At 43.0% G+C, this 72,089-nt stretch overlaps 1 protein-coding gene, 1 long non-coding RNA gene and 1 other non-coding gene across 4 annotated transcripts in view; 1 reads left to right on the forward strand and 2 right to left on the reverse strand.

Moving 5' to 3' along the window:
• Positions 1-2,557: 2,557 nt before the first annotated feature.
• LOC132829705 (uncharacterized) lies at positions 2,558-6,425 on the forward strand. 2 transcript variants are annotated; one of them, XR_009646263.1, is made up of 3 exons: positions 2,558-2,633; positions 4,886-5,001; positions 6,224-6,425. It is a non-coding gene; the product is annotated as an uncharacterized LOC132829705 (long non-coding RNA). The 2 variants fall into 2 exon arrangements; XR_009646262.1 differs by lacking the exon at positions 2,558-2,633 and adding an exon at positions 2,825-2,911.
• A 12,419-nt stretch (positions 6,426-18,844) lies between these two features.
• On the reverse strand, positions 18,845-19,038 carry LOC132829731 (U2 spliceosomal RNA). Its single transcript, XR_009646269.1, has one exon. It is a non-coding gene; the product is annotated as a U2 spliceosomal RNA (small nuclear RNA).
• A 49,608-nt stretch (positions 19,039-68,646) lies between these two features.
• LOC132829654 (uncharacterized) overlaps positions 68,647-72,089 on the reverse strand; it is an 11,350-nt gene continuing 7,907 nt past the window's right edge. The window contains exon 4 of the mRNA XM_060846990.1: positions 68,647-70,812. Within this exon, the coding sequence (XP_060702973.1) occupies positions 70,571-70,812 (242 nt within the window). The 3' untranslated portion in view covers positions 68,647-70,570. The remainder of the gene's footprint in view (positions 70,813-72,089) is intronic.

The raw sequence follows: 72,089 nt of genomic DNA on the forward strand, positions 1-72,089 counted from the left end.
TGCTGAATTAATCCATTATTATAAAAGGGAGTTTTTGGGAAAATGAAGTGCAATTCTCATCAACTTGTTTCTGGTTTATGGAGAAAACATCATGAGGGTAATATGCCATATCAATTCTGAGGGTGGTCTGATCCTTAAATCTTCTGTTGGTGCAGTCATTGAATAATCTATTTTAGCAGCGGACAGGGAAAAGAGAGATAAGAAAAATAGGAATGAGATTCTAAAGACAGGGGTAAAAATGAGAAGACCATTTTTTATAAGAGAAAATGTAGAACTATGGAGCTGTGAAATTACATCCTACCAGTTTTCCAGTTGACAAAACAGGCCACATTAAAGTACACTCTATCATGTGAGGAAAATGTTTTAACATAACCTGTACCAATAGCCACAAAAATCAGTTGCCCTGTTGTGCAAGTGTAAACCAAGGCACAGAAACATGCCCATTTCAACCCATTCATTGAGGTTTACCCCAATCCTGACAAATTTTGTTAATGACCAACTTGCTCTTGGCTCCCTTGTGGAAAGCTGCCAGCATGAAAGTGATATTGTCTGTCAGCAGCGATGCCACTGCACCAACAGAAGATTCACAGATCAGACCACCCTAACAGTTGATATGGCATATTACCCTCATGTTGTTTTCCCCATAAACCAGCCGAGAAACAAGTTGATGTGAATTGCACTTCATTTTCCCAACACCTCTTTTTATAATAATGGATTAACTTATTTTCCAGTTGTACTGACAACTATTGAATATCAGAACACTTCTGAACATGACAAACAATAATAAGATGACCTCGTGTCATTCTCCAATTTCTGGTAAAGGAACATTTGCTACCAGACTTACATTGTCACAGGACTTAATTGTTGAGGAATTTTGTTAACCAGCAAAATCATGATATTTTTGAGAAAGCTTGGTTAAGCCCACTCATGGAATGCAATTATATTTCAGGGGTGTGTTGCATACTTTTAATATCTATTCTCAATTATACAGCTTTGCACAGTTCATCTCTTTGTTGATGGTTTCTAAGTTGTTCAACCAGTGAATCTGCTTGATTTATTTCCTTACTGGAACCATATTCCAGCTTTGTCTTGTGATTAACAACCAGCAGTTAAAAGAAAATGAAAATTGTTTTAAACCCTTTGCACAAAAATGCATCTCTGATGCAAGTTATGAGAAGATGCCACCACCATTTTATAGCTTCTTTGTCCCAATATGCATTGTTTCTTTTTCTGTCTCCTTCATGTCAAATGGGTGCTTGAGTGATAAAAGGCAAAACTACCCACCTTTCCAAGGTCACAGGCCCCATGGTGGTGTCCTTAGCTGATGAAATCTATTCGATAATTGCTGAAATTTTGTAACCACACTAAAGTGCATTCAGGCACTGCAAAAGGATACTTGGACCACCCTACAAACACAGATAAGTTTAGACATCCCCCTGAAAAATGTGAATCCCATTGGGTCATGTTTCAAAAACATGGATGACCAAATTAAGTCCAATGAAGAGAGTTGCGATTTTAGATATGCACAGCCCCCTCAAACCACGCATGTTCAATTTTGACCCACTCATGGTGAAAATGATGGGTTCCAGTTTGGAAATGGGACATCTGGAGAGAGGATGTTGGTGCCATTTTGGCCAAGAGGCAGACACCCAATGAAAGTTCAGGCCTTAACATCTGTGTCTGCCTTTCATTTGCCCTTCTGGTTATGGTACAATTTTGACAAATTTTGGAACAGCTGTTTCAGAATTTATGAGCTTGCTTGAAGCATTAAGGGAGAAAGTAATAAATAAAAGATTAATAAAATATCAAAAACACTGTCATTTGTTCTCACAGCTCCGATAATGGCTTTGCATGTTTATGGGAAAGCACAGAGGCTGAATCTGCATATGATGAGATACACGGTGAATGGTCTGCACTTAGGGCATTGGACAGTGTAATTCTGGCTTCTGGATCAGTGGTGCTGGAAGAGCACAGCAGTTCAGGGGGCATCCAACGAGCAGCGAAATCGACATTTCGTGGATGCTGCCTGAACTGCTGTGCTCTTCCAGCACCACTGATCCAGAATCTGGTTTCCAGCATCTGCAGTCATTGTTTTTACCCAGTGTAACACTGGCATCAACTCAACTCAACTCAGATGGCGTGACCACACACAAGTTCTGTAGATGATCTAAAGTTTTTCCATTGTGACCCTGTGGGAATCTGATACACAGGTATATACAAGAATTAGTGTTCCTTCAATTACATGCACTTTCTCTTTAGAAACAGGTTCTATTAGCTTTAAAGTTTTTCAGTGTGGGCCAACAAATCAGTGTGCACATAGGGCATACGTGGAGGAATCAGCTAGCTCACGTTACAGTTGCTGCTGCTTGTAGCTACCCCGGCAGAGATTTATTGTTATGCTTGTAGTCTTGCACAGCCCTCACAAATCTACTGTAGCAAGCCACTCTGTCACATTCTTCATTCAATCACTCCTTGCCAGCGTCTCTTTCTGTTGCACTCCCCTTTGCTTTTCAGTGCATAGTTAAGAAGGCACTTCACCTTGAATATTTCTTGGAGGATTTAAGGCTTGAAGGACTTGTCATTTTTTTGGAATTACTTGAAGTGACTTCCTGACGAAGGAGCAGCGTTCCAAAGTTTGTGGTTTCAAATAAATCTGTTGGCCTGTAGCCTGGTGTCATGTGACTTCTAATTTTGTCTACCCCCGCCACCTCCACATCATTCTTTAAAAGAAAGATTAGATTAGATTAGATTAGATTCAAGGTTTGTGCGAAGATTTGTAGCTCGGGTGCTCGTTGTTGTGGTTCTGTTCGCCGAGCTGGAAGCTTTTGTTGCAAACGTTTCGTCCCCTGGCTAGGAGACATCATCAGTGCTCTGGAGCTTCCTGCAAAGCGCTTCTTTGATGTTTCTTCCGGTATTTATAGTGGTCTGTCCTTGCCGCTTCCGGGTGTCAGTTTCAGCTGTCCGCTGTAGTGGTTGGTATATTGGGTCCAGGTCGATGTGTTTGTTGATGGAGTTTGTGGATGAATGCCATGCCTCTAGGAATTCCCTGGCTGTTCTCTGTCTGGCTTGCCCTATGATAGTAGTGTTTTCCCAGTCGAATTCATGTTGCTTGTTGTCTGAGTGTGTAGCTACTAGGGATAGCTGGTCGTGTCGTTTCGTGGCTAGTTGGTGTTCATGTATGCGGATTGTTAGCTGTCTTCCTGTTTGTCCTATATAGTGTTTTGTGCAGTCCTTGCATGGTATTTTATAAACTACATTAGTTTTGCTCATGTTGGGTATTGGCTCCTTTGTTCTAGTAAGTTGTTGTCTGAACGTGGCTGTTGGTTTATGTGCCGTTATGAGTCCTAAGGGTCGCAGTAGTCTGGCTGTCAGTTCTGAAACGCTCCTGATGTATGGTAGTGTGGCTAGTCCTTTTGGTTGTGGCATGTCCTCGTTCCGTGGTCTATCTCTTAGGCATCTGTTGATAACGTTTGCAACAAAACCTTCCAGCTCGGTGAACAGAACCACAACAATTAGATTAGATTACTTACAGTGTGGAAACAGGCCCTTCGGCCCAACCAGTCCACACCGACCCACCGAAGCGCAACCCATCCGTACCCCTACATTTACCCCTTACCTAACACTATGGGCAATTTAGTATGGCTAATTCACCTGACCCGCACATCTTTGGACTGTGGGAGGAAACCGGAGCACCTGGAGGAAACCCACACAGACACGGGGAGAATGTGCAAACTCCACACAGTCTGTCGCCTGAGTTGGGAATTGAACCCGAGTCTCAGGCGCTGTGAGGCAGCAGTGCTAACCACTGTGCCACCGTGCCGCCCACTACAAACTTCAAGGCTTCTACAAACATCGAGAATTTCTTTTACAAGATTTCCGAGAAGTTATCACTGGATTAGTGATAACTATTTGCTTTGCTGTAGACGCTACTGAGACTGGTTTGGAGAAGTGTTGATTTTATCCAACAGGGGAATAAAATTCTTGTTAGAAACAAACAGAAATAGCTGGAAAACTTCAGCAGGTCTGGCAGCATTTGTGGAGAGAAAACCAAGTTAACATTTTGAGCCCACTGTCCCTTCTCAGAACTGTTAGCATATAGGAAAAAGTGGCCTTTATATGGATGACAGGAGGTGTCAGGCAAAAGGAACAAGTGGATAAGTGGAAACGGAGCCCAAAAAGAGCGAGAGAAAGAGGAAAAAGGTAGATAAACAAAAGAATGGTTGATAGTAAGTCAGGGATGAAAAACTTGACAAAGGGGGTGAAAGTGGGTTGTAAGTGCTGAAAGCAATACATGCCTTGACAGGATCCTGGGGTGTCGGCTTATGTCAAAGTAAGGAAGGGGATGTTCAGACTCTAAAATGATTGAACTCAGTATTGAGTCCTGGTGTTTGCAGGATCCCACAGTGGAAAATGAAATGTAATTCTTCCAGTTTGCATCAAGCCTCACTGGAGTACTGCAGGGAGCCTGAGACAAAGATGGATACTTGCAAGAAAAGGCTGCCCAGTTGATCGCTCCCATTTCAGAAAGAACCTTCACCTGTGTTCAGTGGTGGAATCTATTTGTTCTTCAGAAAGAAGAACATGCTACCCCAAAGTTACGCTCAACCACATGCTCACCCACAGTCATGTTCATTCACACACAATCCCCCACCATCATCCTCACTTTCCCACACTCTTCCCCACCATCATACTTTTATCATTACTTACAATTGAAGGTACACCTCAATATTACATTTTCTTTTTGCAAGATGGTGGCCGAGTAAAACACACCAGCTGAAACTCATCTGCTCCGCCCATTTTTTCTTTTCTTTTTCTTCTCTTTTTCTTCCTCGGTGCTTTTTTCTTCCTCCTTCTCCTTCTTCATTTTTTTTCTCTTTGACCGCAGGCCTTCGATGATGACCCCCAGCCTCTGGTGACCTCCTGACCTAGCATAGTGTCCTCCCGGTGTGGTGTTTTGCTGGCTCAATGTGGATCCAAGGCCTGGTGTGGACTGGAAGCAAGGTACCAGAGAGTTCTGCTGTACTGAACTTAACTTTTATTTCTGTAATGCAGGGCATTTTATTTGGAGGAAGTGAGGACTGCAGATGCAAGAGAGTCAGAGTCGAAAAGTGTGGTACAGGAAAAGCACAGCAGGTCAAGCAGCATCTGAGGAGCAGGAGAGTCAACGTTTTGGACATAAGCCCTTTATCATGAATGTGGAGGGGGCTGAGAGATAAATAGTAGGGTGGTGTGGGGCTGGGGGAAGATAGGTGGGAAGGGGGTAATTGTGATAGGTCGGTAGGGTGGCTGGAGTGGATAGGTGGGAAGGAAGCTGGACAGGGAGAACAGGTCAAGAGAGTGGTGCTGAGTTGGAGGGTTGGATCTGGGATGAGGTGGGAGAGGACAGATTTGGAAACTGGTGAAGCCGACGTTGATGCCGTGTGGTTTTAGATTCCCAAGGCAGAAAATGGCTTCTTCCACCAGTTAGTGAGTGGATTTGGTTTGGCGGTAGAGGAAGCTCAAGACTTGAATGTCCTTTGGGGAGTGGAAGGAGAAGTTGAAGTGGTCGGCCACAGAGCAATGGGCTTGTTTAGTACATGCATCCCAGAGATGTTCCCTGAACCACTCCGTGAGTTGGTGTCCTATCTCCTTGATGTAGAGGAAACCACATTGAGAGCAACGGACACAGTAGATGGACTTGCAGGCAAAGCTTTGCCAGATTTGAAATGATCCTTTAGAGTCTTGGATGGCAGTGAGGGAGGAGGTGTGGGCACAGGTTTTGCATCTCTTGTGGAGACAAAGGAAGGTGCCGGGGGTGGAGGGTGGGTTGGGAGGGGTGTGGACTTAACGAGAAAGTCACAGAGGGAATGGTCTCTGTGAAATGCTGGTAGAGATGGGGAGGAACATACATCTTTGGTGGTGGGTTCTGACTATAGGTGGCGGAAATGGTGGAGGATAATGTGCTGTATCCAGAGATCCTTGGGGTGGAAGGTGAGGACCAGGGGGTTCTATCCTTTTTGCGGTTGGAGGGATGGGGTACAAGGGCGGAGGTGCGGGAAGTGGAGGAGATGCATAGGAGGGCATTGTTGATCACATTTTATCTCTCTGTTGTCTAAGATCTAGTAACTAAACAAACTGTGCCTAGGTACATTTTGTGTCTAAGTCAGCACAGTAACTGGGTAAACATTTCACTACGCTCATTGAGTATATGCTACAATAAAGGCTGTTCTATTCTATTCCTTAGCAATCTGCAAAGATTTCAGAAGAAGTTGTGTGTGATTAGTGTCTTGTTGACATGTGCCAGACATCAGAACGACAGACCTCATGGCATTTTACACTTTATCCTTTTGCCTTCACTGTTCTTGTTTCAGAAGAACAATCTCTGGAGAGAATTGCATTTTTATTTTCCTGAAGTGTATCATGCTTGCATATGTTTTTGGGATATTTAGAGGAAGTACAGTTATACTTTTAAATTGCTGGCTGTTTATGTTAAAAACTTATTGCATCTTCATTTAACAAGCCTTTTTTTTAATAATAAACAAATAATTGTGGTTATTAAGAAACTTGGGTGATGGATCTTTTGATTTAGTACCTGATATGGATAAGATATACTAATCGGCCATGTCAGTAACTGGAAAAACATAATTTTATATTACGTTGTAATCCATGGTGTGATAAAACTCGAACAACAGCGCATTCCTCCAGCTCCATCATAGCAACTTGAACAAAATATAAGGAACGTCAGTTACCATGCAGAGTTAACCAAAAAGGTTCACAAACAGTAAATGAAAGTATTAAAATATTTAGATCTACACTATTTATTTTAGGAGTCTATATTTAGAAAATAGCCAATTTTTTACGATCCACACACAATAGTTTATGCCAATGGTTGCTAGGTTGAAGCCATCTATGGGGACAATAAACCTATTGTGCTTCCCCACCTCACACATTTTAATGAGCCCTCAAGAGAAACTTTATGCAAACACTTGAATACTCCTGAGTCATTCTCACTGACAGCAAACATGCACAAAAAGGTACAATCTTTATCTCATGACATTTTCAATTCTCCACACAGCCAGGAATTTTTGTCAGGAGCTGGTTCTACGAGAAAGGATTATATATGTTCTTAAAAGAAGGTTCTGTCACGTTGTTTATGACAATGCTTTTGTTTCAGTGTGTGTTCCCTGCCCTTATCTTTTGTTTGTTCTCAATACATTCCTTTGACTGTTTTGCTGTAATTCTCAAGAAGAAATGAGTTGATGTGTTTAACTATAAAGTTGGCACCTTTTCTAAACTATCCTTCATTCTCCCTTCTTTGTCAATTTTCAACCCTCTGGCCCTCTCTTGACAACGCATGGATTCATAAAGAGATGTGAAGTACAATAACCATTCCTGAAGAAGGGCTTATGCCCAAAACGTCGAATCTCCTGTACCTTGGATGCTGACTGACCTGCTGCGCTTTTCCAGCAACACATTTTCAGCTCTGATCTCCAGCAGCTGCAGACCTCACTTTCTCCTGCAATAACCAATATCCAATATTTAGTTAGAAACCAGAAAATTTGCAGATGCTGTGAATCAGAAACAAAATTGAAAATTGCTAGAAAAGCTCAGCAGGTCTGGCAGCATCTATGGAAAGAAATTAGAGTAAATGTTTCAGGTCGAATGACCCTTCCTGAGAAAGCCAATATTTAGTTTTCACTTTCACACATATACTTATTTCTGAAAAGTTTAAAATTGGATTATATTTTTGTTATTTAGTTTTGAAATCAGTTTGAAATTGGTGGAGTGGGAGGGGGAGTTAAAGCGTTCAGCCATGGGGTGGTTGGGTTGGTTGGTGCGGGTGTCCCAGAGGTGTTCTCTGAAACGTTCCGCAAGTAGGCAGCCTGTCTCCCCAATGTACAGGAGGCCACATCGGGTGCAACGGATGCAGTAAACCCTCCCACACCGCCAAGGACATGCAGGTCCTTGGCCTCCTCCATCGTCAGACCATGGCAACACGACTCCTGGAGGAAGAGCGCTTCATCTTCCGCCTAGGAACCCTTCAACCATAAGGGATGAATGCAGATTTCTCCAGCTTTCTCATTTCCCCTCCCACCACCTTTTCTCGATCTCCACCCTCGGACTCACCACCACCTTCTTGACCTGCAATCTTCTTCCTGATCTCTCTGCCCCCACCCCCCTCTCCGGCCTATCACCCTCACCTTAACCTCCTTCCACCTATCACATTCCCAACGCCCCTCCCCCAAGTCCCTCCTCCATACCTTTTATCTTAGCCTGCTTGGCACACCCTGCTCATTCCTGAAGAAGGGCTTATGCCCGAAACGTCGATTCTCCTGCTTCTTGGATGCTGCCTGACCTGCTGCGCTTTTCCAGCAACACATTTTTCAGCTAAAAGTAAAGGGTGTTTTGCTTAAAGTTGATTAATTTGACCATTCAATTGCATTTGGAATGCAACACCTTCCACTTACCTTCAAAAAAGAAAACGTTAGAATCTCGGCTACCTTCTTAATACATTTTGAGGGTGTTTTGGTCTGATCTAAAACAGCAGGAAGGGACGTTCAATAATGTGAGCAGATGAGCTAGAGTTTGCAAAAGTAGCAAAGATAGAACTAAATACTCTTTATTTTAATCTGCACAGCATTCACAGCAAATGGAACACAAGTGCAAGTCATGGGTGATTTTAATCTTGCTTATTCAATCACAAAATGTGGGTATCACTGATTAGGTTAGCATTTGAGAATTTTTTTCTATGTATCTGCTGCCCTTGTCTTTCTGTGAGGTAGAGGTCATGAATTTGGAAGGTGCTGCCTAGTTGAGTTGCTGCAATGTGCATTGTAGATGGTAACACTGCTGACATTGTGCGTTGGTGCTGCAGGGGTGAGTGTCGAAAGTGCTGCAGATGAACCACCCAAGTGTGTTGATGGTGTCATTGGTGCTGCACTCATGCATGTAAATAGCAACTGTTCAGTCAGACTCCTGACTGTGCATTGTAGATGTTGGATAGGCTAGGCTTCAGGATATCAGGAGGTGACTCACTGCAGGATTCCTAGCCCTTGACCTGCTCTTGTAACTGCAGTATTTTTATGGGCTAGTCCAATTCAGTTTCAAGTCAAAAGTAAATCTAGGTTGTTCATATGGAGGGAATCAATGATATGAAAAAATCCATTAAACATCAAAGGAAGATAGTTAGCTTCTCTTTTGTTGGAGATGGTCATTGACTGGCATTTGAATGCCATGATTGTTACTTGACATTTCTTACCCCAAGCCTGCATGTTGTCAAGGTCATGCTGCACATGGCTGTGGAATATTTCAGTATCTGAGGCATCGTGAATGGTGTTGAATGTTGTGTAATCATCAATGATGGGAGGATCAATGACTGAGGGTGGGGTGGGGAGGGGTAACAGATTTAAGGTAAGGGGCAGGAGCTTTAGAGGGGGTGTAAAGATAAATGTTTTCACCAGAGGGTAGAATTCACTGTCTCAATCTGTGATGGAGACAGATACCTCATAACATTTAGGAAGTATTTACATGTGCACTGGTGATGTCAAGGCACACAAGGCTATGGGCCAAGCAATGAAAAATGAGAGCAAAATGGTTAGCTGCTTGTTTTTGACCAGCACAGACTCGATGGGCCATAGAGGCTTTTTTCTGCATGTTAGACCTCCATGACTCAATGAGAAGGTTATTGATATGCAAGTGCTGCTTGATAACACAATTGATGCCTCTTTTCATTACCTTACTAATAACCAAGAATAGACAATTGGAGCAGTTGGTTTTGTCCTGCTTTTTGGGTACAGAATGTACCTGAGCATTTTTCTCCATTATCGGGTGTTGCACTTGCACTGGAACAGCTTGGCTAGGTGTTAGAAGTATTTAAGCAAAAAAGGTTTCTACAAGTATTTAAAAGAGAAAAGATTAACCAAATGGAGACTGGTCTTCGAGATAATGAAGAGGGACTGGATAATGCAAGGTATGGAAACAATGGCAGGCTTGAATGGATATTTTGGTTGGAATCTCCCGAGCTCCTGTATGATTTGGACCACTGTGAGGAAGCTATGAAAATTGGATGAGATTGTCACTGAGATTTCGAAGACAAAATGTCCCACCTTTCAACCAAATGTTGAACATTGAGGCAGGGGACTTGCTCGTGAACAGAGGGAGGCTTATTTGTAATTTTAAGCAGACATTACTGTTTTTACTTAATTTCACTTTATTTATATAGACTTTCCCATTCTTCTACCTGACTGATTGAAACTAGACAGCAATAATCATGATATGAATTTCAGAACAGTGTCCTGGTGACTCACTGCTTGGTTCTCCAGACCTCTATCTTAGAACTGGCATCATCATTTCAGGGCACATTCTATAGACCTTGACATCTGATACATACCAGCCTCATACTTCCATTATGATATATCTTGATTTCATTTACAGTTTGCTGCCACTGCTGCATTCTCTGGGTTGCGCTAGCACCTTTCTTTGCAAGGTCACTTTCTACGCAGGGAAATGCATCTAGCTAATGGTTTGGACCGGAGAATGTTGCTTGCTATCTTCGTACCCTCTTCATTGCTCACAGCATTCCTGCATTGCTTTTTTGGGACTTTGCCCCTCATTTGCATCTTAAAGTCTCATAGTACTTCTGTTCTGCCTTGCAGTTTAGCACAGACATAAAACCAGAAAGCTGGTTCTAGTTGTCAGCAGTCATCTGCATGTTATTCTATAGGACTCTGCAATGCCAATGTCCATCAAACCTGATCAGCAGGCTTGGTCACAAACACACTGCATGTGCAATCACCCAGGAATGCTGAAGGGGAGTAGTTCTCAGTCAAGTTAATGAGGACAGATGGGAGTCAGGGCTCTTGGTACAGTCAGTCAACAGCATTGTGCGATCACAATCTAGGGGTTTGGGCAGCGTCAGTCATTAGCTTGGTGTGGTCAGATTCAAGAGATGCATCCCACCATGATACAGGGAGTGGGCCTTGGTGGATTTTCAGACTGTCAGTCGGGGAGCTGTATTGAGCACAGTCGGGATTTGGTGAGTTTTCAATCAAGGCAAGTTGGTCAGGGAGTTGGGCTATGGTCAGGCCTTGAGGTGAGTGTTGTGAAAGCCAAGATTTTGCCAAGCTAGAGAAGTGAGGGAACTTAACGCTGAGGATTGAAGGCAGCAACTTGGGTTGTAGAGGGGACAAGGATGGGAAAGCTTGGGGGATTAGATTAGATTACTTACAGTGTGGAAACAGGCCCTTCGGCCCAACAAGTCCACACCGGCCAGCCGAAGTGCAACCCACCCAGTTGTACACTCCTCTACATTTACCCCGACACCTAACTACGGGCAATTTAGCACAGCCAATTCACCTAACCTGCACATTTTTGGAGTGAGGGAGGAAACCGGAGCACCCGGAAGAAACCCACGCAGACACTGGGAGAATGTGAAAACTCCACACAATCAGTCGCCTGAGGCGGGATTTGAACCCGGGTCTCTGGCGCTGTGAGGCAGCAGTGCTAACCACTGTGCCACCGTGTTGCCCTAAGTTGTAGGTTAACCTATAACATGAGGAAACAATCCTGCAAGGGAGGATATGGGATACTGCAGTGTGGAGGATGTTATTGGTCATCACTAAGAACATAGTAATGTTTGCCTACATGATAGTTGGAGGGCTAAACTATATTGGAAGAACTCGGGTCTGGTAAGGATGAGATTTGCAGTTGTAATTTCAGGTCATGTCTCAGAATATGTGGGGGTAGGTTGTCCAGGGAGTGCCAGGGAGAGCGAAATATGAAAGTTTAGGGCTTGATTACCAAGCTGAGTCTGTGATCCACTGTGCCAAGCATGACCTATATTGCCTTCCATATTCACCAGCCAATGTATCAAGGCTGTTACCTATGCCATTTGCTCCAGATCATATTGCTTCGTCTCATTTCCCCATGAAGAGGTCAATGCTGCCACTCAGGCAGTGAGCTTTAACAACATAGCTGGTTTTCCCCAGGTGTAGGGTATGATAGATTGTACAATCATATTGCTGAAAGGGCCAAAGCATAACGCAGCTGAGTTCATTAATAGAAATGTTCCATTCCACCAATGTACAAATCATCTGTGATCATTAGTACTACTTCTTGGAAATTTGCACGAGGTACTCTGGGAGCTCCCATGCTGCCTCTATCCTTTAGAACTCTCATGTCCCTGTTACAGTTGAGGGGCTATGTATCCTACAAGGATGCTCATTGGGAGATAATGGCCACCCTCTGCAACCATGGCTGAAGACTCTGTTATGCAACTCCATGAATCTGACTGTGGTTACAATGCATCCGTTCTTCAACCAGGGCCACCATGTCGAAAACTTTAGACGCCCCTGAAGATGAGGTCCCTGGATCAGTCTTGGGGCTTTATAGTACAGTCTGAACAGAATGTGCTGCGTAATCATAGTATGCTGTTCTCAGCATGACTGGGACAGGCAATGAGGGGATGCAATGGAGATTGAAGAGCTGGGGGACAGCATTTTTCTGAGGAGGAAGATGAAGATATTGAGCAGTATGGACATCACCCTCAGCATGATGGAGAGCAACCACATGCTGTCTTACTTTGCATCTAGTTTCAGTCACTGAAAGCAGGCTAAAATGATCATTCATTTGTTGGTTATAAATTTGTTGGTGCTCAAAAGGCAAGAAATTCATTTTGGTTCCAAGAGGCAGAAACAGCATCTGTTCATTTGTTTTTTTTTACCTTTTTGCTATAGGTGAATGAAACTGGAGCTTTGAAGTTTTTGAAAGCTTTTCTGTGTTTTGGACAATGAGAAGGTACTGAACTACAGAGGGCATTAGAGAAAGACCTGGGGTTATAAGATGAGTGTGGCTAAGAACAGCTATGCTCTGTGATTTGCTGCTTAAGGACATGCAGTTTTATGAGCAAGCAAGTATCAGTGGTGCCGCCTCTGTGCCTTGAGAGACATGCTTTACCACTTGCTGTTCCTCCTAGCGCAATGAAAGACAACTCTAGACTGCCAGTATTGGTCTGGGTGGATGACTGGAGCTCAATGATATGGTCAATGCCTTGGATCCCAGGATGTTCTGGCAGTGGTGAGAACTTCTCCTTATAGTGAGTGGGAGAATAGGATTAATGTGGTACCGTGGGTACAAACTGCATGGTTAAAAAGGTGAGTTTGGGAACGGTAGCTAGAGGAAACTTACTTGGCCTTGTAGAGAGAAACCATCCATAAAACTCATCAAATGTGACACTTTGCTGATTTTCTTTAAGATTCAGTTCCATGTGCCTATCTTCACTATAGAAGACACAAATAACATCTCAGAAACCCTTGTCAAACAAGGGACAAAATGGAGGGAGGAATTTAATTATAATTGCTATGGAGTATATCTAACTAAAGACTAAGAAGAGATTTTAGGATTTTAAAAGACATTTTAAAGTGGCAAACATTCTCAGTGTTGACTCATAACGTGCTGCATAATCATAGTATGCCTCTTCCAGTCATGCTGAGAACAGCAATGAGGGGATGCAATGGAGATTGAAGAACTGGGGGCTCTTCAAGCACAATGCGAAGGATTAAGTGGTGGGAAGGTTTATGCTCACATCCATTTAATAGATACAGCATATAAAAATGATCTTGAAATCCAGCTTTAATTCTGTTGAACAAAACTCTCTTCTCTGAAGGCGGGAGTTTGCTGGTACAACTCTTTACAACCAGAAATGTGTTCATCCTGTCCTGTCATTCCCAATGAATTGGTGCAAGCAAGGTAAAATGGACATGAAAATTATACTGTATTTCCAGAGCACTAATCCAGGGATCTAAGATAGCAAAGCAAAGGACGTTGAATGCTTCTCCGTGTAGAATGGGGGAAGTAGCAGTGACTGTGTCGTAGAGTCATTGAGTCATAGAAATGTGCAGCACGGAAACAGACCCTTCGGTCCAAATCGTCCATGCCGATCAAATATCCTAAACTAATCTAGTCCCATTTGACAGCACATGGTTCATATTCCACTAAACCCTTCCTATTCATAGAACCATCTAGATGCCTTTTAAATGTTGCAATTGTATCAGCCGCCACCACTTCCTCTGGCAGCACATTCCATGCACGCACCACCTTCTGCATGAAAAAGTTGCCTCTTAGATCCTTTTTAAAATCTTTCCTCTCTCACCCTAAAACTATGCCCCCTGGTTCTGTACTTACTCCACTCCAGGGAAAAGAGCCTATTTGCTCTATCCATGTCCCTCATAATTTTATCAACCTCTCTAAGGTCACCCCTCAACCTCAACTGTTCCAAAGAAATCAGCCCCAGCCTATTCAGCTTTTCCTATACCTCAAACTCACCAACCCTCCTTATAAATTTTTTCTGAACCCTGTTAAGTTTAAAGTATTTTTAAAAATCATTCATGGGATTTTATCATTGCTGGCTGGCTGAGGGTTGAGGTTAATCTCAGGATTGCTTGCTACCTCATCAGGTCTACGTAATTTCATTTACTGCAGCCAGGCATTTGACACATTTAAATTGTTTGTCAATGTTTTTGATAGACTTTGCTTCCACTCAGTCATCACTGTAGCATTGTACAGATTATTCACTACAATTGCAAAATGGCTCAATGTACCTTTGAAAACTAATTTTTTCCCTTTGCTGAACTTTCCATGAAGGAGTTTAGATTAAAAAGTTTTTAAAAGCAAAGACTTTATATTTTGCAATAAAATTGCATCAATCCATTTGTTGTCTTTGACTGTGTTTACTTGAAGGTCTCAGCCTGTCCCCAAATCCTCGGCTAAAATATTTTGAGTTTGTTTTGAAAGCTATGACTTCACATTGTGTTTGTCTAATTTTAACAAGTGTAGTATAAAGCATTTGTTAGGATCAATTAATCAGTACCATTCAGTCAATGAACTGTGAGTAATCAATGAAATCATTTTCTTTAGTTCCTGCAGCTTTTGACTGAGTAGCTTCTCGTAATAGATTTTTTTTTAAAGCTAAGGAAAACTTCCCAAAAGCTTTATTGGATTAAAATGCATGTAGAGTTTTTTTGAAAAAGCACACATGTGTGTGTGAGTCAGAGATGATGTACTCAGCCCTTCACAGTCATTGTAGAAATTTCCAATAGCAATATTAATTAGTCTCTAATTGACTCTACATTTTAGTTCAGTCCCACAGGATATACTTGAGCTGTGATGTTAAAAGCCATGTTATCATCTAAACAGCACAATCATAAATGAAGCCTTTGCATAACATGGGAAATCTGCAAGAGTGTTCTAATTTTATCCCTGTCAAGACTAAATGCAGCCTCAGCAAGATGTGATAACGTGAAATCCAAAAACTGATTGAGTGATTAAATTATGCTGTATCATTGCTGTTGCGCATATCTTGAGCAATCTGTTGTGTGCAGTTACTGGAGCTTTCAGTGACATCTGTACCATAACTTGCACACCCTATAAACCACGTTTAATTATAAAATATTTACTGCAGTACTTCTCGTCACTGCATATTGTATGATTTCTTAACTACTGGAGAGGTATACATGAGTAATGTGTCAATATGGTCATTCCCAGTTTCCAATGAGATCAAAAACATTCTCCAACAGACCACTTGCACTTTTATTTTGATGGCACACAAATAACTCAATACCATCATGAAAGTGCTGTTTGTGCTATTTTACTTGTTGGATTCATAAGTTATATCTCAGAATCACAGAAGTGTTATGATACAGAAAGAGGCCATTTGGTGAATCATGCTGCTCCGAATCATTAATTGAGTATCATTACCTCATGCCAATCTCTTGGTTTATCCTCCTGATCATTGCATTTTATATTTATTCAAATCCTCATCCACAGCTCTCTTGAAAGTTTCAATTGAACCAGTCTTCACTGCACTTTCAGGCAATGTAATGCATTCCATCGGGCGAAAGTGAGGATTGCAGATGCAGTGCATTCCATACCCTAACTATTCACTGAATGTAAAAAGTTTTTCCTCCCTTCACCTTTGCTACTTTAGCAGATCACTTTAAATCTATGTTGTCTTTTTTTATAAACAGGAACTCTCTGTCTACTCTGTTCAGCCTACTCTTCCATTTGAAACCTCTTTGAGATCTCCTCTCAGATTTGTTCTCTCCAAGGACAACTGTCCCAACTTCTTTAATCTGTCCTTATCACTGAAGTTTCTCATCCTTTGAACATTCTCATAAATCTCTCTGCACTCCCACTATTGTGTTTCCTTCCTTCCTATAATGTGGTGCTTAGAACCATATCCAGTACTCTAGCTGAGATGGAACAAGTGTGCGATGCAAGTTCAATATCACCTCCTTGCTCTTGTATTCTGTGTCCCTATTAAATCACGCTGAGGATACTGTCTGTTTTGCTTATTGCTCTCTCTCCCTGACCTACCACTTTTAATGACCTGTGAACATATACAGCAGATCTCTTTGCTCCTGCACCCTGACTCTACCCCAAATTATAATTGTTTCTCTATTTTAAATTGTTGTTCACTGTTTTCCCAAAGAAAATACATCACCTCACACTTCTTTGCATTGGAACTCATCTGCCGCTTACTGGGGCTGGCATCATTGTTCCATGAATAGCACTGCTGCCACACAGTGCCAGAGACTCGGATTTGATTCCACCATCTGGCGACTGTGTAGAGTTTGCACATTCTCCCTGTGTCAGGTGGGTTTCCTCCCACAGTCCAACGATGTGCAGGTTAGGTGGATTACCCATGGGAAAATCCAGAGTTACAGGGAAAGAGTAGGAGGTATGTCTGGGGAGTGCTGTTCAAAGAGTTGATGTGGATTTGATGGGCTAAAAAGCCTATTTTTATCCTGTGTGGATTCTATGATTTTATTCTATGATTATCATCCCACTACATCAACTTGACTCTCTCCTTGAGGTGTTCTGTAAGGTCTTCTTCATAGTTTACTGTTCACAGTTCTTCCAAGCTCTGAACTGAACTTCTTTTCCTCCCAAACATGCACAGAGAATGCTGAAGAAACTCCACAGATATGGAAGCATCTGTGGAAAAAGAAACAGAGTTAACATTTTGAATCTGGTATGACCATCCTCAGAACCCTCCCTATTCTTTCCACCATGTTCGGAATATAGGACTGAATCCCGACTCCCTGATACAGGTCAAATGGGGTTCGTATGTTGTCCGATAATAATATGCAAGAAAACCTGAATCCGAATCTGAAACTTAAATCTGCCTTTGGTTTGAATGGAGATGGGAAAGACTTGATTACATCTGCTCATGGGAAATGTTTTGGTCATTTACATATTATAATGAGGGTGCATGCATTCATAAAAAAAATTCAATATTTACATCAATATCAATTTTCCTGGATCTCAACAAAAGGAGGTAAAAAGGGATGAATCTAAAAGATAAATGTCTTTGCCTAGCATGTGGGTGGCTTGATGGTTCATTGGTTAGCACTGCTGCCTCACAATGCCACGGACCCAGGTTTGATTCCATCCTTGGGTGACTGTTTGTGTGGAGTTTGCACTTTCTCCCCGTAACTGTGTGGGTTTCCTCTGGGTGCTCTGGTTTCTTCCCTCAGTCTAAGTCTAGGTTGGGTGGAATGGCCATGTTAAATTGCCCATCGTGTCTAGTGATGTGTAGGCTAGGTATATTTTTGCTATGGGAAATGCAGTGTTACAGGGATAGCATAGGGATTGTGTCTAGGTGGGATGTTCCTCAGAGGTTTGGTGTTCACCTGTTTCCACACTAGGGATTCTGAGTATTGCCTGTGAGATGGAGAGAGCAGGAACAAACTGGGCACTCTCACCCCTTGAATACAAAAGCTTCGACATGTAGTTTTTGACCCTGAAGTGCCACTCAAAAGGCATCCAGCCTGTAGTTTGGAACATTATGGTCCGGTGACATTATGCAGCATGCTTTCTTCCTGATTTCACAACAGTGCACATGACTCCTCTCATGTAACACTGCCTCCCTCTGCCCTTCAGACCAAAACCTAATCTGTTAACATATAAACTAAAGTTCCCCAGGTTATGCATGAAATGTCAACTTTCTTGAAGCAAAACCTTTCTAATTCCCTTGAAATCCCTTAAGAAAATTTCAGCAACAAATTCTAAAAGGTGCTAAATCTCATGAATTTTTCAGCAACACCAATGACCCCTCCCAAACCCTGACACCTTCAGTAGTTCAATGATCGTATTTTAAATGTTGTCCTTGGAATCATAGCACAAGAGGAGGCCATTCAGCCCGTTGCGTTTGTTCTGGCTCTTTAAAAGGATTTTCCAATTCATTCCACGTCTTTGTTCTCTCTTAATAGCCCCAACAAATATTTGCTATCTCAGCCTATATCCAGTTATTTTTTGAAAATTACCATGAAATCATTTTCAAATTGCAGATCACCTCCCCCTAGAATGAGAAGGCACCAAAACCTGCAAATGATGCCAACTGATCCAACTCATCCAATATCCTTAAAATGGATCTCCAGTATGACCAAAACGTTTTGTTTCCAAGAGTTTTTTTCTCCTCTCTGATGTAATCACAATTCAAATAAAAACTCCTTTCTTCTCGTCTTGGTATTTTTCATAGACTCATTGCACATTGATTCATCTGCTCAATCAGATTAGACTAGATTCCCTACAGTGTGGGAACAAGCCCTTTGGCCCAACCAGTCCACACCGACCCTCCGAAGTAACCCGCCCAGATCCATTTCCCTCTGACTAATGCATTTAACACTATGGGCAATTTAGCATGGCCAATTCACCTGACCTGCACATCTTTGGATTGTGGGAGGAAACCAGATCTTCCGGAGGAAACCCACACAGACACGGGGAGAATGCGCAAACTTCACACAGACAGTCGCCTGAGACTGGAATCCAACCTTGGATGCTGGTGCTGTGAGGTAGCAGTGCTAACTATTGAGCCACCGTGCTGCCCCAAAGCACTGTACTAACAGTTGATACATGGAGAGGACAGAGCAAGCCATTAATCCATCTCCCTGCTCCAAAAATCAAGTTAATACAAACACTCCCATATTCGGGAGATATCAGATATTAAACTGATAAGAACAGAAACTACACATATACCAAGCCAAAAGGCTGAGCAATATTTCCTTCAAAGATTATTTTCTGCAATAGAACATAGGAAGAACATTGAGAATGTATCAGGACAAGATAATTGTCTGGTACTATTGTCAACCAGTTCAAAGATTGCATCAGATTGCGTGGATCTGTGACATAGTATGTGCATAACCTCAAGGTGTGGACTTTCTGGAATGAAAGAAAGATGCTTCAGGTTAATTCATTGCTGAATCCATCCAAGAACCATTTTGAAAGTGCAGGAAGTTGTTATGTTTAAATTCCATTGCAACATTACAAAATTGTTCCAGGTTGACAGTGTTATGCTGCAAGTTTGCAAAGGATTGAACTTCAATAAGATGTTTGACAAACCTGCTGTTTTTCTTTGCTTCTGAACCTCTCTCTGTGGCCTGCCTAAAGTGAGGTAGTTTCAGCTGAGATTGTGCTCCATAATTCCAGATTGATAGAAGGTTGTAATGGAATGCTATTTGTGTGCGAAGTTATTTGCCACATCATACAGATGCAATCCTATACTCGTTATGTTTCCACTCCAGCAATTCCATGATGCTGGACTCTGTGTTCTGTTGTCAGGGATGCATACTGAGACAAACATCAACTATGCCTGGACAATCATCTCATCTATGAAATGCACTCCTTGTTGTTCAAATACTGTTGGTCTTCCAGTACAAAGAGTTATTCTTGACCGAGAGTTACACACTAGTACATTCCAAAGTCTAGGACTACATGCTGGGGGGTGCATTAAAGGTTAGGCCAGCTGCTGCTTGGGTGCAATTGGGAAAAGTCACTGTATGTGGCCTTTCAGCTATAGTGCACTGAAGTTTTGGAAACTATGGAACCATTCAGGTTATGTGCCTTACAATATACATTGTGAATCAAAAGAACTGAACTGTATTGAAACATCTCAAATGTGCACCATGTGGTATCTCAATTACTTCTGCACTTTTCAGTTTGAAATGCTTTTGGACTCAGGCTGTATACCTGACATAGAATACATTTTGTAAAACTATTAAAATTGTATTTAATGGAATGCACTGTATCGAGGCAAGTGAAATTTTCTTGCAAACACTGTAATATGTATTCAAGCTGCAAATGTTTTGTCATGTGTTTTTATGAATAAAGCGTATTATTGGAATAAAATGAGCTGCGGTTATTGACAGCTGATACTTTAATGCAAATTTTGTTGATCCAGAGAATAGCTGTCAAACAGGATATTGTTTAAGACTGTGCAAAACCATAGTCTCTACAACTAGGGTAAAGCTAATGATGCTAAATTGAGCTTTGTCTTCTTTCATAGGATGTGGATGTTGCTGAAAAAGCCAGCAGTTGTTGTTTCTCCAGAACTGCCCATGGACTGAGCAGCTTTGAGTCCTTTTCAGAGGGCAGTTAAGAGTTTGCCATATTTTTATATTTGAAGTCACTTGAAGGCCAGACCAGATAGGGATGGCGGATTTTCTTCCCTAAAGGATATCAGTGAACCATTACAACAATTAAGTTACAGTTTTCTCAGTTGTTATTACTGAGACTAGCTTGTTATTTCTGATTTATTAAGTGAATTTAATTTTCATCAGGTGCTAGGATCTCCGAGGTCTCTTGTCCAATGACACTATCATTTCCCCAAAATACAATATTCAGAGTTTGTCACAGACCATCAGAATAAGAGCAATGTGCTATATGAAATGATAGGATGTTAGAACAGGAAGGTTGTTTTATTGGATGATACAAATCAAACTCATATGTGTAATACATGAGACAGCTGGAATATTGACCTTTATTTCCATGTGAATAAAAGTACGGAGATTTTGGTAAAGCAATACAAGGCACTGGTTACACCATAGCTGGAATACTGTGAAGAGTTTTGGGCCCCTTATCAAAGGTATTAATATTGAAGACAGTCAAAGAGGGTTCACTACATTGATAGCAGGTATGGAGGGATTAATTGGGTCAGGCCTGTACTCATTGAAAATTAGAAGAATGAGAGGAATTCTGATCAAAACAAGCAAAATTCTTAGGGGAACATCTCGCGTAGCTGCAGATAATTCCATTGCCCTTGTGGGAGAGTCTAGATTAGGGGTGGGGAGCCTGCTAGGCCATTGTGTGTAGCCTTTTGAATGAATCCAAATTTTGCAGAACAAATCTTTTATTTTTTATTAATTTTTTTTGTCCATTATTATTTTTATTTTAATCTTAAAATGAATGTATTTAAAATACTAGACAGTAAAATAAAATTCAATGAAATAATCCTCACAGACTGACCGCCACAATTTTAAAAAATGTGAATTTTGAAGAATATATAATTGAAGTTTCTTGGATGTGGCCTTATTAGATTACGACTAACATAATGCGGTCTTCCAACATGAAAAGGTTCCCCACCTTTTGTATAGGTCCAGAGAGCATAATCTCAGAGTAAGGGGTCACCCAGTTAGGACAGACATGAGAAAGAATTTCTTCTTTTGGAAGGAAGTGAATCATTGTAATTCTTTATCACAGATGGCTGTTGAAGTTGAGTTGTTATGTATATCCAAGGCTGAGATGGAGAGATTTTTAGTCATTAGAGGAATCAAGGGTTATGGGGAAAAGGCAACTAAGCGGAGTTGAGAAAAATCTGCCATGATCTCATCGAATGGTGAAGCAGACTCAATGTTCTGAATGGCCTACTTCCGCTCTGATGTATTATGTTTGTTATAGTCTGTGGATAGGCATTTTAAAGAAAAGTCTGAGCCCTGTGTTCAGTAACACGAATTGATGTTTATTCAGAGCTCCTTTCCTCACAGCATGGGAGATGTGTCTCGGATATTCTATCTTTCCCAATAAAGTATGGCATATTTATATATTTTGCATTGCAATGATTATATGCAACAGTGACATCAACATTTGCCACCTCCCTTCTGACCTTCACATTTGATCTTGTGAATACCCATCTGTGATGGTCAACTTCATGGCCTACCCTAGTTCCTTCTCACAAAACACTCAACTGACCACATTCCAACACTGACTATTTTGTCCCTTCCCAGGCATTTGCCAAGCTTCTGGGTGGTATCCTTTCTGAGATTTTCCAAAGGTGTATATCAAAACTACGACTGCATCGTGTCTCAGCGATTAGCACTGCTGCCTCACAGCAGCAGTGATCAGGTTTGATTCCATCCTTAGATCGACTGTCTGTTTGGAATTAGTACATTCTCCCTGTGTTTGCGAGGGTTTCGTCGGGTGCTTCAGTTTCCTCCTGCAGTCCAAAGATGTGCAGGTTAGCTGGATTGGCCATCAGAAATACAGGGTTACGGGGATAGGTTGGGGTGGGTAGGTGAGATAGAATGGGATGCTCTTCAAAGAGTTGTTGAGGCCTGTTTCCATACTGTAAGGATTCTATTCTATATTTGCTGTATCCAAGGCTGACTGTCTACATAAATCCATTTAAAATTTCCAGTATCTAATACATTAAAACTAATATTCTTGCACAAGTACATGTGTCTACTTTAATATGTAATATAATTATTTAAAAGGCTTCATTTAATGAGTCAAGCTTTCCTTTTCTATTTCATATAAAAATTGCAAATTTCAAATCAGATGGTTTTCATCTGAGTTGCTTTATCAGAGTCTTACAGACCGCAATCTAGCTCCACCTTACTAAGACTCAGATATTTTGTTGTCTGTCTGTAAAGGCCATGATTTGACCTATAGGAAATGCTGCATCAGCTACAATTTTCTTTCACCATTTTGTGTAAATTTTAAAATAAATCACAAGCTGTCATTTTATCACATTCAGGAATGAGTAGCTGCAACATCTCCTTCCTTCAGGTGCTTAGCCTACATCTTATGGCATTAACCTAGGTAATAATGCCTGGTTTCCCAACTCTTTGTTGCCACCTTTTCCACTTTCTTTTTCAATTGCTCATTGTCATGTCCAATTAACCTTTAATGATTAATTCTGAACGGCATGTTTTGAAGATATGTTTTTAATCCCACGACTGTATCCGCTCCTTAATCACGGCCTCACATATGTAAGCACATGTTGTTCAATAACTGCAAACTGACTAGGCATATGATGAAGTTTAAGTTTGGCTCGTATTTAACCGGGGACAGATTATGCATGGACTTAAACGATTCTCCAGCTCTTCCTTCATTTTTACCCATCTTGTGGATATTTCTTCATTATATTTCCCTCTCTTATGTCCAACTGCAATTTTTACCTTCTTCTCACCAGTGCCAAAAGTCAATTTCTCTGGATTATGTGTCAGTGCTTTATCATTTAAGCTATAACTTGGTGCTCATCCAGGCCACAGTAATCATTTTGTCAAGTAGGTGTACATGTCTGAGGCCCATTCTTCAGTGCATTTTCACAATGCATTCCTGCATGTTAGTTACTTCAGCTGGAGCAACCATCACTGCTACTCACTCTTGACTTTCAGGTGATCTTTTCGAAACATCAGAAGTCGTCGGAGGTGCCTGTGTGACCTAGTCCAGTGTTCCAGGTGGTGGCCAAATCAACCAATCCAGTTTTCTTTTAAACAAAACCTCACAGGGGCTCACATATCAACAAGAAAATATTGTCAATTATCTAATTCTATCAACACTATGATTTTATTTGATATATTCCATTTAACTACACTCAAGGTGAATCATTCCCATTTCCATATATTTTGATATTGTGTCATTTTTTTCTCCTGTTATTATTCTTATATTCTTAATGTGGTCCAATTAACTACCATTATAACTGATTCAGCAACCCTGGAGACATCTTACTGTCTAGAGTATAAAGCAAAACAAAACATGTTTTTGCAATAGTTTGAAAAGAGATAACCAAACTTTATTACTATGTAATTTCAAGCATTGCTAACTTTCTCTTGTTTGGTCTTTCTTACAAAAGGTACATCCAATTTTCTCAAATGTAACTTGCTCAATTATATTTGACTTTCCTTCCATTCATAATTATTCCACATTCCAAACTGCCAACAATTGGCTCAAGTTTCTTTTGTGTACAGACCCTGCATTATTGTTGGGCTCGCAAGTTTCAACTTATTTTTTTCTGAAATAATCTATCTCTATTTTCCCTGATACAAATTAAACCACCTCGACTGTTTTCATTGGTTCTTGTATTAAATTTGAATTTAAAGATTTAAATTAATTTGACCTTTAACATTTATTTGAATTTCCCATTCCATGTTTGAACTAACGACGTGTATCAAGTAAATTTATCAATCTCAATTTCAGCAAAGACTTTACCTCCACAAGAATCATAGAACCCCAGCAGTGTGGTAGCAGGCCATTCAGCCCAATGAGTCCACACTGATGATCCAAAGAACATCCCACTCAGACTGAAGCCCTCTAACCTATTCTTGTAATCCTGGTTATTTCTATTAGTTTGTACATCTCTAGACACTATGGGCAATTTCTCATGGGCAATCCACCTAGCCTGCACATCTTTGGATTGCAGGAGGAAACCGGAGTACCATGAAGGAAACCCATGCAGATATGGAGAGAATGTGCAAACTCTACACAGACAGTTGTCTGAAGCGAGTATCAAGCCTGGGTCCCTGGCACTGTGAGGCACCACTGAGTCACCACGCCTCCCACTTCTAGCTTCTTGTTTTTGTTCTGGAAGCCTATTCAAAAACAAACCCTCTGGCACTGGAAAGAGCCCAGTCGGTTAATAATATCCACACGTCCTGAGGATAGATAAGTCCACTGGGACAGAAGGGGTATACACAAGGTCATTACAGGAAGCAAGGGAAGAGATTACTGTGCCTTTGGCAATGATCTTTGCATCCTCACTGTCTACTGCAGTAGAACCAGATTATTGGAGGGTGGCAAAAGTTATTCCTTTGTTCTAGAAAGGGAATAGGGATAACCCTGGGAATTAATTAAAGACCAGTCAGTCTTACGTCGGTGGTATGTAAATTATTGTAGAAAATTCTGAGAGACAGGTTTTATGATTATTTGGAAAAGCATAGCTTGATTAGAAATAGTCAACATGGGTTTGTGAGGAAGTGAGGACGGCTGATGACGGAGATCAGAGCTGAAAATGTGTTGATGGAAAAGCGCAGCAGGTCAGGCAGCATCCGAGGAGCAGGAGAACCGACGTTTCGGGCATGAGCCCTTCTTCAGGAATGAGGAGAATGTGCCAAGTAGGCTAAGATAAAAGGTAGGGAGGAGGGACTTGGGGGAGGGGCATTGGAAATGCGATAGATGGAAGGAGGTTAAGGTGAGGGTAATAGGCCGGAGTGGGGGTGGGGGCGGAGAGGTCAGGAAGAAGATTGCAGGTTAGGAAGGAGGTGCTGAGTTCGAGGGTTGGGACTGAGAAAAGGTGGGGGAAGAGAAAATGAGGAAACTGGAGAAATCAGAGTTCATCCCTTGTGGTTGGAGGTTTCCTAGGCGGAAGATGAGGCGCTCTTCCTCCAGCCGTCAAGTTGCTATGGTCTGGCGATGGAGATGTCCAAGGACCTGCATGTCCTTGGTGGAGTGGAAGGGGGAGTTGAAGTGTTGAGCCACGGGATGGTTGGGTTAGTTGTTCCAGGTGTCCCAGAGGTGTTCTCTGAAACTGTGCGCAAGTAGGCGGCCTGTCTCCTCAATATAGAGGAGGCCACATCAGGTGCAGTGGATGCCGTAAATGATGTGTGTGGAGGTGCAGGTGAATTTGTGGCAGATATGGAAGGATCCCTTGGGGTCGTGGAGGGAAGTGAGGGGGGAGGTGTGGGTGCAAGATTTGCATTTCTTGCGGTTGCAGGGAAGGTGCTGGGAGTGGAGGTTGGGTTGGTGGGGGGTGTGGACCTGATAACAGAGTCACGTTTTGGAATGCTGATAGGGGAGGGGAGGGAAATAGATTCCTGATGGTGGGGTCCGTTTGGAGGTGGCAGAAATGACAACAGATGATACGATGTATATGGAGGTTGGTGGGGTGGTAGGTGAGGACCAGTGGGGTTCTGTCCTGGTGGGTATTGGAGGGGTGGGGCTCAAGGGCGGAGGAGTGGGAAGTGGAGGAGATGCGGTGGAGAGCATCGTCGATCACGTCTAGGGGGAAATTGCGGTCTTTGAAGAAGGTGGCCATCTGGGTTGTATGGTATTGGTACTGGTCCACCTGGGAGCAGATGCGGTGGAGACGAAGGAATTGTGAATATGGGATGGCATTTTTACAGGGGGCAGGGTGGGAGGAGGTGTAGTCTAGGTAGCTGTTGGTTTATAGTAAATGTCCGGGTTGATTTGGTCGCCCGAGATAGAAATAGAGAGGTCTAGGAAGGGGAGGGAGGAGTCTGAGAGAGGTGGAAGGTGTTGGTAAAGTGGATGAACTGTTCAACCGCCTCGTGGGAGCACGAGGCAGCGCCGATACAGTCATCAATGTAGTGGAGGAAAAGGTGGGGAGTGGTGCCAGTGTAGCTGCGGAAAATGGACTGTTCTACATATCCTACAAAGGACTGCCCCCTTGACCATGACCCCATCTCCCACCACCAAACCTTCATCTCCCAGACCATCCATAACCTCATCACCTCAGGGGATCTCCCATCCACCGCCTCCATCTCATAGTCCCACAACCCCGCACCACCCGTTTCTACCTCCTGCCCAAAATCCACAAACCTGACTGCCCCGGCCTACCCATTGTCTCAGCCTGCTCCTGCCCCACCGAATTCATCTCTGCATACCTCGACACGGTCCTGTCCCCTTTAGTCCAAGAACTCCCCACCTATATTCGGGACACCACCCATGCCCTCCACCTCCTTCATGTTTTTTGCTTCTCCGGTCCCCATCGCCTTATCTTCACCATGGACATCCAGTGCCTGTACACCTCCATCCCCCATCACGAAGGACTCCTGCTTCTTCCTTTCCCACCGTACCAACCAGTACCCTTCCACTGACACCCTCCTTCGACTGACTAAACTGGTCCTGACTCTGAACAACTTCTTTTTCCAATCCTCTCACTTCCTCCAAACCAAAGGAGTTGCCATGGGCACCTGCATGGGCCCAGCTATGCCTGCCTCTTCGTAGGATATGTGGAACAGTCCATCTTCCGCAGCTACACTGACACCACCCCCCACCTTTTCCTCCGCTACATCAATGACTGTATCGGCGCTGCCTCGTGCTCCCACGAGGAGGTTGAACAGTTCATCCACTTTACCATCACCTTCCACCCTGACCTCAAATTTACCTGGACCATCTCAGACTCCTCCCTCCCCTTCCTAGACCTCTCCATTTCTATTTCAGGCGACCGAATCAACACGGACATTTACTATAAACCAACCGAATCCCACAGCTACCCAGACTACACCTCCTCCCACTCTGCCCCCTGTAAAAACGTCATCCCATATTCCCAATTCTTTTGTCTCCGATGCATCTTCTCCCTGGAGGACCAGTTCCAATACTGAACAACCCAGGTGGCCTCCTTCTTCAAAGACCGCAATTTCCCCCTAGACGTGATCGACAATGCTCTCCACTGCATCTTCTCCACTTCCCTCTCCTCTGCCCCTGAGCCCCGCCCCTCCAATCGCCACCAGGACAGAACCCCACTGGTCCTCACCTACCACCGCACCAACCTCCATATACATCATATCATCTGTTGTCATTTCTGCTACCTCCAAACGGACCTCATCACCAAGGATATATTTCCCTCCCCTCCCCTATCAGCATTTCGAAAAGACCACTCCCTCCGTGACTCAGGCCCACACCCCCCACCAACCCAACCTCCACTTCCGGCACTTTCCCGTACAACCGCAAGAAATGCAAAACGTGCGCCCACACCTCCCCCTTTACTTCCCTCCAAGGCCCCAAGGGATCCTTCCACATCCACCACAAATTCACCTGCACCTCCACACACATCATTTACTGCATCCGCTGCACCCGATGTGGCCTCCTCTATATTGGGGAGACAGGCCGCCTACTTGCGCACCGTTTCAAAGAACACCTCTGGGACACCTGGACCAATCAACCCAACCACCCCTTGACTCAACACTTCAACTCCCCCTCCCACTCCACCAAGGACATGCAAGTCCTTGGACTCCTCCATCGCCAGACCATTGCAACTCGACGGCTGGAGGAAGAGCGCCTCATCTTCCGCCTAGAAACCCTCCAACCACAAGGGATGAACTTAGATTTCTCCAGTTTCCTCATTTCCCCTCCCCCCACCTTGTCTCAGTCCCAACCCTTGAACTCAGCACTGCCTTCCTAACCTGCAATCTTCTTCCTGACCTCTCCGCCCCCACCCCCACTCCGGCCTATTACCCTCACCTTAACCTCCTTCCACCTATCGCATTTCCAATGCCCCTCCCCCAAGTCCCTCCTCCCTACCTTTTATCTTAGCCTACTTGGCACACTCTCCTCATTCCTGAAGAAGGGCTTATGCCTGAAATGTCGATTCTCCTGCTCCTTGGATGGTGCCTGACCTGCTGCGCTTTTCCAGAAATGCATTTTCAGCATGGGTTTGTGAGGGACAAGTCATGCCTCACGAGCCTTATTGAATTGTTTGAGCATGTGACAAAACATGTTGATGAAAGTCGAGCAATGAATGTGTATTTATAGACTTTAGCAAGGTTTTTGATGAAGTTCCCCATGGTAGACTCATTCCGAAAGTAAGGAGGTATGGGATATAGGGAAACATGGCTGTCTGGATAAGAATTGGCTGGCCCATAGAAGACAAGAGATTGGTAGTAGATGGAAAGTATTTGGCCTGGAGCTTGGTGACCAGTGGTATTCCACAGGGATCTGTTCTGGGACATCAGCTCTTTGTGATTTTTATAAATGACTTGGATGAGGAAGTGGAAGGGTGGGTTAGTAAGTTTGCCAATAACATGAAGGTTAGTGAAGTTGTGGATAGTGTGGAGGGCTGTTGTAGGTTGCAATGGGACATTGACAGGATGCAAAACTGGCCTGAAAAGTGACAGGTGGAGTTCAATGTGGAAAAATGTGAAGTGATTCATTTTGGAAGGTCAAATTTGAATGCATAATACAGGATTAAAGGCAGGATTCTTGGCAGTGTGGAGGAACAGAGGGATTTCGGGATCCATGTACATTGATCCCTCAAAGTTTCCAACCAAGTTGACAGGATTATTTAGAAGGCATATGCTGTGTTTGCTTTCATTAATAGGAGGATTGAGTTTAAGAGTCGTGAGGTTATGTTGCAGCTCTATAATGCCCTGGTTTGACTACACTTGGAATATTGCATTCAGTATTGGTCAACTCATCTTAAGAAGGATGTGGAAGCTTTAGAGAGAGTGCAGAGGAGAATTACCAGGATGCTGCCTGTACTGGACAGCATGTCTTGTGAAGAAATTTTGAGGGAGCTAGGGCTTTTCTCATTGGACCGAAGAAGGATGAGAGGTGACTTGATAGAGGTATACAAGATGGTGAGAGGCATAGATAGAGTCGATAACTAGACACTTTTTCCCAGGGCGGAAATAGCTATCACAAGTGGGCATAATTTTAAGGTGATTGGAGGCCAGATATCAGAGGTAGGTTCTTTACTCAGAGAGTGGTGGGTGCATGCAATGCACTGTCAGTCCATTGAGTCCACACTGATGATCCAAAGAACATCCCACTCAGACTGATGCCCTCTAACCTATTCTTGCAATCCCGGTTACTTCTATTAGTTTGTACATCTCTAGACACTATGGGCAATTTCTCATGGCCAATCCACCTAGCCTGCACATCTTTGGATTGCAGGAGGAAACCGGAGTACCATGAAGGAAACTCATGAAGATATGGAGAGAATGTGCAAACTCTACACAGACAGTTGTCTGAAGCGAGAATCAAGTAGAGTCGGAGGCATTAGGGACATTTAAGCAACTTTTGGATAGGCACATGAATGATAGCAAAATGTAGGGTATGTAGGTTAGTTTGTTCTTAGAGTAGATAAAAGGTTGGCACAACATTGAGGGCCGAACTGTGCTGTGCTGTTCTATGTTCTAGAAGCCCATAGGAGCAGAAATTAGGCTATTTAGCCCATTGAGTCTGCTCTGCCATTCAATTGTGACTGATAGGTTTTTCAATCCCAGTCTCCCGCTTTCTCTCCATAACTTTTGATCCCCTTGGCACTCAAGAACTTATCTATCTCTGTTTTAAATGTTCTCAATGAGCTGGTCTCCACAGCCCTCTGTGGCATTGAATTCCACAGATTCACCACCATCTAGCTGAAGTAGTTTCTCCTTGTCTCCATTCTAAAGGGTCTTCCCTTTACTCTATGGGTGAGTCCTCAGGTCCTTGTCTTTCCTGCCAATGGAAACATTTTCCTACATCCACTCTATCAAAGCCATTCAGTATTCTTTAAGTTTCAATCAGATTCCCCCTCATCCTTCTAAACTCCATTGAGTACAGTCAAGGAGATTAGATTACTTAGAGTGTGGAAACAGGCACTTCGGCCCAACAAGTTCACACCCACCCGCCGAAGCGCAACCCACCCATACCCCTACATTTACCCCTTCACCCAACACTACGGGCAATTTAGCATGGCCAACTCACCTGACCCGCACATCTTTGGACTGTGGGAGGAAACCGGAGCACCCGGAGGAAACCCACACAGACACGGGGAGAATGTGCAAACTCCACACAGTCTGTCGCCTGAGTCGGGAACTGAACCCGGGTCTCAGACGCTGTGAGGCAGCAGTGCTAACCACTGTGCCACCGTGCAGCCCACCTCTAATGAATGAAAGTGCACAAACCAGACCGCAAAGAGTTAATATTCAGTTCAGCGACCATGGTACAAATAGTTAGTCACTGTCTCTGCCTCTCTCTCCTAGAAATGTGAACAATTTCTTACTTTCTTTCAATCTTAGTTTTTGTCTTGCTGCTTTGCTCCACGTGAGAGTGAGTTGTGCAACTAGTTTTACAACCAGTATTCCAAACAAAGCAGCTATAGCACACAATCATGATAAGGGAATTTACTTCATACCTCTCTGTGAGATAAATATCTGCTGACAAAAGAATTTCTCTTTTAATTCACAGGCTATTAATTCTGGCTCAGTCGATATCACTTTGGACATCTTCTGTTTCTCGCTCCAATGATTCAGGCGTTTTGTTAATTCTCCATGATCTCAAAGTACTAATATTAAGGCATTGCCTTCTATGTTTCTCCTTGTTTTTTAAAAATCTTTTTTACAAACCAGGTGGATTGCAGAGGTTCCAATTAAATAACCATTTGGTCAATTCATTCCCTATGTTGGATCGACGATTGTGTGATCTTTGGAGCCCTCTGGACCCTATGTGATGCCATCCTTTGTACTCTCTTTATTCAACTGTGGGGCTCTTTACTGTCCCAAGGGTGAAAAATGAGAGGAATCCTCTCATTGCAGTTGATGACAAATGCATCTGCAAAACTAACAAATGCATTAAAACAAGTATGCTTCCGATATCAATTAACACATGAATTTAAAAATGAAATAGAGGAAATATTACTCACACCAACACAGACGGAAATGAGAAGGGATGACTGGAAGGAAATGCTGAAATACATTGAGCTGATGACCTGAGAAGCAAAATCAGACCTGGAAAAGACCACAGCAACTGAGCTAAGCAGATTAGTAGCAGAAATTATCTGAAACAGAGCAGCAAGCAAACAATTACAAACATAAAGGCAATGACTAGAATCAAACCCAACGATGAATACAAATGGATAAAATTTTGCACGACTATCTTCTCATTCACAAGAGATGTGTATCATGTTACATGCTGTTCAAACACTTGTAAGATTTTATAATTTGTAATATTTAAAAGTCAACTTTATTGAATTAAATGAATATCTTAACCAAACATATACACACAACAGGAGTTCTATTGTTCCTGTGAGTTCATCACCACAGAAATGACACCACCACAGGAAATTATGTCACTCACCCAAGGAAACCTGAACACATAAAAAGAAAGTGAGTCACTAACACCAGTGCTTCACCAGAGGCTCATGCACGATGTTACCTCGTATAATGATGAACCGTCTGAAACCTAACTATCCAGCTCAGTGAGCAAACCTACATCCAGAACCTCAACCTGAGCTACAAACTTTCTAAAAAAAATTGTTCAACAATATTTTAGTAAAAGATAAATAGAATACCTTTAAAATTGTAGTACCAAAATGAAAATATTAAATGCAAATTTAATAATTTTGTTATAAATGAGATGACAACTCAAGACCAGCTGAAGTTGTCAAAGCAACTGAATCCCAATGGAAAAATAGCATATTTGCTCACAGTCTGTGAAAGACTAGGGAAAAGACTCATTGCCAATGAGCTATCAGTAGTTTGGGAACAGGTTACTATGGTGCCCATACTTAAAAAATGCCCATATTCACGGGCAATTACCGACCCATGAGTGACATTATTAAAACAATAGAACTAGTCATCAAGAGGAATATTGAGATTTATCTGTGTGCTGTTGCTCCATGAATGGAAGTAGAAGATGAACTTGATCAATCGAGCTGTTTACCAATTGAGACAGAGGTAACTCCAATGGATTGTGTTAAGGGTCACTGAGCCTTAGCATTCAAGCAGCTTCTGTTAAGATTCCCCAAATAAGCATATACTGACTAAACTTAAATATATGGAAATAACGAAGAAGTTGACTTAAAGTGGGAAAGCAGTAGGTGCTGATTCTGTCATAGAGTTATGTGATCAGGGTTGCTTCTCAGTTGCTTATATGATCCAATGACAATTGGTCACATGTTACTAAAACAAAGGGACAAGCGACAGATCAGAAATTATTAAATTAATTGGACAAGATTGATATGGTTGCAGAATAATGGCAGATTCAGCTTAATACTGACACATATGAAGCATGACTCACAGGAGGAAGAACTGATAAGGCATGGGGGCTTGGTTTTACAGACTGTTACTGACATGTTTGAACGCAATTTGTTGCGGGGGCTCATAAAATGCAACACCTGCCCTGTCTACTGACTTCCCACTCAATGCCTCCAACGTCTCCCACTTTAAAGAATATTATATATTGATGTCAGCTGGTCCAGTTGTCCTTGGGCCTCTCGAAACTCTCAAGTAGCCATGTTTCTGTAAGGGTCTCAACTTGGACCTGTTGCTATTTTATTAATGGTAGGACCAAGTCATTCAGTGGGAGAGCTAGAGTTGGGCAATCTAGGGGGTACTTCTTTGGGGGGATGTCTGGTACCCATTAGAAGCATTCCTCTCCCTTTCAAGGCCAGACACCCTCCACCCCGGCCTTTAACACTCTCCTCCTGGTCTCTGAAGCTTCCCCTCCACTACCACATGATCCCTCAATGGTGCCTTCCAGTCGAGTATCCCAGACTCCCTTTCACCTTGGTCTCCATAGTCTTCTCTCCTTGGGGATTGCTTCAATCTTAGCAGTGGTCACTGCTGAAACCTGGCATCACGCTACACCAAGCAAAGTCCAGCTGATCACAAAATGGATATGGGGCAAACAATCTATTAATTGGTGTGAAGGGGAAAGGCACTTAACGGGTTCATAACAACCAGTCCATATAACTCAAGAGCGATGTTACCATAGGAATGTTTGAAACTGAAAGAGACCTAGCAGCATTTGTAGACTTGAAGCTATACATGTCCACACAAATCAATGCAACAAGGCAACGGGATATAATGATATCGAGGAATACAAGACTTTAATATGCAGATAGACTGAGAAAATCAAGTTGGTAGCAGATTGCAAGAAAAGGAATTCATAGAGTTTTTATGAGATCATGTTTTGGAGCAGCTTGTGGTACAGCCTACTAGGGAACAGGCAGTTCTGGATTTGGTGATGTGTAATGAGGCAGACTTGATTAGGGAGTTTAAGGTGAAGGAACCCCTAGAGTGCAATGACCATGATATACAAAGAAACCTTGATTATCTGAAGGACATGGGTGGAGAGTATTACATTCAATTAATGTAATGTTGGATAATCGAATGCCGGATAACATAGTTAGCCAAGCATCGGGACCTTGCGATCTTGTTCGGACAATCTGAAATTCAGTTAATCGAATGTTGGATAATCTGTAATAGAATTCACACTGCAGGTTGTGATAGAGAAATTGTAATCAGATGTAATGGTTTTATGATAGAGTATTGATGACTAAGAAGTCACAAGGGTAAAGTTGGCCAACACTGAATGGAAAGGGAGCTGAGCAGGGAAGATGGTGGAGCAGCAATGGCAGGAATTTCTGGGGATAATTCAGGAAGTACAGCAGAAATTCATCCTAAAGAGGAACCATACTAAAGGGAGAATGAGGCAACTAGGGCTGACAAGGGACTGCAGAAGGCGAACCATGCAAGTTGTGAAGATTAGTGGGAAGCAAGGTGATTGAGAAGCCTTAAAGACCAATAGAGGATAACCAAAAACCAACAAATAGGTGGGGAAAGATGAAACATGCGAGTAAGCTAGCTCATTATATAAAAGAAAGTTACAAGAGTTTTTTTTATGTCTCCAAAAAGCGGGCTGCATGGTGGCTCAGTGATTAGCACTGCTACCTCACAATGCCAGGGACCCAGGTTTGATCCCTCCCTAGGGTGACTGCCTGTGTGGAGTTTCCTCGTCCCTGCATGGATTTCCTCTAGGTGATCCTGTTTTTTCCTACAGTCCAAAGATGTGCAAGTTAGGTGAATTGGCCATGCTAAATTGCACAAAATGTCCAGGGATGTGTAGGCTAGGTGGATCAGTCATGGGGGTTACAGGGATAAGGTAGTGAGGTATGTCTGGGTGGGATGCTATTTGGAAGATCAGTGTGGATTTGATAGGCTAAATTGTCTACTTCCAAAGTATAAGGAATTTATGATTTTAAGAGTGGATATTAGACCACTGGAAAATGAGGCTAGAGAAGTAGGAATGGGGAACAAAGAGATGGCAGAGGAACTGATTAGGTACCTTGTATCAGTTTTCCGAATGAAAGATACCAGTCACATACAAGAAATTCAAGAGTGTTGGGGAGGCAGAAGTGAATGTATTGGCCATCACTAAAAAAAGGTGCTGGGGAAGCAGAAAGGTCTGAAGGCAGATAATTCACCTGGAATAATGGACCACACTCCAGAGTTCTGAAGGAGATCACTGAGGAGATAGTACATTTCTGATGATTTTTCAGGACTCACTGGACTCAGGGAGAGTCCCACAGGACTGAAAAATGGCCAATGTAGCACCCCTGTTTAAGAAAGGAGGAAGGCAGAAAACAGGAAAACATTGGTCAGTTTTAGAGCCTATTGTTAAGGATGAGATTACAGATTACTTAGAAGTACATGGTCAATAGGGCTTTTTCAAGAGGTGGTCATTCCTGACAAATCTGTTAGAATTCTTTGAGGAGGTCCAAGCAAATTAGGTAAAGGAGAGCCAGTGGATATGATCTATTTGTATTTCCAGAAGACCTCTGGCTAGAAGTTGCACGAGCTGCTGCTAAATAAGATGAGGGCCCATGGTTTTAGGGGCAAGTTACTGACATGGATAGAGGATTGGCTGACTGGCAGAAGACAGAGAGTGGGGACAAAGAGGTCTTTTTTTTCAGAATGGCAGCTAGTGGTGGTGTGGATTTCTGCAGGTGTGGAACCACAACTATTAATGTTATACATTAACAATCTGAATGAATGAACTGCAGGCATTGTTGTAAGTTTGCAGATGATGCAAAGATAGGTAGAAGGACAGGGAGTGGTGTGGAAGTGGGGAGGCTGCAGAACACCTTGGACAGGCTAGGAGAATGGGCAAAGAAGTGACTGGTGGAATATAATGTGGAAGGGTGTGAGGTTATGGACTTTAGTAGGAAAAATAGAGATGGAGACTATTTTCAAAATAGGGAAAGGATTTTGAAATCTGAAGCAAAAAGGGATTTGTGAGTCCTCACTCAGAATTCTCTTAAGGTTGATTTGTAGATTCAGTTGGCCATTTAGGAAGGCAAATGAGATGTTGGCATTCATTTCAAAAAGGGCTAAAATACAAGAGCAGAGATGCACCACTAAGGTTGCATAAGTCATTTACCAGACTCTGTTTGGAATACTGTGAGCATTTTCAGCCCTCTATCTGAGGAAAGATGTGCTAGTCTTGGAGGAGGTCCAGAGGAGGTTTACAAGAATGATCCTGGGTATGAGGGGATTGTCCTATGAGCCACAGTTGAGAACTCTGGATGTATATTGGATTGAGTTTAGAAGGATGAGGAGGTGATGAGATTGAAACTTATAGAATACTGAGAGGCCTGAATAGAGTGGACATAGAGAAGATCTTTCCACTAGAACCTGAGGGCACTGCCTCAGATGAAGGGACAATGCCTTAGAACTGAGATGAGGAGTTTCTTCAGCTGGATGGTAGTTAATCTGCGGAGCTCATTGCCAAGTTACTGAGTTTATTTAAGAGAGAGAGGTAGTTTATTGGTTGGTAAAGGAATGAGGGAGGAGGAAGGAGAATAGGGTTGAGAAACATATTGGTCACGATTGAGAAGTGGAGCCGACTCGATAGGTCAACTGGCCTAATTCTGATCCTATATCTTAGTGTCTTATGGTCGGATGCACCATGCCTTTAAAAAACACTGTATAAATTGGATTTCTTTTAAAGAGAGATTCACACAAAAGGATCCAGGATAATGGTGTTTGAATTCCCAACGGTACAGACATTTGCATAAAAGCAAATGTAGAATTGATGTTGGCAGATGAGCTAGTAGCATTTCCATGCCCACAGGTAGGCTGTGAACTGGGTGACAGGTGAAATGCTTGGCTCTTTCACTTCAATCTGTTATTGCGGTATGTTTATTTAACTTGTGTTGAATTAATATTGCAGAAACATCATCTGAGAGATGTTGTGGTGCAGTGGCAGTGTCTCTATTACTGCACCAAAATATCTGGGTTCAAGTCCCATGTCCAGGAGGTTGATTTTAAAAATAATTTTTAGACACCATCTGGACTTGGGCAGAATGGCATCAATCCCAGGAAGAAAAACACAGGCCGTCACTAATATATTTCCAAGCCGTTCTTCGGGAGATCAAAGCAAGGGCGCCTGGACCCCTGGGAGTCAGTGCTATCAAGCTATATGTCTTTAATTACGATGAATTCAGTTTGACAAATGGAGCTGGAGTTTAAAAGAGGGCAGTGGGAACCTACTATCTAGATAACATCCAGAACCAGACCTCATGATGCATTACAGTCAATGATATAACGTGATCTTCAAGTGCTATTCACATTGTCAATATCCCTCATGATTTTAGAAAATTCTATAAGGTTACCTCTCAACCTCCCACGCTCCAGTCAAAAACAGTCCCAGCCTATCCAGCCTCTCCGTATAACTCAAACCCTTCTTTCCCAGCAACATCCTGGAAAATCTTTTCTGAACCCTCTCCAGCTTAATACTATCCTTCATATAAAAGGGTGACCAGAACTGGACATAGTACTCCAAAAGTGGCCTCACTGATTTTCTGTACAACCTCAATTCCCAAACTCAAAGATCTGATCAATGAAGGCAAATGTGCTAACCATCTTCTTATAACCACCCTGTCTACATATGATGCAAACTTCAAAGAATTATGTACCTGACCCTCTATATTTCTCTGTTCTGCAACTTTACTCAAGGCCCTACTTTTAATTGTAAAGGTCTTGCTTTTGTTTGTTTTACTAAAATGCAAAACCTCACGTTTATCCAAGTTAACCTCCATCTGCCACTCCTCAGCCCATTGACCAAAATCTCTTTCTAAATCTACCACCAATTTTGGTGTCATCTGCAAATGCATTTCTTCTATATTCTCATCTAGATCATTTTTATAAATGGCAAACAACAACCTGTAGAACACTGCTGGTAGTAGGCCTGCAGTTCAAAAAAACAACTCTCCATCGTTCTCTGTCTCCTGTTATTAAGCCAATTTTATATCCAATTAGCAAGCTCACCCTGAATCCAAAGTGATCTAACTTTACTAATTAGACTACCATTTGGAACTTTGGCAAAGCCTAACCAAGTAAGCATGTCTACTGCTCTGCTGTCATCAATCTTCTTTATTACTTCCTCAAAAAACTCAGTCAAGTTTGTGAGACATGATTTCCCTTGCACAAAACAATGCTGACTATCCCTAATGAGGGTTTTTTGCCATTCCAAATTCGAATAAATCAATCGGAGACATTTGGAGAGGATGAGATGTGGGCATCATTGCCAGACCCATTTTCATTGCGCACCCCTAATTGTCCTTAAGTAGGTTATGTGGAGTTGATTTCTTGAACCACTGGAATCTTTTGAGTGCAAGTATATCCACAGCACTGTTGGTAAGGGAGTTCCGGGATCTTAACCCAGTGACACTTAATAGAAGATATTTCCAAGTTAGCATAGTGTGTGACTTGGAAAGGAACATCCGGGTGGCCGTATTCCCATCCATCTGCTGATCTTATCCTTCTAGGTCATTGGTGTTACCAGTTGGATGGTGATATTGATGGAACTGTAGTGCATCTTCGTAACTGGTGAACATTGCTGCCACTGTGCATCAGTGGTGGAGTAAAAGCTGAAGTGGTCGATGGGGTGCCAATTAAGTGGGCAGTCTTCTCCTGGATGGTGCAACACTTCTTGAGTGTTGTTGGAGCTGCAATAGGCAAGTGGAGTGTACTTCATCACATTCCTGACATGTGCCTTGCAGATGGGAGGCAAGATTTGGAGAGACTGGAAGTGAGTTACTTGGTGCAAAATCCCCAACTTCTTTCCACACATTTTTGCTTAAATGTGGTGACCAGAACTGGATGCTAAAGTCTCATTACAGCCTAACCACAGCTTTATGAAGGTACAGCGTTTCTTCCCTGCTTTTGTACTCACTGCCTCTATTTATGCTACTTGACTTTTTGACTGTCCATACTTAGATTGTTTATGGCAGTAACAAATTGTATCTGCATGCAGTCTTTAACATAGGAAAAACAATTAATGCACTTCATGGGATGGGGGAGGTGGCATCCTTGGAATGAAATGTAGACTGAAGCAAGGAAGAGGATATTAAGTGTGTGATCAAAGTCTGGTCAAATAGATAGTTCTCAAAGAGGGCCTAAAGAAAAAGAAGAAGGAGATGGGATACTTTAGGGAGGCAGTTCCAGAATGTGGGCTCCTGACACATTTACATAAAAGTCGAAAATGGGTTGCTGGAAAAGCACAGTAGGTCGGGCAGCATCTGAGAAGCAGGAAAATTGACATTTCGTGCAGGAGCCCTTCATCGGGAATGAGGCATATGGGCTGAGGGGACTGAGAGATAATTGGGAGGGGTGTGGGTCTGGGGGGAAGGTAGCTGAGAGTGGAATCCGTAGATGGAGGTGGGGGTAAAGGTAATAGGTCAGAGAGGAGGGTGGAGCAGATAAGTGGGAAGGAAGACGGACAGGTGGGACAGGTCATGAAGGCGGTGCTGAGTTGCAAGGTTGGAAGTGGGATAAGTGGTGGAAGGGAAATGAGAAAATTAGTGGAGTCCACATTGATGCCATGTGGTTGGAGGTTTCCAAGGGGGAAGATGAGGTGTTCTTCCACCTGGCATCAGGTGGTTAGGGAGGAGGCCCAGCACCTTGATGGAGTGGGAGGGGGAGTTGAAGTGTTCGAGCACAGGGTGGTGGGGTTGGTTGGTGCGGGTGTCCTAGAGATGTTCTCTGAAGATTTCTGCAAGCAGATGTCCTGACTCTCCAGTGTAGAGGAGACCGCATCAGAAGCAACAGATACAGTAAATGACATGCGTGGAAATGCAGGTAAAACTCTGATGGATGTGGAAGGTGCCTTTGGGGCCTTGGACTGAGGTGAGGGGAGAGGTGTGGGCGCAGGTTTTGCATTTCCTGAAGTGGCAGGGGAAGGTGCCGGGAGCTGAGGGCGTGTTGGTGGGGTGCATGGACCTGACAAGGGAATTGCAGACGGAATGGTCTTCATGGAAAGCAGATAGGGGTGGGGAGGGAAATGGTGGTGGGGTCTGTTTGTAGGTGGCAGTAATGGCAGAGGACAATGCTATGTACGGAGGTTGGTGGAGTGGAAGGTGAGGACCAGAAGGTTCTGTGCTTGTTGCGGTTGGAGGAGTGGTGTTGGAAAGGGGAGATGTGGGAAGTGGATGAGATGGAGGGCAGCATTGACTACATGGGAGGGGAAAGAAGGAGGCCACCTGGTGTGTTCTGTGGTGGAACTGGTCCTCCTGAGAGCAGATGCGGTGGAGGTAGAGGAACTGGGAATAAGGGATAGCATTTTTGCAGGAGGCAGGGTGGGAGGTGTTATAATCCAGGTAGCTGTGGGAGTCGCTGGAGATGTCCGTGTTGAGTCAGTCACCCTTGATGGAGATGGAGATGGTTTCCCTTGCCCTCTGGAGCTGCTCGGCCATCATCAGCCATGCAGCCGCTCCAGCCACCACTACCGTGGCGAACGATGCCATCACTTCTGTCCCCACCTCTTGACAGCCCGCAGCCACAGCTTACTACGCTGCCTCCATGACCTCTGCGACCGTTACTGGATCCACCACCACCACAACTGCTGCACGATCCACTGCCACTGAGATCAATGCAAGGCCTCACCAGAACATCATTTCCGTTCCCATTGTTGCCACCGTGGCGCAACTGCTTCAGCCTCCACTGACGCCACTCAGTCAAACCCTGAGGTGGGATGGGGTGGGGTCACACTGACCTCTACACCACTGAAGCCAGGCACCAACCCGAACACACGTCTTCCTATTGCCTCTTCAATCATGACCTCACCTCCCATCACCAAACCATCATCTCCCAGATCATACACAACCTCATCACCTCAGGGGATCTCTGACCCAAAGCTTCCAACCTCATAGTTTGGGAGCCCCGCCCCGCCTGGTTCTACCTCCTACCTCCTAAGATTCACAAACCTGATTACCCCGGCCAACACATTGTCTCAGCCTGCTCCTGCCCCACCGAACTCATATGCACATACTTCCCTATCCCCTGGTCCAGGAACTCCCCAGATACATTCGGGACACCATCCACACCCTCCATCTCCTCCAAGACTTTTGTTTCCCTGGTCCCCAAAGCCTCATTTTCACCATGGACATCCAGTCCCTATACACCTCTATCTGCCATGACAAAGACCTTCAAGACCTCCGTTTCTTCCTCTCCCGACGTTCCCACCGGTACCTCACCACTAACACTCTCATTTGTTTGGCTGAACTGGTCCTCACCCTCAATACTTTCTTCTTTGAATCCTCCCACTTCCTCCAGATGAAAGAAGTAGCCATGGGCACCCGCATGGGCCCCAGCTATGCCTGTCTCTTTGTCTATCTTCCGCCATTACACCGGCACCATTCCCCACGTTTTCCTCTGCTACATTGATGACCGTATTGGCGCCATCTCGTGCTCCCACAAGGAGGTTGAACAGTTTATCAATTTTACTAACACATTCCACACTGACTTTAAATTCACCTGGACCATCTCTGGCACTTCTGTCTCCTTCCTGGACCTCTCTATCTTCAATGGTGACCAACTTAACACTAACATTTTCTACGAACTCACTGACTCCCACAGCTATCTAGACTACACTTCCTCCCACCCTATCTCCTGTAAAAATCCCAATCGTTATTCTCAATTCCTCTGCCTCCACTGCATCTGTTCCCAGGATGACTAATTCCACCTCAAAAAGTCCCAGAAGCCCTTCTTCTTCTTTGATCACAACTTCCCTTCCCACGTGGTTGATGATGCCCCCCAACATATCTCCTCCACTTCATGCACCATCACCCCTGAACCCCACCCCTCCCAAGACAACAAGGACAATTATCTCTCAGCATTGACCCACAAGCTTCATTTCTGATGAAGGGATTATGCCCGAAATGTTGATTCTCCTGCTCCTCGGATGTTGCCGGACCTGCTGTACTTTTCTAGCACCATACTCTCCACTCAGCATCTGCAGTCCTCATTTTCTTCTTTGCTTTTCTTAGAGCCTTCATTCACATTCATGGGCATTGGTAATGTGCCAAAACTATTGTCCTTGCTCTCAGCCCAATGAATTCAGTTTTCCAACCCATATTTACAAGCTCAGGACCAAATTGAACTTATGTGCCTCTGCTAGGTTATTTTGGACTGAGAGATAGTCTTACACAGGATATTTGTTGCTGATATAGAGCAACTGTTTAGCTTCAATTCTAACACCAAAGATCCAAAGTCCGTTTTCTTCTTCTTCCCCCTCACTTCCCACACTCTGTGTTTATGCAAACCTGATTTTTGCCAAAGGGTGGAGTGTTTGATCCCTTTGAGCTCTCTTCCCTGATATCTTTTGACTTAGAGTACCCACGTTGGCTGATAGTCTCACACCAGGCTCTGTCTCCTTGGCTTCTCTTGCTGCAGGCTTTGTGACTAAGCCTAAGGGCAATGTGGAGAGGTAAGGCACCTGTAAATCATCCTAAGACTTAACTTATGAAGGTTTCGTGCTGCTCCACTTCCCTGTGGGTGCTACCTGCCACTACCCTAACTCCCTGAAAAGCCAAGGCACTTGGATTGAAGTCCACATTGCTCAGCCAACTATTTTGCTGTTGATGCTGATTGCCTATGGTTAAAGCAATACAGTGCAAGTCCGAGTGTATATTTGACAACACTGAGCATTTTGACTTGGATTGGGTCTTCAAGTTAGCTGTTAATCTATCTACAAAAACAGCCAGATGCTAACATAGAGTCATAGTGTCATAGAGATATACAGCATGGAAACAGACCCTTTTGTCCAACTCGTCCATGCCAACCAGATATCCTAACCAGCTCAGGTCCCATTTGCCAGCACCTAGCCCATATCCCTCTAAATCTTTCCTATTCATATATGCATCCAGATGCTTTTAAAATCTGGAGCGGCATGGTGTCTCAGTGGTTAGCATTGTTGTCCTACAGTGACAGGGACCTGGGTTCGATTCCTGCCTTAAGCAACTGTCTGTGTGGAGTTTGCACGTTCTCCTGTATCTATGTGAGTTTCTTCCCACAGTCCAAAGACATGTCGGTTTAAGTGAATTAGCCATGGTAAATTGCCCATTGTGTTCAGGGATGTGGAGATTAGATGTATTATGCTGGGGAATGGATCTGGGTGGGTTACTCTTCGGAGCATAAGCTCTTCATCAGGAATTTTCTCATGAAAAGCTTAGGCGCGAAACGTCGATTCTCCTGCTTCTTGGATGTTGTGCTTTTCCAGCAATACACTCTGGCCTCTGATCTCCAGGATCTGCAGTCCTCACTTTCTCCCTTATTAGGTTGGTTGCCAAACCATAGTCACTTTAAAACTTTTTCAGTGTGGGGACCTCTGACCTTCCAAAACTGGAAATTAATCTGTTAGCACTCCGATCTCACTGACCTGTATGTGTAGCACCTAGGAGTGGTACAGCGGCTGCGCAACTTAGAGTGAACCATTGATATCTACCCAACACCATATCAGCAGTTCCGGCCTTCTTTAGCCATCTCAATATCTTCCCCTCATCAGGAGCAAGAAGCTTGATGTCTGCTGAATCTCTGCCTTCCTTGGTCCTCTCAGCCATATTGTGGGCCATTCTTTCCTCTGTGAGTGAACTGAAGGATTGGATATGATGAAAGTGGATGCAAGAGCAGTTAGTGATCATGCATGAATATATGAAGTATTCCCAGTGAGTGAGTAGGAAGTACACAGGACAAGGAGGGTTTATAGTTGCTGAAGGTGAGATGTGTATGAGCCCTTGTGTAATGCTGTAGGTTGTGCCTTGGTAAGGTGCGTTTAAAGTGGTTGAGCTAAAGTGACTCATGTGATTGTGGGATGCCAGAGAGACGGTGATGATTAAGTGGAATAATTTGCATCTAAACATGGAGGAAATTCTGCCACAAAACCCATTCACCCCAGTCTCTAACTTAAAATGGAAACATGCCAGTTAATTTCATTTGGATCACTCAGGTGTTTCACTCTTCTGAACTTAAGATTTTAAGTTCAAGTTCCCCTCCAGGCCACAGAAGAAGTATATGGCTCAGTCAGCTAGTAATCAATTTCCTAATACTTCCAATTTCTCTCCAACGTGCATGAAGAAACATAGCAAACAATTAAAGACACTGTTTATTTGTAGCACAATATGAGGGGGAGTAATATCCTGCACATGTCAGTCACAGGGATTAAGAAATGCTTTGAAGCACAACAGACAGACAGATTAGATTAAGTTTTGCGATCCAAATTGAAACCTGTTATTAGGGGGTATATTAAAATACAGTCATATTATGTTTCACTGGTTCCTAAAATGTTTCAGTTATTATTATTAAAATTTGCATAACAGATACAAATAGGTATTGTTGTTTTTTTTAATAGGAACTTTTGCAAATGCTGCCATGAAGCGCTGGGAGTGTATGTGCTTATATCATTCTGCATTACATATGAGTAGACATATTAGCTGGTCTCCCTCGATTCATGTACCCGAGAAAAGGCCTTCAGTTATTGAATTAAAAAAGCAAATTTTGTTTTATATTCAGCCAAAATTTGAGCTTAGCAATGAATGATTCCATGATACGGAGTGTATTTCACTATCAAAAACCAGACTGTACATGAATAGATCCTTGCGTAGCTACTGCTCCTTGCCACTGTTTGGAAAGGCATTAGGGTAAGTCATGAATGCACTAATAGCCACAATGCTTGTGCAATCATTTCCCAGCAAGAGTTAAGTGGGTAACAGCCACCCACATGGTATAAAGCTGCAGTTAAACAATGACTGTAATATGATCAGCATTATTTGCAACATACCAAGAGTAACTTGGTGAGATGGATGAAAAATTGGGTTAGTGTTAACAGCCAGAGAGTGGTGGCAGAAAGCTGTTTGTGTGACTGGCACCAGAGAGATGTCACAAGAATCAGTGCAGGGTTCCTTATTGTTCATGACCTATGCAAAAAATATTGTAGAAAATGTGAAGGGAGGGGGGCATGGTAAGTAATCTTGTGGATGGACAAAATGATTGGCCGGGTGGTTGACAGTGAAGAAGGTAGTCTTAGGTTACAGGAGAGTATAAACAAATTGCTCAGGCGGACAGATGAGTGACAAATGAAATATAATGCTGTAAAGTGTGAGCTGATGCACTTTGGAAGAAGTGAAAAGACTCAATGGATGGCAAGACACTGGGAAGCTCAGAGAATCAAAGGGGCCTTGGGGTTTGTCTACAAGGAAGTGGCAGGGCAGGGTAATAGGGTGTTTAAGAAGGCACGCAGAATACTTGTCATTATCAGTTGAGGTATAAATTAAAGAGCAGTGAGGTCATGTCTGAGCTTTACAGAGCTTGAGTTAGACCACAGCTGGATTATAGCCTACAGTTCTGGTCACTGTACAACAGGAAGGATGTGAATGCATTTGAGGGAGCACAGAAACAATTCATCAGGATGTTGCCTGGGATAAAGCATTTCAATAATAAAGAGAGGCTGCATAAGCTCAGTTGCTATCTTTGGAGTAGAGAAGCTTGAAGGGGGACCTGGTAGATGTGTATAAGATTATGGTCAGGATAAAGAGAAAGCAACTGCTCCCCTCAGTAACAGGAGGGTGTAATTTTGAAGTGGAAGGGAGGAAGTTTAGAGGAGATTTGGGGTAAAACATTTTCACCCAGAGGGTGTGGTCTGGGATGCACTGCCTGGGAAGGTAGCTGGGATGGGAAACCTCACAAGCTTTAAAAAGTAATTGGATGAGCACTTGAAGTGTCATAACATACAAAGCTATGCAGCAAGTGTTAGAAAATGGGATTAATGTAGATTTAGAGTCCTTCATTTTTTTTATCATGTGGACTTGTTGGGCTGAATGGTCTCTTCAGTTTTGTATGATTCTATGTTACCTTGTGTGTCACGTCTTTATCTCCCACAGGACCATCATGTGTGCAACAGCCATCAGTGGATGAGACAAGAGATGAGGCCTGAGAAACTTTTGAAGGTGTACTCTTTAAGAACTCTGCACCAATTCAAATGCTCACTGTGGTGGAACCAGCAAGGCAGGTGGTTGGACTTTTCATTGTCATTTAAGGGGTACAGAGCCGTTTAATGTGGAAGGTGATGCAAAGAAAGATTAGGTGTTGGGCAGAATTGGGGAACTCATTGACAGAGTCACTGCAGGCACACAACGCTGTGCTTCTGAGCTGTCTCTGATTCAGTGTTCACTGCGTATCTGTCCATGAGAGGTTTCTGAAGGTGATAGGAAGCTGATTGCTGCCTGGGAAAAGGATTGATATTTTTCCAGTATTTGGTTGGAGCTGTCTGCCTGATGGGCTGACATCTTCCCCCCCGCCCCCCCCCCCCCCAGTTTCATCTCTGATCTGTACCCAAACTCAGATAGTCTTCCTGGTTAAAATTCAACACACAGTCTTTTGTCTGAGACTGTAATCCAAGACTGCTCCCTCAGACGGATCTGAGAGATCCCTTGGTAATATTTGAAAAAGAGTAGGGGCACATTTCTGGGCAACAGTCATGCTTCACAACTTTCGCAAAACAGATTAGCTTCTCATTCCGCATATTGATATTTGTGGAAACTTGCTGTTGGCAAATTGAATTGCTGTCTTCCAATACAACAACACATTCAAAGCACTTAATTGGACATGAAGTGTTTCAGAGTATCCTGATGAAATGAAAGGTGCTAATCTAAAGACAAGCTATTATCTTTCACTAAATCATACTCACTAGTTCAAACTTTAGGATTTTGTTGAACAATAAACAAATGATTCAGTGTGAAATTAAGACTTTACAATCCTTACTGGTTTTTTTCTTGGACACCCTGTAAGTCTGCTCTGCCAGGAGTGCACGTTATATTTGGAGGAAAATACTTTGTTAATCCGAAACGAAAGACGCTGTAGTTTCTGTGGAACAGGTTCATCTGCTTTGCCAGAATTAATTGCATCAGCTGTCTCTCACCAGTATTTTCCTAAACTTGTGATCTAGTTCACGGCAGCCATGCGGACAGTTCACTGTTTTGTATGCAAAGCTTTTTTGTGAACACAATAAATACTGCAAAAATATCAATCGCTTTCCAACGCAGCAGTCAACTTCCTGTCACCTTCAGAAAGCTCTGAGGGGCATACACGCAGTGAGCATAAAATCCGAGAGCAGCTCAGAAGCAAAGTATTATTCCTGCAGTGATTCCCTGAAAGAGTTACCCAATTCTGCCGAGCAGAATTTAAAAGCAGCCCTTCAAATGTTTCTTTTGTTAAATTTACGGACACACAAGGTGGAGAAAACACATTGCGCTGAAACTTGGATATTTTTGACTAAGTGTGGTTTTTTTGGAGGGATTCTCGGTGCGAGGCCTAGTGAGGTAACTCACCATAGCCTACCAAACCCTCGCTAACTAGCTACCTCTTTGTTATGGCATCCCTCGCATCCAATTCTACTGCCATTTTATCACATGGAACAGCTGGTCACTCAGTGGATATTTGCAGAAAGGCTGGCACTATATTGAAAAGGCTGCTGTGTACCCAAATGAGCACTGACATTCCAAAGCTGCCCTGTGCCATTAAAGGCAGAATCTGAATGTGTTGGAGAGGGATTCTCTATCATGGAGCTGGAGATCCTGGCAGGGGTGGTAATACAAAGGAAGGTGTGAGGATTAACAGAGGATGTCACACCATCAGACACTGACAACGTGGTCCCTGGCCACCACCCAGGCCTGTGCCATCTCAATGGTGCGTAGAAACAGCCTACTGCTAGGATAAATGCCAGACATTTCTCTGTGCTACTTGACACTCGTTCTATCTCTACTACCTTACCTACCTCACACTAAGGCGCTTCCTTTTGTCACTCCAACTGAATCCTGCCCCATCTTCCCTCACACGGCACACGCTGCAGGTTCTCCATCCTCACAAGAAGCTACGTTGATGCCAAGAAGCACTCAGCTGGAGGAGGAACGTCACACAGGGGCATTAGATATTTCTTCTCAGGACAATCTGGTGGTGCTGGGCCCTCCACCTTCATCCTGCTGGCCCCCTAACTTTCAATCCTTGAAGGTTCTAGCTGAGGGTGGCCCACTTGGCTCTGGTATGAAGATCCTCAGCATGTTTGGGTTGTCGAAACACAAACATGCCCAAGTGTCACCTGACCAAACCTCAAGGGTTCTCTATCGAGTTGGTTCCCTCCACCCTGGGGAAGAGACTGAGACATTGTTGTGGGGTGGGGTGGGGGGAGGGGGGAGAGGGGTGGTGGTGGGGTGGGGTGCGAAAAAAAGATGAAAACCTATTTTTCTTTTATTCATTCACAGTACAAGGAGCATTCATTGCCCATTCCTAATTGCCCAGAGGATATTTAAGAGTCAACCACATTGCTGTGGATTTGGAACTACATGTAAGCCATACTGAGTGAGGATTGCGGTATCCTTCCCCGAAGAGCAATAGTGAATCAGATGGGTTTTACAATCAACAATGAATTCATGGTAATCATTCGATTCTTAATTCCAGATTTTCGTTGAACTCCAATTCCACTGACTGTGACAGCAGAAATTAAACCTGAGTCCCTGGAATATTACCTGTGTCTCTGAATTAACCGTTCAGTGATAATACCATTAGGCCATCGCCTCCTCTTCAGGGCACTTTAGTGGCAGTGGAGACACCTCATTACATACAAGGCCTCTCATTTGTATAAATGTCATTGTTCAATATTTGTCTCGACACTTGTTTGACTGTCTCTGTGCAGTCAAACAAGTCATAGAGTCATCGAATCATAGAGATGTACAGCACAGAAACAGATTCTTTGATCCAACCCATCCATGCCGACCAGATATTCCAACCGAATCTAGTTCCACCTGCCAGCACCCGGTCCATATCCCTCCAAACCCTTCCTATTCGTATACCATCCAAATGCCTTTTAAATGTTGCAATTGTACTAGCCTCCACCATTTCCTCTTGCAGCTCATTCCACCCTCTGTGTGAAAAGATTGCCCCTTACATCTCTTTTGTATCTTTCCCTTTCACCCTAAACCTAGGCCTTCTAGTTCTGGACTCCTCCATCCCAGGGAAAATACTTTGACTAATTATCCTATCCATGCCCCTCATGATTTTGTAAACCTCAAAAAGGTCACCCCTCAGCCTCCGGAGTTCCAGGGAAAACAACCCCAGCCTATTCAGCCTCTTCCTACAGCTCAAATCCCTGAACCCTGGCAACATCCTTGTAAACCTTAACGAACCCTTTCAAGTTTCACAACATCACTCCGATAGGAAGGAGACCAGAATTGCACGCAATATTCCAATAGTGACCTAACCAATATCTTGTACAGTCGCAACATGACCTCCTAACGCCTGTACACAGCAAGTGATTGCTGGGCCTCTTACTGAAATATTTATATCTACGAAAGTCACAGGTGAGGTGCCAGAAGACTGAAGGTTGGCAAATGTGGTGCCACTGTTTAAGAAAGGTGGGAAGAACAAGCCTTGGAACTATAGGCCAGTGAGCCTGACGTCTGTGGTGGGCTAGTTGTTGGAGGGAATCCTGAGGGACAGGGTGTACATGTATTTGGAAAGGCAAGGACTGATTAGGGAAAATCATGTCTCATAATCTTTATTGAGTTTTTTGAAGAAGTAACAAAGAAGATTGATGAGGGCAGAGTGGTAGATGAGATCTATATGGACTTCAGTGAGGCATTCAACAAGGTTCCCCATGGGAGACTGGTTAGCAAAGTTAGATCTCACGGAATACAGGGGAACTAGCCATTTGGATACAGAACTGGCTCAAAGGTGGTGGTGGAGGGTTGTTTTTCAGACTGGAGACCTGTGACTAGATTAGACTAGATTAGACTTACAGTGTGGAAACAGGCCCTTCGGCCCAACAAGTCCACACCGACCCGCCGAAGCGCAACCCACCCATACCCCTACATTTACCCCTTACCTAACACTACGGGCAATTTAGCTTGGCCAATTCACCTGACCCGCACATCTTTGTGACTGTGGGAGGAAACCGGAGCACCCGGAGGAAACCCACGCAGACACGGGGAGAACGTGCAAACTCCACACAGTCAGTCGCCTGAGTCAGGAATTGAACCCAGGTCTGACAGGCGCTGTGAGGCAGCAGTGCTAACCACTGTGCCACCGTGCCGCCCTAAAGCTTGTAGTTTAGATTAGATTAGATTTACAGTGTGGAAACAGGCCCTTTGGCCCAACAAGCCCACACCGACCCGCCAAAGCGCAACCCACCCATACCCCTACATTTACCCCTTACCTAACACTACGGGCAATTTAGCTTGACCAATTCACCTGACCCGCACATCTTTGTGACTGTGGGAGGAAACCGGAGCATCCGGAGGAAACCCACGCAGACACGGGGAGAACGTGCAAACTCCACACAGTCAGTCGCCTGAGTCGGGAATTGAACCCGGGTCTACAGGCGCTGTGAGGCAGCAGTGCTAACCACTGTGCCACCGTGCCGCCCACTAAGGAGTGCCACAAGGATTGGTGCTGGGTCCACGACTTTTCTTCATTTATATAAATGATTTGGACGCAAGCATAAGAGGAACAGTTAGTAAGTTTGCAGATTACACCAAAATTGGAGGTGTGGTGGACGGCAAAGAAGGTTATCTCAGATTACAATGGGATCTTGATCAGATGGGCCATTGGGCTGAGAAGTGGCAGATGGAGTTTAATTCACATAAATGCGAGGTGCTGCATTTTGGGAAAGCAAATTTTAGTAGGACTTATACACTTAATGGTAAGGAGCTCAGTAGTGTTGCTGAACAAAGAGACCTTGGAGTGCAAATTCATAGCTCCTTGAAAGTAGAGAAGCAGGTAGATAGGATAGTGAAGTAGGCATTTGAAATGCTTTCCTTTATTGGTCAGCGTATTGAGTACAGGAGTTGGGAGGTCATGTTGCAGCTGTACAGGACATTGGTTAGGCCACTATTGGAATTTTGCATGTAATTCCAGTCTTCTTCCTATCGGAAAGATGTTGTGAAACTTGAAAGGGTTCAGAAAAGATTTACAAGGATGTTGCCAGGGTTGGAGGATCTGAGCTATAGGGAGAGGCTGAACAGGCTGGGGCTGTTTTCCTTAGAGCGTCAGAAGCTGAGGGGTGACCTTATAGAGGTTTACAAAATTATGAGGGACATGGATAGGATAAATAGGCAAATTCTTTTCCCTGGAGTCGGGGAGTTCAGAACTAAAGGGTGTAGGTTTAGGGTGAGAGGGGAAAGATATAAAAGAGACCTAAGGGGCAACTTTTTCACGCAGAGGGTAGTGCGTGTATGGAATGAGCTGCCAGAGGAAGTGGTGGAGGCTGGTACAATTGTAACATTTAAGAGGCATTTGGATGGGTAGATGAATAGGAAGGGTTTGGAGAGATATGGGCCGGGTGCTGGCAGGTGGGACTAGATTGGGTTGGAATATCTGGTTGGCATGGACGGGTTGGACCGAAGGGTATGTTTCCATGCTGTACATTTCTATGACTCTAAGACATCCAGCACTTCTTTCTCTGTAATATGGACATTTTTCAAGGTGTCACCATCTATTTCCCTCCAGGCTATATCTTCCATATCCTTTTTCACTGTAAATACTGATGCAAAATACTCATTCAGTATCTCCCCCATTTTCTGTGGCTCCACACAAAGGTCACCTTGCTGAACTTTGAGGGGCTCTATTCTCTCCTAGTTACCCTTTTGTCCTTAATGTATTTGTAAAAACCCTTTGGATTCTCCTTAATTCTATTTGTCAAAGCTATTTCATGTCCCCTTTTTGTCCTTCTGATTTCCCTCTTAAGTATACTCCTACTGCCTTTATACTCTTCTAAGGATTCACTCGATCTATTCTGTCTATACCTGACATATGCTTCCTCCTTTTTCTTAGCCAAACCCTCAATTTCTTTAGTCATCAATCATTCCCTATACCCACTAGCCTTTCCTTTCACCCTGACAGGAATATACTTCCTCTGGATTCTCGTTATCTCATTTCTGAAGGCTTCCCATTTTCCAGCTGTCCCCTTATCTGCAAACATTTGCCCCAATTAGCTTTTGAAAGTTCTTGCCCAATACCATCAAAATTGGCCTTTCTCCAATTTAGAACATAAACTTTTAGATCTGGTGTTGAGACAAAAAAGCTCTGCATTCCTGGTTGACTCCTTTAGGGCCTTGGATAGAGGTGAGGGAGGAGGTGTGGGCACAGGTTTTACAGTTCCTGCGGTGGCAGGGGAAAGTGCCAGGATGGGAGGGTGGGTCGTAGGGGGGCGTGGACCTGACCAGGTAGTCACAGAGGGAACGGTCTTTGCGGAAGGCGGAAAGGGGTGGGGAGGGAAATTTATCCCTGGTGGTGGGGTCTTTTTGGAGGTGGCGGAAATGTAGGTGGATGATTTGGTTTATGCGAAGGTTTGTAGGGTGGAAGGGGCATTTCCGCCACCTCCAACCAAATCATACGGTCTGTGATGTCTGGGGCAGAGAGGTATGCATCATACGGGGAGGCCAAAATATCAAGTCCACCAGTGATTAGAGAGCCTATGGTCTGTGTCCTGTGCAGTGCAGCTCCCTGCCTCACAGGTTGAGATACTGGCCACACACTCTCTGAGTGTGATCGCAGCCATTTTCTTTGCCAATGCACACTTTCGATCTCCAGCACAACAGTGGGTGACTGAGCACTCTATGGCTAGTGCCTTCCAGTGTCTGCCTTGATATGACAATGAGAGCCTCCAAGCATCTAGATCACCTTTCTGATACGCTTTTTCATCACCCTAATAGGGTTCACATTTCCTTAGATCTCCAATCAACTTGTCTACGTAACATAGACCCACCCACCTCTCCCCACAGATTCCTGAATGAATGAGGTGACAAATCCATTGACTGTTCATTGGTTCACAATGCTGCCTCACAGCACCAGGAACTTGGGTTTGATTCCAACCTCAGATGACTGTCTATGTGGAGTTTGCACATTCTCCCCGTGTCTGTGTGGGTTTCCTCCGGTTACTCCTGTTTCCTCCCACGGTCCAAAGATATGCAGATTAGGTGGAAATGGCAAAGCTGAATTGCCCTTGGTGTCCATGATGTACAGGCTAGGTGGATTACCCATGGAAAAAGCAGACTTACAGGGTAGGGGGTTGGGTCTGACTGGGATGCTCTTCGGAGTGTTGGTATTGACTTGATGGGCTGAATGGTCTGCTTCCACATTGTAGGGATTCTATGATTCTATGAAATACTGTTGCCCTTCTTCACAATTGTCATCCACCTGCAGCCCCCAATCCTGAAGGCTCTTCCACACTGCAACGCATCCCACCCCCTCCACCCCCTCTACCCCCGCTATCCATATGTCACTTTTCCCTCTGTATCTGTGGATGAAGCTGTCAAACTAACTGTTGGTGCCTGCTTGCTGCACAGGTAGTGTGTTTGCCCTGTAAGCTGTGGGCACACGGTTCAGAGTGACATAGCACACTGTAATACAGCATCATCTCCAACCCCTGGACTGACCAGCAGGGTAAGCTGCCCTGGTTGTGTGTCTGTGCTGCGAGGCAAGGCAGGGGTGCTGTGGGCAACAAGTTGAGTAGCTCTAACAGACCAAGCAAGTAGTCATGAAAATGCGGTGTTGAGAGTATGTTGCTGAAAAAGCGCCGCAGGTCAGGTAGCATCCGAGGAGCACGAGAATCGATGTTTTGGGCCAGAGCCCTTCATCAGAAGATTCTTCTGATTGCCAGCATCTGCAGACCTCACTGCGTCCACCATGAAAGTACAGCTTGTCCAATGTTGAGCTGAAGTTGCCAGATACCTGCCCTGACTTGCAAGTCAAAAATTCTCAACGTCTGACTTATTCAATCTATTTGGTAATGTAGGAAACTGAATGTTAATGAGATTAGTTATGGTTTTAGTAAGGTCTTTAGTAAACTAAAATCCCCTTTAGTTAGCAACTTGCTGCTGTCACATGATAATCTCGCTTGGCAAATGCATATACGCCTCATATTGAGAAAAGCTTTGCTGGGCTTCTGCCTGATTTTGTCACAAACCTTGTTGTAGTCCATGTCACTCAGGCCCTTTTTAGTAATAATGCAATGCCTAATGTAATGGGCAGTGCAGGTATAATGCAATGGTTGTTGTAGAAAATCGTGCTGTGGAAGATCACTCAGAAAATCGCTACACCTCTATCCAAACAGAGTCTACTATTTATCAGTTGTATTATAGCCAATTCATGTTGATGAAACACACATTATACAAGAAATACCTGTTCTGTCCATTACATTCCCATAAGAAACACAATGAATTTGCCGAGAAATGTATTTACTCAAATTTTCGACTGCTGGGTACAATTTGTGATGTGCCTACTCTGTTCAGATTTTCATGTGCAACTTTCAAGGTTTATGTATCCATCTCATCTGAATAATCTTGGCTTTGGCTATCTAGCTTACATTGCTACAATTTACTTCTTAACCCAATAACAAGCAGTTGGATTTGAATAGTACCTCAGCCAGTCTGAAGACCTCAAGCAGGTGAGACCGTAAGATGTAGAAGATAAGTAGGCCATTTGGCTTATTCCTGATGAAGGGCTTATGCTCGAAACGTCGAATTCTCTATTCCTGAGATGCTGCCTAACCTGCTGTGCTTTGACCAGCAACACATTTGCAGCATTTGACTCAATGAACATTCAATAAAATTATGGCTGATTTGATAATCCCCTCTTAGCTCCACTTCTCTACCTTTTCCCATAAGCCTTGATTCCCTCTTCTGATTAAAAATCTGGCTATCACAGTCTTGAATACACTCAAAAATTAATTTCTATCGCTCTCTACTTTGAGGAATACAATTTGATTTCTCTTGGAGGGAAGAAATGCCTCCACACCTCTGTCAAACTGGGAGACTCCTTATTCTGAGATAATGCCCTTTGGTCCCAGACTGCCTCACAAGATAAAACCACCTCTCTACCTCTATACTGTCAAGCACCTCCAGAAGCAATGTATTAATAAAATTCCCTTTCATTTCAAACTCCAACAGACCCAACCTATTCAAACTTTCCTCAATAGAACAATCATTCATGCATATGATAAACCTAATTCTCTGGACTGCGTCCACGGCCAGTACATCTTTCTTCAGTTAAGGGGATCAAATTTGTTCACCGTGTTCTAGGTGTAGTCTAGCTAGTGCTTTTTATGGTTTTGGCAAGACTTCCCTATTTTTATATGCCATTCTGTTTGAAATAACATCCAACGTTCTTTTTTCGTTCCTTATTACCTGCTGAACTTGAGTACTAGCTTTTTTTGGGATTTATGCACAAGGACCCGTATGCTAAAGCTTTCTGCAGCCTTTCCCGATTTAAATAACATTCACCTCCTCTGTTATACCTGCCAAAGTGCATAACCTCACATTTTCCCACATTCCATTCCTTCTGCCAAGACTATTCAATTAAACTGTCTATATTCGACTATTAACTCATTGACTCATTATCATTACATGCTTTCCCACCTATTTTGTGCGATCCACATATTTGCTGATAATGCATTTAACTTCCTTATCCAAGTCAATAATCTACTTTGGAAATAATTGGGCTCTTGCACTAACCATTCTGAAAATGTCGTCTTTATTCTAGCCTTCTATTAGTTAGCAAATCATCTATCAGTGCTCACATATTACCCCTAAGACCTTGGGCTTTTTTTTTATTAAAGACCTTACATGTGGCATTTTATTAAACACTCTTTGAAAATTCAAATTTATCACATCTACTCATTCCCCTTTTGTCTATCTTTTCTGGTTATGTCCTTAAAGAATTCTAATGTATTTGGCTGGAATTTTTTCCCCTCATGGAGTTATGTTGACTCTTCTTGATTTCATTATGTCTTTTGAAATGGTCTGTTATGACATCCATATAATATATAAACTCGAACACTTTCATGATGTCAGATGTTATTCTGGTAATAAAGGTCAATTTCAGTGAATCCATTTTCACATGATTTTAGATTTTTGCTTTACTGTTATGTGTACTGAAGTACAGGTTATAGGGTACAGTGAAAAGTTTACAATGTCACCTCACACAATACCATTTTAGGTACAAATTCTTAGCTACAGAAATAGAAAAGTAAAGAGTTAAGACGTTCAGCACTACAAAAGTGCAACATAGAATAAAGAATTCCTACAGTGTGGAAAACAGGCCATTTAGATTTCTTAGCATAAAAGTAGAGAAATAAGGAAATGAAGTTAAACTGTCAAACATTACAGTCCTTCCCTTGAGCCATGAGCCTGCAGATGCTCCAAGCTGGGCTGTCCCCAAGAGGGCTCGCTCTCCTCTGCACTGAGCATGCTCTCACCTATGCTGGGCTAAGACTCTGCCCAGGCAGCCCAGGCTTCGCTGCTGCTCACCAGACTTCAGCCTCGACAGCTGTATTGCCACTGTTGCCATCTGGGCTCATGCTGATGCCCAGCACTGCCTCGCTCCATCACTGCTGCTGCCTCTACAGCCTCCAAAACAGTAAGTAGTACTAAAAACTAAACAAAAAAATGAGAAAGGAAGGAAAAAGGAAAACAAACAGAATGGATGAGTTCTAGGCTCAAGAATCCAGAAGCTACTAACTCCACCACTGCCATCTTCCATCTCATATGATGTTTCACTCCCATTACTACACCCACAATCTCGCACTGCTCAATGCACCAAAGCCTTCTCACTTGCTCATCTGCACTCTTTGGCACTTGGAATTCACAACTAACTCCACCTCTTCCTCTCACGCTTATAGATGGTGCCACTTTACACACATCTTCCACATACATTCAATTATCTATAACCCAAACACAGTGATAAACAATCACTGACCTTCAACCTTCTCTTTTGCAGGATAAGGTGACACAAAACAGAAGTGAGTTGGGCAGGCCTAGTGGGACAATGGCACTGGCCTTTACCCAGCTATACAGCTCTATGTATCATGTAGGGGAGCTGGGGGTGGGATACATACTGTCCAAGGTCAAAGAAAATATTGAGGGTAAGAGCACATTTTAGTCTTCTTTCACACTTCCATTTTTTAAAATAAAATCCTTACAGTGTGGAAACAGGCCATTCAGCCCAACAAGTGAACACAAACCTTCCAAAGAGCATCATATCCACTCCCATGCCCCTACTCTATCCCTGTATTTCTCATGGCTAATGCACCTAACCCACACAGCCCTGAACACTCTGGGTAGTTTAGCATGGCCAATCCATCTAGCTTGCACATCTTTGGATTGTAGGAGGAAACATGAACACCTAGCAGAAACCCATGCAGATAAAAGGGAGAGTATGCAAACTCCATCCAAGGCTGGAATCAAACCCTGGTCTCTGGCGCTGTGAGGTGCCATTGCTAACCACTGAGCCACCATGCCAACCCCAATAGTCCCAAATGCTTAACCTCATTAGTCCAACGTTGTTTCCATCAGCCATTTGGGCTTTTGGTTCATGATGGTGCCAATTCAGCATGTAAAAGATGTAGGTGAGTATACCCAACTCCTTTGAGAAAATGGCATGGAAATGACAATGCAGCCTGCCCCATTGTCCTGGCAAACAGTCACTGAACTCAACACATTAGCTGCTGTCTCTTTATGTATCCTGCCAGACCTGCTATGTTTCTACAGCACTTTTTTTGTTTTTGTTTCTGCCCCTGTTGTGTTGTGCTCATTAAAATTTAAATGTAAAATGATCAGGTGATACATATATTACTCATGGATAAAAAACCTGCAGTGGAGAATATCAGGTGACTGTAATCATCCAAAGGTTTCATGCTCATGTATCAAACATGCACATTAAATCGGAGACAGTTTCAATGAAAGCCTTTGATCAATCAATATAACTTACAACTTGACCAGGCTAAATAATAGAACAATAGGACTGTAGTCTGTACGTTGGCTACTGCAGTTATGAAATGCATGAGTTCTCTTTATTAAAGGCAGAGTGAGCAAACAATCTTAAAAATCAAAGGGCCTTACTCACAAATAATTTTCGTTTCATCAAACAGATAAATAGAATGGTGCACAGTGTAATAGAATGAAATATGTTTTTCTACATAAGTTTTAAATAATAAATGTGCATTGCAATTCCTGTCTGATCTTGGACCAAATGTCACAGATCTTTTTCCTTTTAAACTTTCTTAGCTTTTAACCCATACAGAAAAGGCGATGTAATCACTTCAAGGGTTGCTGTCCTTATCAGAAGTCCATCCTTTCATTTGTTTGAAAGGTATAAATAGAGAGTGCAGGAGGACTTGCCAGAAACAGCACTAGCCATACCAAATAATTTGCAAGCCAAGCAGTATTATCAGCAAGTGGTAGACAGAGCTAAGTGATCCACAACCAAAGAGTTGGATCTTGACTCTGCAGTCCTGCACATCTAGTCATGAATGGTGGAGGACCATTAAATAACTCACTGGACGAGAAGGTTCCACAAGTATCTCCATCCTCAATGATGGAAGAGCCCAGCACACCAGTGAAAAAGGTATGGTAGAAGCATTTGCAATAATCTTCAACAGGTCTGAGTAGCTGATCCATCTTGGCTTTCCTCAGTGATCCCCGGCATGACAGATGCCGGTCTTCAGCCAATTTGATTTACTCCACATAATGGAAAAATGGGTGGAGGCACTGGATGCTGCATAGATTATGAGCCCTGTCAACATTCATTGACAGAACTGTGACTTGTGCTCCAGAACTTGCTACTCTCCTAACCAAGGTGTTCCATATAGCTATAATACTAACATCTACCCAACAATGTGGAAAACTGCCCAGGTAGGTCCTGTACACAAAAAGACAAGGCAAGTCCAACCCAGCCAGTTACCATACCATCAATCTTCTCTCGATCATCACTAAAATGATGGAAGGTGTCATCAGCAGTGCAATCAAGTAGCATCTGCTCAGCAATAACCTGCTCAGTGACACCTAATTTGGGTTCTGCCAGGACCACTCAGCTCCTGACCTCATTACAGCCTTGACTCAAACATGGATGAACAGCTGAATTCCAGAGAAGTGAGAATGACAGCCTTTGATATTAAGGCCACATTTGATTTTTGCCTTCTATATGGTGACAGGCTTTGAAGAGTATTCCTGGCCTGTGATCTACTTCGTAGCCACTGCATTTATGTGGTGAGCCCAGTTGAGTTTCTGGTCAATGGTAGGTAGAGCTAAACAACAAGACTCTTGCAGAGAGAAAGAGAGAGAGAAAAAAAAGAGAGAGAAAGAGAGAGTGTAGTGTTTGGGATGAGGGCCAGGTGGATCTTATCGACTATGAGATCCTTGATTGAGGTTGTTAACTTAAACCAATCAGGGACCCCTGGCTGACAGATATAAACAGGAGATCAGAGCCTAAAATTTCTCAGCATTTCACTTTAGCAAAATGGGTGTATCATCCAGGTACTCTTACACTAAAACTTTTTTTTTGTATATGCTGTTCCCTTTCAAGGGAGCATTCTTGTTTTCTTGCGATGCTCTTTCAAAATTTTGTTTAGCCATTTAGTTCTTTCTGAAATCTGCTTTGGCACTGACATGCCTGAAATCCATTCCAAGTCATATATTTTTTTCCCAATAAAACTGCAATTTACCCAAACCGCACCCCCCATCCCCCCACAAAAAAAAATGAACAGGAGATCACAAAGGGCAGCTCGATCCTGGAAAAAAAACATGAAGAAAACTCGTTTCTCAGTCTGGACTTTAAGAGCTCCTTTTGCTGCAGAGTTCTTAAACCTGTACACATTTCCTGACATGGAAGACTGAAATAAATGCAAATTGTTATACAATTAAAAATAAAACAGGAGATTCAGCGAGTCTCCTCATTCTGGGGACTGGCTTTGAGCTGGCTGGTCACAGGCCATGTACTATGCACATGTAAATAAAGGGTGACTTGGTGATGTGATACCAGACCCTGTGTAAGTATTTCAGAGAGAGAGGAACAGAAAGAAAGTGAAAAAGAGAGAGAGGGTGAAACAGAGAGAGAGAAAGAGAGAGCAACAGAAAGGGAAGGAGAGAGAGAGAGAGAGAAATAGAAAGGAAGAAAGAGAGATAAACCCAAGATGGAGACACCCTGCCTCTGTTTTCAATCATTAAATTAAAAAAAAGAATCAACAGCTAGTCAACCAATCTGATGGTGAACCACTCTGTAGGAAGAAGAAGGGGGATAATGGGAAAGAGAATTTCTGTTTTAGGTCATAACCATCAGGGTGTTCAGGGAATAATTTTCCCACTGGAATCTCAGCAAGAAGTGTCAGATATCTGCAATTTAGTATGGATATCTCCATTTAGATCTATCACCAGCCATGACTCCCAAAGCAACATTAAACCAGAGCAAGGACTAATGTGCCAGTGACTGTGATAGTAACTGTGGTGATGAATGTTTATGTACCTGGCTCCTTCCAGTTCAGAGTTAGAGATATTCATAACATCAGAAACTGCTGGAGAAACTCAACAGGTTTGGCAGTGTCTGTAGGGAGAAAACTGAGTTAATATTTTGGGTCCAGTGACCCATTTTGAGAACTAGTTCTGAAGCAAGGGTTTATTGATCCAAAGCTATCTCTCTGCAGAGGCTGCCAGAGTTTCTCCAGCAATTTGTTTTTGTTTCCGATTTGCAGCATCTGCAGATCATCATTTAATATGTATCACGTCTCAAACCTGTCATATAGGATTGTCTAAGGGACTAAAGTGAGCGTCTTTATTTGAAGGAACCTGCTTTTAATTCCTACTTTAAGGGCCAAATAGATTGAGCTGAGATTGCAGGATACCTTTGGTGCAAGATGCTGTTGACAAAGGGACAGTGGACTTGAAACAATAACTATTTTATATATACACCTGCCGCCAGAGACCTGCTTCACTTCTCTCTGCTTTTGTTTCAGATTTCTAGCATCCACATTTCATGGTGTTTATTTTAGTGTTTAATTCACTTCCTCATCTCTTGACGTTCTGCTCTCTGAGAGAGAGTTTCTATTTGAATCTTTCTTTTTGTTCACTGTCCTTACTTTGGTTTTCCCTCCTAATGTTTGACAAGACAATCACCAGTTCTGATGAAGGATTGTTGGATTCTCTGTTTCTCTCTTGACAGATGCTGCCACATACCTGCTGGGTTCCTCCAGCAATTCTGTGTTTATTTCACTCTGCTGAAGGTGTGATTTAAGGATAGAGGACAAATCCCATACTGTGTACTGTAGCAATACATTGAAAACATTGCCGTTGTACAGAATATGATCAAGTAGATCACTGGCTGAGATAACAATTCCCCTGCTGGACTAATATGGTGGTGGCCTGCAATATTTGGCAAATTGAGCAGCAGATGGTTCCTGTATATTCAGTTTGATGAGGGGTTGACCTTGATATGAACAGAACAGCAAGCAACTGAGAATCAAGCAAAAACATGAGAACGATGGGATGAGAAGAAGCAGAACTAGAAAGAGAAAGGAGAAAAGTCTCACAATATCCCATTCACCAATAATTCAAAGCCTGTTCTCTATCCATCACCATCTCTGTGTTTACTGAAAACCTAATTTTTATGCCATGTCATGTTTTGCATAAAAGCCAATTTAAGCTCCCCGATTGCATACTACTATGTCATCCAATACAATGCTGTGCAGTATCTACCAACTCCCTCGAGCTGTTCAGGGAGAGTTGGACACTGAAGGGTGTGGAGTGTTTTATTTCCTCCTCCAATTCTATTTTAATTTAATCCCGGCCCTCCCTTCACTTTTGTTGATCATGCAGTATTGTCCTTTGATGTGAAGGCCACTGCTTGTCACTGGCCACTCGGATGTTTCCTTTCTTCCTGGTGGTGGAAATTGAATAAAGATTTGTACACCTGTTGTATTTCACTGTGTCTCACTCCTGCACACACAAATCATGGGTGCTGGGGTAAAATAAGCATTACTGCAGTTAGTCGTGTTTGGGTAAGGAAGGAAAAAAATTTTAAAAAAAGGAAAAAACACTGCTGTGCTCCCAACAGTGTCTGCAGCAAGATTGATGGAAGGCTGTTTACTTTCAGTGCAGCAGTCCTCAGGTGGCGTTGTGTGGCTCTGGTTCTAGAAGACCCATTGTGGAATCACAGAATGTACTGCCACAACGCATTGTGCCTTTAAGAAATACAAGTTGGCTTTAAGTGGAGCTAACCACTCATTGGCTCCTGCTGACTCATCTGAGCAACGTGCAGCAGGGTTAGCACTGGCTGGATGCAAAACTCTTTCAAATGAGCTGGTGACATGAAGTTGGGGAATTGTCTGCGTTTGAAATTCCTGCCTCTGTTTTTGTGGGCAATTTTGACCCAACCCTATCACAGGTTAAGACCAATGGAGGAGAGGCGAGTGTGAAAGCTTCACAAGGAACGCCAGGATTGCTAATGTTATGCAGTGAGCTAAGAATGGAATGTTTCATTAATGAAGATCGTTAAGAGTTGAATTTTACTTTTTCGGCTAAATGCCAGTTGCATTGAGTTTTATGTTCTCAAACCTGTATCCTTAAGTACCTACCCTGCCCCTTTGACATTCCCTCACATTCAATTCCAACCACATTTTACCATGCTCTGGCTTCTCTGCCAAGAGTTTTCGATATCTGGTTTGTTCAGAGTGTTTGGTAAAATAGGCTAAATATTAATAAGACAAGTTTTTGCATTAATAAGGTGTTTGTAAAGCTATAATCCCTCTTAAAAAGCAACTCACCACTGCCTGATGAAAATCTCACCTGACAGCCCAGTAAATGCATAAAAGACGAAAACGTGTTGATCCTGTTGTGGATAGGCTGCAGAGAACTTCTTGTATGATCCCACCACAATCATAAGCCCACCATAAGTCCTTTCCTGAAGAAGGGCTTATGCCTGAAACGTCAAATCTCCTGTTCCTTGGATGCTGCCTGACCTGCTGTGCGTTTCCAGCAACACATTTTCAGCACCCACCACAATCATGTCAGTCAGGCCCCTTTAAGATGCTGCCCTAAACTCCCTTCATTGGGAAGGGAAGACTGAGAGAAGATTTGATCGACGTATTTGAAATCATGAGGCGGGGGCCTGCAGGTTAAGGCCTCCCTGTACATGGATGACGTCACCGTTTTCTGCTCGGATCCGCTGTCCGTGCGCAGACTCATGTGCATTTGTGACCAGTTCGAACGGGCCTCGGGGGCCAAGGTAAACCGAGGCAAGAGTGAGGCCATGCTCTTCGGGAACTGGGCCGACCAATCCTCGATCCCCTTCACCGTCAGGACCGACCACCTGAAGGTGCTGGGTATTTGGTTCGGGGGGGCTGGGGCGTGCGCCAAGTCTTGGGAGGAGCGTATCAGTAAAGTGAGGCAGAAACTGGGCAGATGGAGGCTACGGTCGCTCTCCATCACGGGAAAAAACCTGGTCATCAGGTGTGAGGCACTGTCATTGCTGTTGTACGTGGCACAGGTCTGGCCTATTCCCAGAACCTGCGCCGCTGCAGTCGCCCGGGCCATCTTCCAGTTCATATGGAGTTCAAAGATGGACCGGGTCCGTAGGGACTCACTATACAAAGATCTGGGCAACGGGGGAAAAAATACACCCAATGCCACCCTCACCCTGATGGCCACCTTTGTGTGTGGCTGCATCAAGCTGTGTGTGGATCCCCGGTACGCAAACACCAAGTGTCACTACGTACTGAGGTTCTACCTGTCCCCGGTGTTGCGAAGGATGGGCCTGGCCTCGCTGCCGCGGAACGCTCCGAGTAGTTGGACCGTTCCGTACCACCTGTCCTTCGTGGAGAAATTTCTGAAGAAAAACACCTTTGACCACAAGTCCATCAGGAAGTGGTCAGCACGTAGCGTCCTCGAGACCCTTCGGGAAAAGGAGAGGGCGAATCCTGTTGAGTGGTTCCCTGAGCAGACTGTCAAAGCAATTTGGCAGAATGCCTCATCGCCAGAACTTTCCAACAAGCACCAAGACATGGCTTGGCTGGTGGTGAGAAGGGCTCTACCTGTGAGATCATTTATGCACGCCCGGACTCTCAGCCGCACCGCACGCTGCCCTCGAAGCGGCTGCGGGGGGGACGAGACTGTCACACATCTCCTTCTGGAATGTGCCTATGCAGAGGAAGTCTGGAGAGGAATGCAGTGGTATTTGTCGAGGTTCGTCCCGAGCAGCGCCGTGACGCGGGACTCCGTGCTCTACGGCCTGTTCCCCGGGACGCACACCGAGACGAATATCAACTGCGCCTGGAGGATCATCAACTCGGTGAAGGACGCTCTCTGGGTGGTCCGAAACCTGTTGATCTTCCAGCTGAAGGAGTTGACCCCGACTGAGTGTTGCAGACTGGCACATTCCAAGGTCCAGGACTACGTGTTGAGGGACGCGCTGAAGCTTGGGGCAGCTGCCGCCAAGGCGCGGTGGGGAAAGACCACCGTTTAACATCTGCCTGTCGAAAGAAAAGCAGGGGGCCCATGCAGTCATTTGGGCTCTGCTGACGCCTTAGCTCAATATGTGAGTGAGAGATGCACAGATCTGTATGGAATAATGATAATTCGGAGCTGTGTATGTAAATGTGGAAATATGAATGGCATTACCTAATGTACAGTGTATCAAATTATTCTATGCATATTTTATGAATAAAGTATATTTTTGAAATAAAAAAAAAATTTGAAATCATGAGGCATGTATATCGGGTGGATAGGGAGAAATTGTTCCCACTTGAGAATGAGCCAAGAATGCAAAGGAACACTTTTAAAGTAGTTGGCAGAAGAAGCAGAAGCAATATGCATAATAGTCAATGGGCAACGATAGGTCAGTGTGTGGAATGCACCTGCCTGAGAGTGTGGTGGAGGTAGGTTCAATAAAACAACTACCCTGTTGCATGTTGCCTATTAAGTTTAAATTCCATGCTAAATTATTTAAATTGTCCCAAGTGTAGGGATTTTAGAACACATACAATGCAAAATATCAAAGAAAATTTGACTGGGATCAAAGATAATAATAGGGAATTATTTGCATGGGTAGATTGCTGCTCAACATTCGTCTTCAAGCTTTTAACCCTTCACTTCCTTCACACAACCTTGTTCTGGTGATATTATGCATTCTTTCATTAAAGCAACTGTGGTGCAGAAATTATAGCATTACCTGACAACTATTCAAACTGACAGTCATCTCAAAAGTGCTTAGACACAGCACCCTCTATATTGCACACTTCATCCTGGAACAAGGAACTGATAGAGCAAGTACAGGGTCACTGATAAGCTCTGCAAAAGTGAGGACTGCAGATGCTGGAAACCAGAGTTTAGATCAGAGTGGTGCTGGAAAAGCACAACAGGTCAGGCAGCACCCAAGGAGAAGGAAAATCAACGCTTCGGGGCAAAAGCCCTTGATCAGGAATAGAAGCAGGAAGCCTCTAGGGTGGAGAGCTAAATGGGGGTGGGGGGGGGGGGTGGGGGGGGGGGGGAGGTGGGGGTGAGGCTGGGGAGATTCTTGTGGAGAGAGGAGGAGAACGTCTTCACTTTTGCCTAGTTGATTTTAACCTTACTGCGAATCTGCTTGCAAGGATGCCTACCTTGAAGAAGTTCTCCTCTCTCCACAAGAATCTCCCCTGCCATTCACCCCCCACCTCCCATTTATCTCTTCACCCTGGAGGCTTCCTGCTTCTATTCCTCATGAAGAGCTTTTGCCCAAAACGTTGATTTTCCTGCTGCTCGGGTGCTGCCTGACCTGCTGTGCTTTCCAGCACCATTCTGATCTAATTGATGATAAGCTATACCAGTTTTTCACCTCAGTTATTCTGGGCAGTGGAGATTCTTGAAGTTTTTGACACTTTTCCTTTCCTGCATTGGAAAGAAAATGCAGCTGGTCTGATGGATGTCAAAATATAGTGTTGAAAACCTTCCTGAGCTGCAATAATCTTTATAGTGCATTGTGGGTGGAACTCTATTCTATTGATTAGTAAAGTTATTAGTAAAGTTATCAGGAAAGTTGTCTTTCAAAACATTGATCTAAATATATTGCTTCAATGGAAGTGGAGCCAATGGCGAATAGGCAGGCACCGTTTGTCAGGTTGGTACACCTTGACCCAGATCTTGTTTCTTTGGGGCCATGGACACTTTCAAATCCCGGACCAGAGGACACAGCTTAAAAGTAAGGAGTAGGCCATTTAGGACGGAGATGAGGAGAAACTTCTTCACCCAGAGAGTGGTGGCTGTGTGGAATGCTCTGGACCAGAGAGCAGTGGAGGCCCAGTCTCTGGATTTGTTTAAGAAAGAGTTGGATAGAGCTCTCAAGGATAGTGGAATCAAGGGTTAAGGAGATAAGGCAGGAACAGGATACTGATTGAGGATGATCAGCCACGACCATAATGAATGGTGGTGCAGGCTCAAAGGGCAGAATGGCCTACTCCTGCATCTATTGTCTATTGTCTATTGACATGGGCCTTCTATTCACTGAAGGAAGGGAATACCTGGCAGTACGTAATGCGGTGAAGGTAGTTTTTCACCTTTAAGGCTGAAAAGTCTATTTAATTCTTGATGAGAGGCAGAGCATTTGCTAATAACCTGCAATTTGGGGTATATTTACAGTGATGTACACCGTATGACATCTGGGTTTATTTAACATGCAATTGTCCATATTTGGGAGAGTGAAGTGCAAAAGAAAAAGAGACTGCACTTATATAGCACACATCACAACCTCAGAGTGCTCTACAACTAATGAAGTATTTTTGCTTTTTGTTACAAGGTGACACACACCCAACACAACCAGATCTAATAAACAACAATGTGACCAGATAATCCGGTTGAGTGATGTTGCTGGAAAAATTTCTCTTGCTGTTCTTTGATGTCGTACCAGACACCAATTGATCCTCTGTTTAAAAGTATAATTCAGTACCTCAGCCAGACATGGTTAGGGCCAGTGAAGATGTGATAGAGTAAATCTTGAAGACTAACATGAACAAATATCCTGGACTTCGGGTTACTGCGCCTCAATCAGCTCAATAGTAGAAATTGATAAGCCGCATAAATTTTTTCTGAACTTCAAATTTTAGTTTTTAAAATTTCTTAAATTGTCATGCTCAACCTTCTTCCTTGGGGACTGAGTGGCTATCTTACAGAAACATATAAAATTATAAAGAGAATAGAGAAGGTGGAAGCACGGAAATCATTTTTCCTGGTGGGTGAAACTAAAACTAGGGGGCAAAGCCTCAAAATAAGGAAAAGCAGAACAGGACTGAAAAGGCAGAATTTCTTCACCTAAACGGTTTGAATCCATGGAATTCCTTACCCAGTGAAACAGTTGAGGCTATCTCATTGAATGTTTTTAAGGCCAAGATAGATTTTTGAACAGTAAAGGAATTAAGGGTTATACTGAGTCCACAAAATGAGCAGCCATCATCTTATTGAATGACAGAGCGGGCTCAATGGGCCAGATGTCCTTCTCCTGCTCCTATTTCTTATGTTACAGAGTCATAGAGATGTGTACCAGCGAAACAGACCCTTCGGTCCAACCTGTCCATGTTGACCACATTACCTAACCTAATCTAGTTCCATTTGCCAGCACTCAACACTTTCTATTCATACACACATCCAGATGTGTTTTAAAAGCTGTAATTGTACCAGCCTCCACCACTTCCTCTGGCAGCTCATTCCATACACACACCACCTTCTGTGTGAAAAAAGTTGCCCCTTAGGTCTGTTTTATATCTTTCCCCTCTCACTCTAAACCTATGCCCTCTTGGTCCAGTGAAAATACCTTGTCTATTTATACATGATTTTATAAACCTCTATAAGATGAGCACCTGGGCCTCCGACGCTCCAGGGAAAACAGGCCCAGCCAATTCAGTCTCTCCCTGCAGCTCAAATCCTCCAACCCTGGCAACATCCTTGTAAATCTTTTCGGAACCCTTTCAAGTTTCATAACATCCTTCCGATGGGAAGGAGACCAGAACTGCACACAATATTCCAGAAATGGCCTAACCAATGTCCTGTACAGCCTTAACATGACCTCCCACGTCCTTTACTCAATGCTCTGACCAATAAAGGAAAGCTTACCAAACGTCTTCTTCACTATCCTATATATCTGCAACTTTACTTTCAAGGAGCTATGAACCTGCACTCGAAGGTTTCTTTGTTTAGCAACACTCCCCAGGACCTTACCATTAAGTCTAAGTCCTGTTCTAATTTGCATTTTCAAAATGCAGCACCTCGCATTTATCTAAATTAAACTTCATCTGCCACTCCTCAGCTCATTGGCTCAGCAGATCAAGATCCCGTTGAAGTCTGAGGTAACCTTCTTCACAGTTCACTACATCTCCAATTTGGGTGTCATCTGCAAATTTGCTAACTATACCTTCTATGTTCACATCCAAATAATTTATATAAAATGACAAAAAGTAGTGAACCCAGAACCAATCCTTATGATATCACTGGTCACAGGCCTCCAGTCTGAAAAGCAACCCTCCACCACCACTCTCTGTCTTCTACTGTCAAGCCAATTTTGTATCCAAATGGCTAGTTCTTTGTTCTTATGTTGTGTTAGTAAATTGTCCTCTGAAGGGAATAGATAAAACAGGAGTAGAGAGGTTGTTTCCACTGGTGGGTGAAATTAGGACAAGAGGTCACCGCCTCAAAATTAGGGAAAGCAGATTTAGGAATAATTTAAGAAGGAACTTCTTCATTCAAAGGGTTGAGAATCTATGGAATTCCCTAACCAGTTAAGCATTTGAAGCTTCGTCAGTAAATGCTTTTAAAGCTAAGGTAGCTAATTGTTTGAACAGTAAAGGAATTAAGGGTCATGGTGAGAGGGCGAGTAAGTGGAGCTGAGGCCACAAAAAGATCAGCCATGATCTTAATGAACGGTGGAAGAGACTTGAAGGCTCCTGGTTCTTACATTCTTGGCCATAGCTTATTTCTTTGCATTTCTCAGAGATGAAGTACGGTTTTTCTGGTTGCACCAGTGAATAATTTAAGCTCTTCTCAAAACAAAATCGTTTGCACACTTATAAAGGTCAAGTTCACCTTTTATTAAAGAAAGTAACATTATTTGTGTAAATAATTTCAGTGTATTTATAAACAGCCCAACACATTTCTAGCAGTGATTTTCTACCTTGGCATTATCTTTAGACACCACACCAGTGAAAACATACTTCATTTTAGGACATTATCAGGCTTGCAAACTCGTGCTGCAGGTCTTCATAAACTGGATAGGGATACAAAAGAGTTTTGCTCATGGTATCATGCCTGAATTGTCTAGAAATATGCAATTTACTTCATACATAAAATACCAATAGAGAATCGATAAATGTTTAATTAAAGTAAAACAATAAAATGGAGATGTAGTTAAATATGGAAAAGATGAAATCAAAACAATGATCAATAATTAAGACTTAGGATCAATTACCCCTTTTGTGATTGAAAACCATTTAATTCTGGAGTCAGGGAATAAAGTGCCAGGATTGTTGCTTTGAATAACTGCAAGTAGGATGATAGTTTGGTAACTACGGTGAATGATTAGACTGGAAGTTATAAAAAGCAACATTATCAGTGAGCTTTTATCCTACAAGTATCAAAATCTTCTCTGTACTATTTTAATTGTGCAATGAACCCCCTTAAACTAAGTGGACTGAGAACTCATTTCAAGTATTAAGTGCCAGAATTTGGCAGGCAGATGTTAAATCTTTGTACAGTGATTTGATTTTTAAGCTTATGTTACTAGTGAAACAGTGCTACACCAAAAACAGAACTAGCATGTCCACTAATTGAGTTGGTTACTGGAACTTTTCTAAAAGATTTGTACTTTAGAGTACATAAGATTAAGGGGAACAAGATGAAACTAAATGATTGCCAATTGCACAGTTGTTGGATTTTCTTTCCCTGAAATTTTCTGAACATCAGCAATCCCATGATATTTTAATTGTCCAGAAACAAAACGGCACTGTGCTTTTATTGATCATTTTGATAAACTTTGAAGTTCATCTTTGAAAAATGGATGGAAACAAATGTGGTCATTATTTATATCCACTAAACAACAATGACATTACAATAATAAATCCCATCCATGTAATCCGTTGATATTATGAAATTATCCAGTGGGTTATAGAACATTATTGCACTGTGAATCCATTAGATCTTTATTAATAATCTGCAGGATAGAATAAGATCCTAAAGAAACTGAAACTAATTATATGCTTATCTTAAAATTGTAAATATTCCATTGTTGAGACATTTCCTGCATGTGCTTGAAGCTAAAATTAGTCTAGCTAGTTGGTTAAGGCCTTCAGTGCAACTGCTTGTCAAAGCTACAGTAAAAAACGTCAAGCAAGTGAACAGTTGGCCCAAAATATCTGAGACATTTTGATAGCACCTCTACATTGAAGGTGTTGAATATTCATTTTCTGACAGTGAAGACACAAATACCAAAGAAAATAATGATAAAAATGGATCAAAAGGAGTGGCAATTTAATAACGAATGAAAACTAAAATAAGCTAAAGATTATTAGTCAACTCATTATAGTTTTGAAGAATTGGCCATGTATTCTAAAGGGGTTTATATTTCAAATAAATTTCATCTCAATAAAGAACAAGAGTATTACTTACACCCTTGCACAGAAGTACAGTAAAGAGTAGAAGGTGAGTCACTAAACTTAATCGATTCAGGCACTAGCTAGGACTTGAGATAATGAGAAGCAAAAGACAATATTTGGGATTGCAGCAAATGTTCGAACTTCTTTACTTAAGGAAAGCAAATGTTCTTACAAAACATATTTCCCAATTTTGGTGGCTCAAGATTGACATTGCAAAAGAAAGGGCTTCTGTATTTTTGTATAGAAAGGTGAATCAGAATGGATTGATAGCCTATCTGGTTGTAAATGCTATTGACAAGCCGTATTGTTAGGAAGTGTGAAGGCCAACATTTCAAACCTTTTATGACAGCAATTCTCGGACTGTAACAAAGAGCAAGAACGTGCTAATAATTCCATTCAGTGACTTGAAGGTAATGGCACTTGCTGAATTCCCAGTTGTTCTGGTCATGGCGTACGTAGTTGTAGGCATGTTGCGTGGAGTTGTGGTCATGTTGTACGGAGTTGTAGTCATGTTGTATGGAGTTGGGGTCATTCTGTCAGGAGTTGGAGTTTTCATAGTTGGTGTAGAACTGCTTGTCGGAGCTGTGCAAAAAGAATCATTTTTACTAAATTAGTAAAACATATGGAATCATGGAATTCACAGATAGAATTATTGAATACACAAAACAGTAGACCTATATTGAATCTAATGTAAAGCTCTGGTTAGATGCCAACAAAAACATTGTATCTAGCTCTGGTCACCACCTTTGAAAAAAGATATGGAAATCTTTCCAGCTTAATTGGAAGACTGAGATGTTTTAGTTACTAGGTTAAGTTGGAAAGGCTGATATTGTTCCCCTTGGACTAAAGGAGATCAAGCGGAAATTTGAGAGCAGTGTTGAAGTGTACGACAGTGAGAAAGGATTCTTTTCATTAACTGATGGTACTAAGGGACAATTTAAGATTTAGGGCTAGAGATGCAGTGGATATGAGGAAGAACTTTTTTAAAGCAGCAAGTATTAATGACCTGGAATCTACTGCCCCAAGAGTTGTGGAAAGAGAAGCAGTGAATTAGTGATGAAGGTCTCCTGCCCGAAATGTCGATTTTCCAGCTCCACAGATGTTGCTTGACCTACTGAGCTTTTCCAGCACCACTCTAATCTTGACAGTAATTTTAAATGTTTGCCACAAGGTCAGTTTCTCATCTGAACAGATGTCAAATGTACATGTTCGGTTTATCACACATGAAGTATATAATTGTTCTGAATACAATCAAGATCCCTATCCCTTAATACATATACTCTGGACTGAAATAATTGCTACTGTGTTGCAAATACTCTCAAATTCTTGAGCTAAATGAATCAGCCAGAGTACCTCCTTCTCAGTGCTTCAACTCATCTTAAAATTTTCTAAGATACAATTCTACAGGCCCTAAAATCTCTCTGCTATCATATTCAATTGGATAATTAAGTGAAATGTAGAAAGCTTTAAATGCAGGACATGACCGACAAATAAAACATTCTGTTTCATCTGAACACCCTCCAGATTTATTGAACAATTTTCAGGACAAGAGAACAGGCTGATTGTAATTTTTCTTTAATTTAATATATTTTTCTAATCAACCACTCATTACGTCACTCTTGAACAGGTGTGACATAAAACTGGGCCTCCTGGTTGAGGGACAGAGACGTTACCACTACACCAAAAGAGGGACTTTTGTTGACTGCACCTGGCATTCCCAGGGGTCTCAGGCAGGAGTCTGCTTAGCTTCCAAAATTAAATGAGATCAGGCATTTTCAGACTGTATGGCTATAGGTGAGAAGTGATAACCAACTGAGCTTTTGAGCCATCAACATAACTTTTATAAACCGATTAGTGCA

Source organism: Hemiscyllium ocellatum, chromosome 29 (genome assembly GCF_020745735.1).
Source record: "Hemiscyllium ocellatum isolate sHemOce1 chromosome 29, sHemOce1.pat.X.cur, whole genome shotgun sequence".
NCBI lineage: Eukaryota > Metazoa > Chordata > Chondrichthyes > Orectolobiformes > Hemiscylliidae > Hemiscyllium > Hemiscyllium ocellatum.